The 71,374-nt window shown below is 46.0% G+C and overlaps 1 protein-coding gene and 1 long non-coding RNA gene across 2 annotated transcripts; one reads left to right on the plus strand and one right to left on the minus strand.

Moving 5' to 3' along the window:
• Positions 1–1,698: 1,698 nt before the first annotated feature.
• On the minus strand, positions 1,699–7,114 carry LOC141084472 (uncharacterized). Its single transcript, XR_012231003.1, has 4 exons — positions 5,710–7,114; positions 3,340–3,390; positions 2,298–2,355; positions 1,699–2,067 (listed from the first exon to the last, which is right to left on the minus strand). It is a non-coding gene; the product is annotated as an uncharacterized lncRNA (long non-coding RNA).
• Positions 7,115–24,718: 17,604 nt separating this feature from the next.
• EED (embryonic ectoderm development) lies at positions 24,719–59,443 on the plus strand. Its single transcript, XM_073569238.1, has 12 exons — positions 24,719–24,876; positions 38,771–38,923; positions 41,770–41,862; positions 41,954–42,019; positions 46,325–46,450; positions 46,559–46,640; positions 46,889–46,980; positions 48,337–48,470; positions 49,207–49,312; positions 56,122–56,280; positions 56,937–57,010; positions 58,795–59,443. Exons 1-12 carry the CDS (start codon positions 24,772–24,774, stop codon positions 58,919–58,921), a joined length of 1,317 nt encoding a protein of 438 aa, XP_073425339.1. The 5' UTR covers positions 24,719–24,771; the 3' UTR covers positions 58,922–59,443.
• The last annotated feature ends 11,931 nt before the right edge of the window (positions 59,444–71,374 follow it).

Consider the following 71,374-nt stretch of genomic DNA (forward strand, 5'->3'; position numbering starts at 1 on the left):
ACTAGGTTCTACTCTACCAAAATGTTGTTGTCACGATGACCCGTCCTGTGTGATGCGACCCCCTGGCCGGTAACTAAAACAAGACGCGGCACGTGATACTGTCCTGTGTGACACGGCCCGCAGGCCGGTAACTAAAACAACAAGACACGGGAAAAGGGGAAACAGTTACAAAGGTGGCCCTGTGATAGGGAAAGGGGACCTCCTGCACTCCTCTGAGTCAGTGTCCCTAACGCTCCTAACGTTCCCTGTTATGAATGAGTCACCGGAGGAGGAGAAAACAAAAATACAAGCTAAGTCCAGAAAACCGGAGAGGTTGGTAGCTATCGGATTGCAGACCCCTGATCCTATACACCAAAACTAACAGTAGCCGTGGGGGGTTCCTACAGTGCCCTAGACCCCTCGTCACAGCCGGAGAACTACATAAGCCTAAAGAAGGAAAGGGTAAATCTAAACTGCCCCAGAGCAGACCTCAAAGCAATAGACAGCCCCCAACATGTATTGTCGGTGAAAAACAGATGAAAACACAAACACAGACAGAAAGACAGGCTGAGCAAACGATGGGGCCCAACTAACTAGATAGGACAGGACAGAAAAGATGCTGGCTGCAATCCGCAAAAAACCCTACCAAAAATGTCCCAACCGTCTGATAGGGAAAAAGGCCCTGAAGTCGCTAGACTTCAAAATCACTATATCAGCACTCAGGTATATTCTGAAAATAGAGCAAAGAGATCAACTGATCAGAGACAAAAATGGAATTCAGCCAGTCCCAACAAAGACTGGCTGAATACAAACACTAAGGAAACCAGACAAAATCTCATGGAATAATAGCAGTGCAAAAACTTAGCTTTTAGTAGACAGGAACTAAGCTGGATGCAAGAGCTCAGAGCAGAAAGGATCACCAGCAGCCCTGCAGGGCGTCAGCTGCCTTATATCCACTCAGAAATTCCAGATGTCCAATCACACTCCGCCTGTTCAGATGACAGGTTCTTCCCATCCCAATCAATTTCACCACCTCTCTTCACCAGCAGAGGGAGTTCATCAGACATCAAAGGTGAAGGGGAGAATGAACTCACAACAGTACCTCCCCCTTGAGGAGGGGTCACTGAACCCTCATCCACGCCACCAGGGCGATCAGGATGGGCCCGATGAAAACCACGAACCAATCTTTCGGCATGAATATCGGATGCAGGGACCCAAGAATTATCCTCCTGGCCATAACCCTTCCATTTAACCAAATACTGGAGTCTCCGTCTAGCCAGACGAGAATCCAGTATCTTCTCAACCTCATATTCCACATTACCTTCAACCAATACAGGGTCTGGAGGTGCCACCACAGGAACTACTGGCTCAACAAACCTCTTTAACAGAGACTTATGAAACACGTTATGGATCTTGAATGTAACAGGAAGAGCCAATCGAAAAGAGACCGGATTAAGAATCTCCAAAATCTTGTAAGGTCCAATAAATCTAGGTTTAAACTTTGGAGAAGCCACCTTCATAGAGATATTCTTTGACGACAACCAAACCATATCATCCACCTTAAACCGGGGACCAATGGTCCTATGCTGGTTGGAAAACCGCTGGGCCTTTTCCTGGGAGAGAGACAACTTATCCACCACTTGGTCCCAAATCTGCTGCATTCTCTCCACCACAGTGTCAACACCTGGGCATAGACAATACAGAGTCACTGCACACGCTGGTTATGCTTAATGTGAAATAAATTTATTGCTTGACGGTGAGGAAGCGACATCTACCGACGTTTCGGCCACATCGGCCTTTATCACAAAAGTCGCTGTAATAAAATACATACATAAAAATATCAAAAAATGTACACTTTATACAAAATATATACATATAGTATCGAGAGAGAATGGAATACATGCATTAGAATCACTTGGGAGGATATAGAGACATTAAAAACGTAAGAGTGAGAGATAATGCGGTAGATAAGACAATGTATGAAACAACATGGAGGAACGTGGTCATACCCCTTTAAATTGAATGTAGGGTCTGTTTTCACCAAATCGATAATGTCACTGCTAGGCATAAGTGAATTGATAGCATATTCTGTAAGTAAGGATAAGCGGACATATCGTTAGGGTGACATATAAAAAATAAAGTACTGAACTGGGTGTCTGTGGAGGCCCAATGAATAGATCAGATTTACCAGCGTAAATGATGTAGCTAGTCATGCACACAAAAGACTATAAAGGACTACAAAGGTCTGCCTAGGCATATAGCCGTCCAGGAAAAAGGTATAATGTATTTTGGGGAAAAAAAGGGGAAAGAGAACATACCAAAGTTGCCGATAATCCTGTTCCTTGAGGAGGTGGTGGACTGGTAAATATGCCAGAGCTAAATGGAGAAGAAGGGGTACATTAGGTATATAACAGGATTGGTGGTCCAGAGTTGGGACCATATTTAAGTTGGTGGTACAGCGGTGGTCCCTATATGGGACGGTATTTACAGTTATTGGTGGCGCAGTGGGTGAAGTATGCACAGTGGTGCCAAAGCAATGAGTGGATGCTGAGTAGCAAGTTGTGCTTTTTACACTGTCCGGTCCGGTCAGGTGACCGGAAGTGAGGTCAGACGCCGGCGCGTGCGCATTGGAGCACGGCCGTGTCGTCTCACAATGGTACCCACCAAAAAGATGGCGCTGGCTGCCAACACATGCGCAGTAAAGCGCAGTCAGGGAAAATCTAATGAAGACACGCAGAGGCTGCTGAGGCTCTGAATGAAACACACGCATCTAAGGGGGGAGGTGCAGTGTGCTACAAATGAAAAGGCTGGGCAGTTGAGATATACAATCAGATATATACGAACAGTATTATTGCAAATAATATACATAGACATATAGCATTTAAACTGCGTAGGAGTCCAAACTTAAATAGAGATAAAGTAAAAATAAAAAATAAAAGAAATGAAAAGAGTTAATATGTGACCTGGGGGTGAGCGGGTAGTGAGGATGGGAAAGGATGTAAACAATAGGATGAACTGTAATCAAATGAATGATGTAAAATAGGAAAAATAAAAAATAAAATACAAAATAAAAATAAAAGGGAAAAAGGGGAAAAAGGAAAAATAAAATTTTTTTTATAAAAAGGAAAAAATATAGGAAAATAAAAAAGCAAGGTAAATTGAAATAAACAAGAAACAAATTGGCAAAACAAAGAATAAGTGTAATGAAAAAAAAGTGGGAAATAAATGTAAAATAAAACACCCTCAAAAAAAGAAACCGGGAAAAGCAGGGAAAAAAGGGGAGGGAAAAAAATAATGAAAACTTGAAAAAGAAAACTTGAAAAAGAAAAAAAGAAAACACATTATGGTTCATTATCTTACCGCTTGGGTTAGATGTAAAAAGAGACTCAAGAAGGCAACCACTCAATGGGTCTAAAGGAAAAGAGGAAAAAAAATCATTAGATTAACCAATCAATTTCTCGGTTGAGACCCCTCGGATGTAGGGTGTCCAGAGTGTAGATCCAGAATGTCTCCCGTTGCTTTAAAAGGCGACTATGATTACCACCTCTTTTGGGTCTAGGGACTTTTTCAATAATTTGGAACCGCAATTGTGATACGTTGTGTCGGGCTTCCTTGAAATGGGCAGAAAGTGGGAGCCATGTTTTTCCGCACCTAATCGTGGACTTATGACTGGATATTCTGTCCCTAATGGCCTGGGTGGTTTCACCCACATACAGTAAACCACATGGACATTTGATGATGTAAATGACGAAATTAGTTTCACAAGTGAAGTAATCTTTAATTGGATAGGATTTACCAGAACGTGGGTGAACTATTTCATTGCCTTTAATGATGTTAGAACAGCTCATGCAGTTTAGGCAGGGAAACGTACCTGTTCTTTTCTGTCCTGTCAAAGTATGTGTATTGATGTGACTGGAGGTACCCAGGTCAGCCCGGACTAGCTTGTCCTTGATATTTTGAGGTCTCCTCAGGCACATCAACGGTGGAGATTTGAAAATGTTAATTCTAGGATAGGCTCTGGTCAATAAAGGCCAATGTTTGTGGATGAGATTATGTATTCTTTGCATGGACGGGTGGTGACCATGAACGAATGGGAGTCTGGGTGGTTTGATTGTTGTGGTTCTGGTAGTGTCAGGGTCAGTCAGTGCTTTGGTCATCTCAGAAGCCAGAAGTGTAGATGGATGTCTAGATTCAAATCTATCGGACATTTCTCGTAATCTGAGGTCTCTAGTTGATGGATCTGACACAATCCTGGTGACCCTTTTAAATTGTGATCGTGGGAGACTATTGCGGGTGGACCTTGGATGGCAACTGTCATACAGAAGAAGATTATTGCAGTCGGTGGGTTTAGTGTAAAGATCGGATGAAAGTCTTCCTTGTGCGTCTTTATTGACCCTAGTGTCCAAAACAGTGATTGAATCCAAGTTATGGGACATTGTGAATTTCAACTCATGTCTGGCATTATTGATGGTGTCATAGAATTTGAAAAGGCTAGTTGAGTCCCCACCCCATATACAGAAAACATCGTCGATGTAGCGAAACCACACTGTGGCAAATTCCTGGAAAAGTGGATTGGAGTAAATGTAGTCTCGTTCAAACTTATCCATGTAAAGATTTGGTAACGCGGGGGCTACATTAGAGCCCATCGCGGTGCCACACGTCTGGATGAAAAAATCATCCTGGAATCGGAAGAAGTTTTCCCGTAAGACTACATATAGAAGGTCCAAAGATAGTGCCTGTGTGTCTGGTTCAATATTAGCTTCAATGAGAGTTAGTTTGGCTGCCTCTATACCTTTGTCATGTGTTATTGATGTGTATAAACTCTTGACATCAAAGGTGCAGAGAATGCTGCTGGGTGAAATGGAATTAATGGAATGGATCTTATTCAGGAAATCTCCTGTGTCCAGAATAAAAGATTTGGTGGTGTGAGTAAATGGTGTTAATATTTTTTCCAAAAAGATGGATAAAGGATTGAGGATAGAGTCTGTGGAGGCTACTATGGGACGTCCAGGAGGGTTGTGTAAGTCTTTGTGAATTTTGGGGAGGGTATAGAGCACCGGGGTTATTGGATGTTGATTTGTCAGAAATGTTCTAGTCTTTGCATCTATGGTCTTAAGCTGCATATGTTTATCAAGAATTTGGTCTATTTTCCTGCGTATTTGGAACGTCGGGTCAATATGAACTTTCCTGTATGTGTTGGTATCCGAGAGTTGTCTCTTAATTTCGGTCACGTATTGATTCTTATTCATGACAACGATTGCTCCTCCTTTGTCCGCCGGTTTTATAATGATGTTTGGATTATCTCTCAGGGATGAGATGGCTTGTTTTTCAACAGGTGATAAATTATGGCGGACAGGAAGTAGGCCCAATCGTTGTTCATGGATGGTCTGTTTAATATCCCTGTCAAGGAGGTCTACAAAAGTCTCAACTGCATGATTAGTTTTGGAGGCATGAAGCTACTTGGATTGCATAGTCCTAAGGTGTCAATTGTAATAGAAGGGCTTACGACCCGATTGGGATCTGGAGCTGTAATGTTAGCTAACCTTGTTGGAGAATCATCAAAATGTACCTTCAATCTAATGTTGCGATAAAATTGTTGTAGGTCTTTCTCTAATTGGAAAGCATCCCATCTTGGTGTTGGACAGAATGAGAGACCTAGGTTTAGCACTTTAAGTTCTAAAGGAGAAAGGGAGTAGTCAGAGATATTTATAACTAAGCTTGGACTCCTACCTGTTGTGACCAAAGAGTCATCTGGCGATTTTGTTCTCCTCCTCCTCGACCGCCTTGTTGGCGTGCGTTTTGACCTAAAAAAGGAACTCTGGAAAGAGAAGTGCTGCCAGTGTCGCTCCCGGATCCTGGTGAAGAACCTCCAACCGGAGATGATCCCCCGGAGGCTGTATGTCCCCCTTGTTGGCGACGAGATCTGGAACGGTAGTGTCTTGGTGCTGGATCTTCCCATCTGTACACTCTGTTGTTCAGGTAGTCTTCTGTGCCACGTTGAAATTTAGACCTCTTCCTTTCTTCTAGAGTTTTTCGATGTGTTAGTAAAACAGTATCTACTTTATTTTTGAGAGTACTAAACTCAGTATTACTCAAGGTTGAAGTTAATTGGGTCTCTATGGTAGAGATTTTTTGCTTCGGTATCAATTATGGCTTCTTGAAGGTATTCGATTGTAAGTAAAATTATATCAAATGAGCATTTGTTCAGAATTCTCTGAAAAGTGGCGCAGTACTTAGCGTTGTCAGAGAAAAGAGTGGGTCTCAAGTGGCAACGAAGCCCGCGGGGTATCTTCCCTTGTCGATGGTATTCGCCCAACGTGGCGCAATGTAGATCATAAGCTATGAGTCTTTTCTTTCTCCCAATCTCTCGTCTTGATGTCCCTACTGGGAACATGAAGAAAATCTGAGCCAGATCTGATTTTAGATAGAATCGTTGATCCTAGTGCATCGTCGTACATAAATGTTTCAGACGTCATGGATACTGGGTCGGTGCTGATAACCAAAGAAATGCTTATACTGGATAATGTAGATGGTTAGCACTCGGCCTAAGAGTTTGAGTTCGCGGTGCCAGTGAAAAGGAACGGATAGTCCCCAAATTGCATAGACAATATAGAGTCACTGCACACGCTGGTTATGCTTAATGTGAAATAAATTTATTGCTTGATGGTGAGGAAGCGACATCTATCGACGTTTCGGCCACATCGGCCTTTATCACAAAAGTCGCTGTAATAAAATACATACATAAAAATATCAAAAAATGTACACTTTATACAAAATATATACATATAGTATCGAGAGAGAATGGAATACATGCATTAGAATCACTTGGGAGGATATAGAGACATTAAAAACGTAAGAGTGAGAGATAATGCGGTAGATAAGACAATGTATGAAACAACATGGAGGAACGTGGTCATACCCCTTTAAATTGAATGTAGGGTCTGTTTTCACCAAATCGATAATGTCACTGCTAGGCATAAGTGAATTGATAGCATATTCTGTAAGTAAGGATAAGCGGACATATCGTTAGGGTGACATATAAAAAATAAAGTACTGAACTGGGTGTCTGGAGGCCCAATGAATAGATCAGATTTACCAGCGTAAATGATGTAGCTAGTTATGCACACAAAAGACTATAAAGGACTACAAAGGTCTGCCTAGGCATATAGCCGTCCAGGAAAAAGGTATAATGTATTTTGGGGGAAAAAAAGGGGAAAGAGAATATACCAAAGTTGCCGATAATCCTGTTCCTTGAGGAGGTGGTGGACTGGTAAATATGCCAGAGCTAAATGGAGAAGAAGGGGTACATTAGGTATATAACTCCACCTGCCCTGAAGAGAATCGAGGATGAAACCCAAAGTTATAAAAAAAGGTGACATCAAAGTGGCAGAACTAGCTCTATTATTTAAAGCAAATTCGGCCAAGGGCAAAAATGAAACCCAATCATCCTGATCAGCAGAAATAAAACATCTCAAATACGACTCCAAAGTCTGGTTTGTTCTCTCCGTCTGCCCATTGGTCTGAGGGTGAAACGCAGAGGAGAAGGACAACTGAATTCCCAGCTTGGAACAGAAAGTCCTCCAAAATCTAGAAACAAACTGAACTCCTCTGTCAGACACAATGTTCTCAGGAATCCCGTGCAAGCGAACCACCTGTTGCAAAAACAAGGGCACCAACTCTGAGCAAGATGGCAACTTAGGGAGTGGTACAAGATGGACCATCTTAGAGAATCTATCACAAATCACCCAAATAACAGTCATTCTCTGAGAGACAGGCATATCAGAGATAAAATCCATTGAAATATGGGTCCATGGCCTCCTGGGCACTGGCAAAGGCATCAACAACCCACTAGAGCGAGAACAAGGTTTAGACCGGGAGCAAGTCCCACAGGACTGCACAAAATTCCTGACATCACGAGACAAGGCGGGCCACCAAGAAGACTGACTCACCAAATCTCTAGTACCAAAAATACCTGGATGACCAGCCAATGCGGAGCAATGAACCTCAGACATCACTCTCTTCCTCCACTGGTCAGGAACATACAATTTTCCAATGGGACAACGCTCAGGTTTATCCTCCTGAAACTCTTCCAGAACACATCTCAAATCGGGCGAGATGGCAGAAAGAACTACCCCCTAACCTAAGATGGTAGCCGGCTTGGTCACAAAAGGAGAATTAGCAAAGAAACTCCTAGGGAGGGCGCCTGCCTTGACATTCTTAGTGCCCGGAAGAAAAGAGACCACAAAATCAAAACGTGTGAAAATCAAGGCCCACCTAGCCTGTCTAGGATTCAAGCGTTTGGCCGACTCCAGGTAAATCAAATTCTTGTGGTCAGTAAGGACCACGACTTGATGTTTAGCTCCCTCCAACCAATGTCTCCACTCCTCAAATGCCCATTTCATGGCTAACAGTTCACGATTCCCCACATCATAGTTACGTTCGGATGGGGAGAACTTTCGGGAAAAGAAAGCACAGGGATTCATTTTAGATGTTACCGGATCTTTTTGGGACAAAAAAGCTCCTGCACCAATCTCAGAAGCGTCCACCTCTACCTGAAACGGGAGTGAGACATCAGGTTGCCGCAAAACCGGAGCAGAAGTGAACCTCCGCTTCAGCTCCTGAAAAGAAGAAACAGCCTCCGGAGACCAATTCAGCACATCAGCCCCCTTCTTAGTCAAAGCAGTCAATGGTTTGGCAATACCAGAAAAATTAGCTATAAATTTACGATAAAAATTAGCAAAACCCAAAAACTTCTGGAGGACCTTCAAAGAAGTGGGCTGAACCCAATCATAAATGGCCTGTACCTTGGCTGGGTCCATTTCAATAGTTGACGGAGACAAAATAAATCCCAAAAATGAAATCCTCTGTACACCAAAAAGGCATTTCGATCCCTTAACATACAGGGAATTCTCCCTCAAAATCCGGAACACAGTCCGAACATGTTCCACATGAGAGTCCCAATCCTTGGAAAAGATCAAAATATCATCCAGATAGATGATCAAAAATTTATCCACAAAGTCTCGGAAAATATCATTCATGAAGCACTGGAAGACAGAAGGGGAATTAGTGAGCCCAAAAGGCAGCACCAGGTACTCAAAATGTCCCTCCGGAGTATTAAACGCCGTCTTCCATTCATCCCCCTGCTTAATGCGAATAAGATTATACGCCCCCTGAGGTCAAGCTTGGTAAACCAGCAAGCACCTTTAACTCTGGAGAATAGATCGGAAATCAGGGGTAACGGATACTGATATTTAACAGTAATTTTGTTGAGGGAACGATAGTCAATACAAGGCCTTAATAAACCATCTTTCTTGGCCACAAAAAAAAACAAACAGCACCTAAGGGTGAAGAGGATGGTCTAATATGACCCTTCTCCAACGACTCCTTAATATAGGATCGCATAGCCTCGTGTTCGGGTACAGATAAATTGAAAAGTCGACCCTTGGGAAATTTACACCCAGGGCTCAGCTCAATTGCACAGTCATAACTCCTATGAGGAGGCAAAGACGCAGACTCAGTCTCACTAAATACATCATAAAAATCAGCCAAATAGTCAGGAACATCATGCGACAGGGGAGAGGTGGAGAAAATAGGAGCGCCACTAAGGGCACACTGACAACCCCAACTCACCACAGACACAGATTTCCAATCCAAAACTGGATTACGGATTTGCAACCAGGGAAACCCCAGAACGATGGTATCATGCAAATAATGCAACACCAAAAATCTGCAATTTTCTTGATGGTCTGGGGAGACCCGCATTACCACCTGGGTCCAAAACTGAGGTTTATTCTTCGCCAAAGGAGTAGCATCAATACCCCTCAAAGGGATAGGCGTCCGCAGAGGTGTCATAGGAAACCCACAACGTTTAGCAAAATCCAAGTCCATCAGGTTCAGAGCTGCTCCCGAATCCACAAAAGCCTTAGCGGAAAATGTGGACAGGGAGCAGATCAGAGTAATTGCCAGAAGAAACTTAGGTTGAACACCACCCACAGCAAATGTGTGTGCAAAACGTTTCTCTCGTTTAGGGCAGACAGAAATAATATGCGAGGCATCTCCACAGAAAAAACACAGCTTATTACGCCTTCTGAACTCCTGACGTTGCGCCCTAGACAAAACTCTATCACACTGCATAGGTTCAGACATTTGTTCAACAGATGGCAACACCTCTCGTGCAGTTTTGCGTTCACGCAAACGCCGATCAACCTGAATGGCTAATGACATAGAATCGTCAAGACCAGAGGGAACAGGAAATCCCACCATAGTATCTTTTACGGTTTCTGACAAACCCTTCCGAAAGAGAGCTGCCAAAGCACCATCATTCCAGGTAGTAAGGACCGCCCACTTTCAGAATTTTTGACAGTACAACTCTTCAGAATCCTGACCCTGGCTCAATGCCAGCAGGGTCTTTTCAGCCTGATCAATAGCATTAGGTTCATCATACAACAACCCCAAGGCCTGAAAAAATGCATTCACATCAGTCAGAATAGGATCATCAGGTTTCAAAGAAAACGCCCAATCCTGGGGATCGCCGCACAGCAAAGAGATGACAATTTTAACCTGCTGCGCGGAGCTCCCCGATGAGTTAGGCTTCAAGGCAAAAAATAATTTACAATTATTCTTAAAATTCAGAAATTTAGACCGATCCCCAAAAAACACATCAGGAGTAGGGATCTTTGGTTCAGCAGCATGTGAATGAGCAAGATAGGCGGAAATTCCCCGCACTTCAGCAGTAAGCTGCTCCACACGATCAGACAATTGCTTAATCTCCATTGAGAAAAAATTCCCCCTACGGCCTCAGAGAAATAGAGGAAAAAAATATACACCAAAAAAAAAATAAATTCTGACACTTTTTTTTTTTTTTTTTAACAATTCTTTCCTGCTATTGAGCACCCTAGAATCTGCGGTATGGCTGGTGATTCTGTTATGAATGAGTCACCGGAGGAGGAGAAAACAAAAATACAAGCTAAGTCCAGAAAACCGGAGAGGTTGGTAGCTATCGGATTGCAGACCCCTTATCCTATACACCACAACTAACAGTAGCCGTGGGGGGTTCCTACGGTGCCCTAGACCCCTCGTCACAGCCGGAGAACTACATAAGCCTAAAGAAGGAAAGGGGAAATCTAAACTGCCCCAGAGCAGACCCCAAAGTAATAGACAGCCCCCAACATGTATTGTCGGTGAAAAACAGATGAAAACACAAACACAGACAGAAAGACAGGCTGAGCAAACGATGGGGTCCAACTAACTAGATAGGACAGGACAGAAAAGATGCTGGCTGCAATCCGCAAAAAACCCTACCAAATATGTCCCAACCGTCTGATAGGGAAAAATGCCCTGAAGTCGCTAGACTTCAAAATCACTATATCAGGACTCAGGTATATTCTGAAAACAGAGCAAAGAGATCAACTGATCAGAGACAAAAATGGAATTCAGCCAGTCCCAACAAGGACTGGCTGAATACAAACACTAAGGAAACCAGACAAAATCTCATGGAATAATAGCAGGGCAAAAACTTAGCTTTTAGTAGACAGGAACTAAGCTGGATGCAAGAGCTCAGAGCAGAAAGGATCACCAGCAGCCCTGCAGGGCGTCGGCTGCCTTATAGCCACTCAGAAATTCCAGATGTCCAATCACACGCCGCCTGTTCAGATGACAGGTTCTTCCATTCCCAATCAATTTCACCACCTCTCTTTACCAGCAGAGGGCGTTCATCAGACATCAAAGGTGAAGGGGAGAATGAACTCACAACAGTTCCCTATGCCGGTTCCGCACCGGACGCCCATCAGGAACCTGTCGCCCTGGCACACCCTACACCTATCCCTTGCTAGGGAGCTGGGTGGCGCAGGCACTGGTCCCACCGCTGTACTAATACACACTAAGGAAAAACACAAACAGGGAAACACCACTTAGTTTTACTCTGTTGCACTTGCTCCTGGCAACAGAGTCCACCACCAGAATGCAGCTCTCCTCCTGAATCGCTGCCACCAAGCTCTGTCAGAGCTTCAAGGAAATCCTCTATGACTCCTTCCACACCAGGGCTAAGACTGCTGCAAGGAACGCTCTCCAGCTCCTTCCTCCACCAAGGATGGTTGAAATGAACACCTGTGACTCTTTTATAGCAGAGCCAGCAATCACACCTGCATTATAATCATGTGCACTTAACTAAAGAAACCAGAGTGCAATGACGCTCACCACCACCGGGGGCAAACTTAGAACAAACGACACCACAGTGTCCTAATGGCCACCGGGGGCAAAAACCAAACTTAAACACAGCTTAAGAAAAAAAAAGGTCACCTGTGCTTTTTATCAGTCCTGATCCAGCATGGATCATGACAGTTGTTCCAAGAAAGCCTGTCTGCCATTCAATGACCAAGGTGTCATCCAGCATACCTAGCTATCCCATTCTGTGACCAATGTACTATCCAGCATTCTCAGCTCTACTATTCTACAGCCAACATAACATTCAGCATATCCAAACTCAACTCTTTTACATGTGCATATTCAGCTTCACTGTGTCAGCTGCACCAACGCTTCCGGTCCGTGCTGACCAGATGAGCTAGAACAGAATCTTTTTCACAAGTGTGGCCAAAAAGTTGATAAACTTTCTTTGGATTCTGTAGTGTAACCTGGCAAAAATGGCTATGAAACTGAGACACTCACCATAACCTAAAACACAAAATAAACGCACACTTCCCACATACTCGTCTCTGACTCTTTGTGGAACTGCAAGTTCAGAGCTCAGTGGGTGTTCCCTGTGACACATTCTTTCTTGGTCCCTTTTTTGAAAGCCAAGCATAATTTATATAGACACAATCTGTGTCCTAATTGGCGTACAACTGGGGAGCACTTTAGTTTTAGTGCAAAAGACCTCCATGCACACACCTGTGGGATTCACACATGTAAATATGTCGGAATGTTACCTGAAGACACTAGCGTCAATTTGAGCCTTAGGCTACAAGATGCGTCACCTATACTCTCATCTTTGCAAAATCTTTTGTTTCCCTTTCGACCCGAAAACATCTGGTCCTCCACAAACCTTTCCTCCTTTTACCTATGAATCGTCATTGGGGTTGTACCTGCTGGTGCACGTTCCAGTCTAACATGTCTGGGAACTGTCCTGATTCTCGCGTTCTATAACCTGCCTTTCACTTTCTCTCCTCTTCAACATTCTGCCTGCACGCTAGGTGCTGGAACTCCCTTTTCTTCCTTCTATATCCCAGCACGTCTTCTAAATGCCAGAACACTCGTATTTTACAGCGAGTCAAGTAGTTTGAACATGGCAGTAGTCCAATAGCACCGTCATCCTTCGTTCATATCTGATACAAGACAATATCCGCATGGAGTTTGTATGTTTTCCCTGCGTTTGGAGGTTTATTTCCGCATTTACTGGTTTCCTCCCACTTTCCAAAAACGTACTGATAATTTAACTGGAGTCCTATAAAATTGGACGAGATAAATGGAGATAATTTTTCGGTAGTGGGGAAAAAAAAAGTAATCGATATGTCGGGATGATACCGTCTATAAAGGGGTCAAACAATTTAAAAAAAAGTATTATGAGAGTCTGTATTTTATGCTATTTCCCATAGAAGCGTTGCATTTTGGGTTTTGCCCTAAAAGTGATATTCCTATCACAGTAATGACCTCCAGGACCCCCATAGATCTAAGAATTAAATGGCCGCAGCGATGCACAGCACGGACCCACCGCTCCATTCATTCTCCATAGGACTGCTGGAAATCGCCAACTCCGTGCTCAGCATTCGCCAGAAATCCCATAGACCGTGAATTGTGTGCATGCTTAGAGTAGACTCCATTCCACAGGACTGTTGGTGGTCCCATAAGTCGGACCTCCTGTGATCAATAAACTATCCCCCATCCTATATCGAGAGGGGTTAAATTACATAATTGCTACAACCCCTTTAATCCTCAAAGGAGATCACTGTAAGGCCGGGGTCACACTGGCGAGGAATACGGGAGACTGAGAGGCGCTAAAAGCCCACATTACACACGGACCAATGATTCTCTATGGGGTCCCTCGCACCAGGCGTAAATTTCTCATCCATATCCTACGCTCCGTGCCACTCGCAGCATGCTGCGATTGTCAGCGTACTACGGCCGTAATACGCCAATGCAAGTCTATGGGTGCGCAAAAAATACGGATTACACACGGACCACACATGTGACTTGTGAGAAATACGCACCCGGTGTCTTTTAGCAAAGCCGGCAATTCAGTGCGCTATACAGTAAACTCACACTGACAGGTTTAATAAAGAAACAAAAGAATAGATATAGACATATATATATATACAGTATGTATTCTATATATATATATATATATATATATATATATATATATATATATATACATACAGTGGGGCAAAAAAGTATTTAGTCAGTCAGCAATAGTGCAAGTTCCACCACTTAAAAAGATGAGAGGCGTCTGTAATTTACATCATAGGTAGACCTCAACTATGGGAGACAAACTGAGAAAAAAAAATCCAGAAAATCACATTGTCTGTTTTTTTTCCTTTTATTTGCATATTATGGTGGAAAATAAGTATTTGGTCAAAAACAAGCAATCAAGATTTCTGGCTCTCACAGACCTGTAACTTCTTCTTTAAGAGTCTCCTCTTTCCTCCACTCATTACCTGTAGTAATGGCACCTGTTTAAACTTGTTATCAGTATAAAAAGACACCTGTGCACACCCTCAAACAGTCTGACTCCAAACTCCACTATGGTGAAGACCAAAGAGCTGTCAAAGGACACCAGAAACAAAATTGTAGCCCTGCACCAGGCTGGGAAGACTGAATCTGCAATAGCCAACCAGCTTGGAGTGAAGAAATCAACTGTGGGAGCAATAATTAGAAAATGGAAGACATACAAGACCACTGATAATCTCCCTCGATCTGGTGCTCCACGCAAAATCCCACCCCGTGGGGTCAGAATGATCACAAGAACGGTGAGCAAAAATCCCAGAACCACGCGGGGGGACCTAGTGAATGAACTGCAGAGAGCTGGGACCAATGTAACAAGGCCTACCATAAGTAACACACTACGCCACCATGGACTCAGATCCTGCAGTGCCAGACGTGTCCCACTGCTTAAGCCTGTACATGTCCGGGCCCGTCTGAAGTTTGCTAGAGAGCATTTGGATGATCCAGAGGAGTTTTGGGAGAATGTCCTATGGTCTGATGAAACCAAACTGGAACTGTTTGGTAGAAACACAACTTGTCGTGTTTGGAGGAAAAAGAATACTGAGTTGCATCCATCAAACACCATATCTACTGTAAAGCATGGTGGTGGAAACATCATGCTTTGGGGCTGTTTCTCTGCAAAGGGGCCAGGACGACTGATCCGGGTACATGAAAGAATGAATGGGGCCATGTATCGTGAGATTTTGAGTGCAAACCTCCTTCCATCAGCAAGGGCATTGAAGATGAAACGTGGCTGGGTCTTTCAACATGACAATGATCCAAAGCACACCGCCAGGGCAACGAAGGAGTGGCTTCGTAAGAAGCATTTCAAGGTCCTGGAGTGGCCTAGCCAGTCTCCAGATCTCAACCCTATAGAAAACCTTTGGAGGGAGTTGAAAGTCCGTGTTGCCAAGCGAAAAGCCAAAAACATCACTGCTCTAGAGGAGATCTGCATGGAGGAATGGGCCAACATACCAACAACAGTGTGTGGCAACCTTGTGAAGACTTACAGAAAACGTTTGACCTCTGTCATTGCCAACAAAGGATATATCACAAAGTATTGAGATGAAATTTTGTTTCTGACCAAATACTTATTTTCCACCATAATATGCAAATAAAATGAAAAAAAAAACAGACAATGTGATTTTTTGGATTTTTTTTTCTCAGTTTGTCTCCCATAGTTGAGGTCTACCTATGATGTAAATTACAGACGCCTCTCATCTTTTTAAGTGGTGGAACTTGCACTATTGCTGACTGACTAAATACTTTTTTGCCCCACTGTATATATATATATGCATTCTATGTGTCTATATCTATTCTTTGGTTTCTGTTAGAAACCCTGTCATAGGGCTCCATTATATGTCCATTTTGCAAGCCTGCGAGAAAATCTCACCATACGGATTACATACGGATGCTTACATGCGCAAAATACGTGACCACACCTTGCTTACGGATGACATACAGAGCACTATTTAGTGGTGATTCATCCGTATTACGCATGTAAAATACGGAGCATATTTTGCGCAGGTTAGTGTGACTCCAGCCTTAGGTGTCGGGTTCCTGCAGCGGCTCAGCAGGAATCCAGAGCCTCACATTCTGCGGTCTCTCATTGTCTATCAACCGCAGAGGAGATTACTCAGCAGTCTCAGTCCCTGACCTCTGCCCAGACCTGCTCTGTGGGGTTGGCTGTTGCTGCCACCTTTGGGTCAGCAACAGCAATGCAGGCTGCTTTGCAGCAAAATGCTCCAGAGGCTAAGTTCTCTCGTTACACTACTGGACATGCTCACGAGACGATCTCCATAGCGCACTTAAGGAAAAAATTCCCAAAAATTAAAAAAAAAAAACACATTTGAAAGGTAGACTCACCAAGACCCTGACTAATGCACTAGCAGGATGCAGCAGACGTCCACTGATCCACTGATGAAAACAGACAGTAACCCAAAGTGGTCTGGCTGCCTAGTGGAAAAAAAATGTACACAAATAGGGCTTGCTCATGAGACGATCTCCCATTGGAGATCGGGAATCACATGCTCAGGTCCTTCTCCTGATCTCATTGGTCCATCTCAGAGATCTGGAAGGTCCCGGAAGAGCACGGCTATAAGAGGTCCCGCACGGCCGCTTGGCCATGCGCTAGTGTAGACTCTACTTGCTACAAGTGTGAATGATGACGGATGCATGAACCTGCGAATGACTCATTAAGATCCCCTCCCTCTGATATTACGTGTGTGAATAGGGACTTAGTCATAGAGTCAGTTGCAAGCTACAGGCCACAGTACATATCATCACCTAACTAGCGTCCGACAGTGCGCCCCTCCTGGGCACTTTGGCATAGCGGCTGTCAGTCGCCGCACTGCAGTCTGCAGCATCTGTGGGCGTCTGCAGTTGCGACACCGCACACACGGTAGGTCTAGACGGAATCCGTCCCTCTGCCTAGGGCCCAGCTCCTGTGACCATATACCGTGCGTGCATTCCTCTGACACCTGTGAGTCCAACAGGCTCAGTACTTATGTTTATGTCTAAGGCGTCTCTGTGAAGTTAACAGAGTACGCCCAGTGCACGCAGGGTGACGTTCATCCCATGTGCGATATACCGCCATATTGTGCGTCTGCCATCATACAGCAGCAGTTTAACACCTTCTGCACGGTGGCCCCCGGGCGGCGAACGCACTTTCTGTTATTTTATATTTAGTGCGTTCCGCCGTCCCTAACTATCACTACACCAGACAACCCCCTTTAAAAATGTAACGTCTGGAGCTGATAAAATTTGCAAATTATCATTGCAACATATTTTATAATATTGCTGTATTAATTTTTTTTTTTTGCATTTTGTGGAGAATCGGGATATACGTGTGTCACGTAGTTTGACACTAAAAGCATTAGATCACTGGTGTAATGTATCCGAGTACACTTCAAATCAGTGGAATGAAGCACTTAAACCCACATAAAAAAAAGATTTTTTTTTTTAAAAATAGAGCCTTTTTTCCTATTTGCAATTGGTAATGTAAGCAAAGCTGCCATCTGCTGGATATTTGTAGTAAACACCACTTTTCAGACATTATCAAAGAAATAGCCGAAAAAATGAATTGATCCAGGAAAAAGGTTAAAACCATATTTTATTCATACGTAAAAGTATTAAAAAGTATCAACCACAAAAACAAAAAATACCCAGTAGGAGGCGCTCAATCCCTAACAACAGTGAAGTCACATGGAGGTATTATAATGTCAAAAAATGGATTTATAGGGTTAGCCAAATGATTATACCATATTGCAAACATGAAAAGCATGCCACCCCAGTAAAAAATTAGAGATAACCATAAATATAAATGTAATAGTCATAATCTCCCAAACGGTAACATGACCATATATGTCTAAGTACCTATATAAAATGCCTGAAATAGACTATACTGGTGGCAATGAAGCCGGAGGACCAGTACTGGAGCACTATAAATCCATTTTGTGACATTATAATACCTCCATGTGATTTCACTGTTGCTAGGGATTGAGCGCCTTCTACTGGGTATTTTTTGTTTTTGTGTTTGATACTTTTTAATACTTTTATGTATGAATAAAATATGGTTTTAACCTTTTTCCTGGATCACTTCATTTTTTCGGCTATTTCTTTGATAACATAAGTCTGAAAAGTGGTGTTTGTTATACAGTGGGGCAAAAAAGTATTTAGTCAGTCAGCAATAGTGCAAGTTCCACCACTTAAAAAGATGAGAGGCGTCTGTAATTTACATCATAGGTAGACCTCAACTATGGGAGACAAACTGAGAAAAAAAAATCCAGAAAATCACATTGTCTGTTTTTGTTTCATTTTATTTGCATATTATGGTGGAAAATAAGTATTTGGTCAGAAACAAGCAATCAAGATTTCTGGCTCTCACAGACCTGTAACTTTTTCTTTAAGAGTCTCCTCTTTCCTCCACTCATTACCTGTAGTAATGGCACCTGTTTAAACTTGTTATCAGTATAAAAAGACACCTGTGCACACCCTCAAACAGTCTGACTCCAAACTCCACTATGGTGAAGACCAAAGAGCTGTCAAAGGACACCAGAAACAAAATTGTAGCCCTGCACCAGGCTGGGAAGACTGAATCTGCAATAGCCAACCAGCTTGGAGTGAAGAAATCAACTGTGGGAGCAATAATTAGAAAATGGAAGACATACAAGACCACTGATAATCTCCCTCGATCTGGTGCTCCACGTAAAATCCCACCCCGTGGGGTCAGAATGATCACAAGAACGGTGAGCAAAAATCCCAGAACCACGCGGGGGGACCTAGTGAATGAACTGCAGAGAGCTGGGACCAATGTAACAAGGCCTACCATAAGTAACACACTACTCCACCATGGACTCAGATCCTGCAGTGCCAGACGTGTCCCACTGCTTAAGCCTGTACATGTCCGGGCCCGTCTGAAGTTTGCTAGAGAGCATTTGGATGATCCAGAGGAGTTTTGGGAGAATGTCCTATGGTCTGATGAAACCAAACTGGAACTGTTTGGTAGAAACACAACTTGTCGTGTTTGGAGGAAAAAGAATACTGAGTTGCATCCATCAAACACCATACCTACTGTAAAGCATGGTGGTGGAAACATCATGCTTTGGGGCTGTTTCTCTGCAAAGGGGCCAGGACGACTGATCCGGGTACATGAAAGAATGAATGGGGCCATGTATCGTGAGATTTTGAGTGCAAACCTCCTTCCATCAGCAAGGGGATTGATGATGAAACGTGGCTGGGTCTTTCAACATGAAATGATCCAAAGCACACCGCCAGGGCAATGAAGGAGTGGCTTCGTAAGAAGCATTTCAAGGTCCTGGAGTGGCCTAGCCAGTCTCCAGATCTCAACCCTATAGAAAACCTTTGGAGGGAGTTGAAAGTCCGTGTTGCCAAGCGAAAAGCCAAAAACATCACTGCTCTAGAGGAGATCTGCATGTAGGAATGGGCCAACATACCAACAACAGTGTGTGGCAACCTTGTGAAGACTTACAGAAAACGTTTGACCTCTGTCATTGCCAACAAAGGATATATCACAAAGTATTGAGATGAAATTTTGTTTCTGACCAAATACTTATTTTCCACCATAATATGCAAATAAAATGGAAAAAAAAAACAGACAATGTGATTTTCTGGATTTTTTTTTCTCAGTTTGTCTCCCATAGTTGAGGTCTACCTATGATGTAAATTACAGACGCCTCTCATCTTTTTAAGTGGTGGAACTTGCACTATTGCTGACTAAATACTTTTTTGCCCCACTGTATATGGTCCGAAGTGCCAGATTACTTGTGGACTACTATTGTGGTTTATTGGATATTTGTAGTATTGCACTTAGAGAAGTAACTAGAAAAAAAATCATAGAGAATAATATCCAATAATCCAAATAATGTGGCCCATACACAGGATATGGTTTCCACTATATGATCCCATAAACTTGCCAGAAATTTTCATTTTCAATGATTAAAGCAGGAATTGGTTAGTTGGGGAGGGAGAGGGGGTGGTGGCAGGCATTTAGCAAAAGAAAAATTAAAACTACTTTAAAGGGTTTGTACGTTTTGGACAATTTCTTTTTTTTTATCTAAATGTATGTGAGACTGAAAAAATAATTTTTGCAATTGAGTTGCATTTAAAATTTTGCACTGTTTTTTTTTTTGCATAGTCAATTCCTGGGTGCAGAATGAGTTAACTGAGAATCCATCAGTGAGCTCATTCTGACAGTCTTATGGAAGAGTTTTGTCTTTTTCTGGGTGCTTTTTAACTGAGTTGTGACCACTGATTGCATCAAAGTTTAATGTGCAGAAAAACAATGAGGCTGTAAAAGCCAAATGCTGCAACAGTTTTTTAATGAAATCTAATGGCAAAAATGATTATTAGAACAAAATAAAAGCATTTAAGAATAAAAAAAAAAAAATGTCTCCATTGGTGGACAACCCTTTTGCATGCTATACAATATCAATGAAATGTTTGGGCCAATCTAACAAGAAGGTTCCCATTTAGATCTTTAGGCTTTATGCACACATTGCGGATTTGTTGCGTTTCTGCAGCGTTTTTTCCGCGCGGAAATGCTATTAATCCGCAAGTGATTATTAAAGCAATGGTAATCAATGACATTCCTGAATGGTTGTGCACGTGCTGCAGATTTGCTGTGGATGTGCTGGCAAAAACGCTGCAGAAAAGGAACCGATGTCAGAAGGAGGAAGAGTATGTGTGCGGTAAAGCTATCGCCGGTACTGTCAGTCACAGCGCTGCAGGATCATGCTGGCAGATGTCAGTGTGATCCCGCAGCTAACTGTGACCTGCAGCAGTGACCTGCGGTAAAAAAGCAGGCGCGGACGATGAAACTACTGCTCCCGTCGGGTTATTTCTGCTGTCACTGATAACAGTGACAGCAGGTGCCGTTGATGGAAGAGTAGTTTCATCTGCCGGCGACTGTGCTCACAGTTACAAAAGTAAACTTACATACATACATAAAAATAAAAACCCATTATACTCACCTCACACCAAATCCCCGACGCCCTCGTCTCCTAGAAATAATATAAAATAATAAACCAACATATACTCCCTGTCCGCCGTAGTCCAGGTTACCCAGATTGTCCCACGGTGATCTCACGTGTAGCACAGTCACATCGGGAGATGTGACTGCTCTACCCGGCCTCCGGAAATACACCGACAGGTGATCGCTCCCGCAGTGTATCACTGAGCTGACATGAGAGTTCACCGGAGTACATCAGCTGATCAGTTCCGGTGTTCTCACTTGCAGCACCACTGCGTGGGAAAGTTCTCACACAGCGGTAGTTCCGTAAGTGAAAGCATCTATAAGATGTGCCATTTCTGGGGCGGCTGAGAGCTCTACCCGGCCTCTGGAAATACACCGACAGGAGGTAATTGCTCCCGCAGTGTATCACTGAGCTGCCATGAGAGTTCATCGGAGTACATCAGCTGATCAGCTCCGGTGTTCTCACTTGCAGCACCACTGCGTGGGAAAGTTCTGACACAGCGGTAGTTCCGTAAGTGAAAGCATCTATAAGATGCGCCATTTCTGGGGCGGCTGAGAGCTGATGTTTTTAGCCTGGGGGGAGTGCCAATATCCATGGCCCCTTCCTAGGCTATTAATATCAGCCCGCAGCTGTCTGCCTAGCCTTTGCTGGTTCGATTTTATAGGGGGACCCTGTGTGTGTGTGTGTGTGTGTCTCTATTTATCGCTTTATGTACTGTTTTATTAATGAGGGTATCTGGCTGACACCTGTTCATTACTAAACCTTGGGCTTGGTATTACACATATATATATATATATATATATATATATATACACAGTATACTAGATTATGGCCCGATGCTATCGCATCAGGAGGATGCGATAGCATCACACCTCTTGCCATGTTAACCCTCAACACACACACTCCTCTCACCTTTCACCATCTCCACTCACTCTTTCACTCCACATACGACCCTTTCTCTCACTCCGTCTCTCATACTCACGCCGTCATCGCCGCTGCTCCACGATCCCCGACATCTTCTTCCGCCGGCGCCATCCTGGATCCAGACGTTGTCCACGCCGGCGACATGTTCTTGCGGCGATGCCATCTTGAGTATCGTGAAATCCCGCGATACTCAAGATGGCGTCGCCGGAAGAACATGTCGCCGGCGTGGACGACGTCGGGATCCAAAATGGCGTCGTCAAAATCTCGCGAGTTTTCGCCGACGCCATTTTGGATCCCGACGTCGTCCTCGCCGGCGACATGTTCTTGCGGTGACGCCATCTTGAGTATCGCGGGATTTCGCTGATCCAAAATAGTGTCGCCGCAGGAACATGTCGCCGGCGTGGATGCCGTCGGGATCCAAAATGGCATCGGCGAAATCTCGCGAGATTTCCCCGACGCCATTTTGGATCCCGACGTCCTCCACGCCGGCGACATGTTCTTGCGGCGACGCCATCTTGACTATCGCGGGATTTCGCCGATCCAAAATGGCGTCGCCCCAAGAACATGTCGCCGGCGTGGAGGACGTCTGGATCCAGGATGGCGCCGGCGGAAGATGTCGGGGATCGTGGATCAGCGGCGATGACGGCGTGAGTATGAGAGATGGAGTGAGAGAAAGGGTCGCGAGTGGAGATGGTGAAAGGTGAGAGGAGTGTGTGTTGAGGAGGAGTGGTGTGTTGAGGGTTAACATGGAAAGAGGTGTGCGGTGACGTCACCGGTTACAACTGGACGGAAGTTGTTACAACCGGAAGCTGCTTAGGGCATTTATTATTATAGATTATATTCACTTATATTTGTTTTGTGTGTGTAAACATATTTGAACATGGTATGTAGTGATTTTATGGTCTTCAAATGGAGAACAAAAAAGAAGAGGATGAACAAGGAAATTACATCACAATTTTTTTTTTTTTTAATAATATATCTTTATTTAGCTTACAAAAGCGTATACAAATCCGCACGAAAAACTGCATGAAAATCCGCATCAAAACCGCACAGAATTTCAACAGCGTTTTCTGCCAGGAGAGGCTGAAGCCGCGCAGAATTTTACAAAGACAAATCCGCAACGTGCGCACGTAGCCTTACAGTGTAATAACTGTATTGCTGGAAGCCCCTGGAGCCAATAGCAACTGTGACATCTAGGTGGTTGGAAAAGAGGAAGGCACTGTCACGGCCTCTGTTATCTCTGTGAAGAGTAACAAGCACCCAAGACTCATTGATTCCAATCAGGAATGAAGGTTGTCTGGTCCAATATCAGAGATGTAAAAGCTATGATAGAAAGGTGTCATAACATGCAGAGCATCCCAGCTACGACAGAAAGGAGTTAGGACATGCACAGCATCACAGCTATGATAGAAAGGTACCAGAAGACACAGAGCATTGCAATTATAATAGAAAGGTGTCAGGATACACATAGCATTGCATCTCTGATAGAAAATACCCCCCGGAAGAAGCTTTTTCGAAACAGCACATGTGTGGGGGAGGCACCGCTGTAATGGTTCTCTGAAGGTCTTGGCTCTGGTTCTCATGCTGATATTTTTAGATGATGAAGACTTCTTTTTGATTTGATTTAACTTACGGTATTTCATTATGGTCCTACTACATTTGTGGCCTGCTGGAGGTCATTTTGCAGGGCTCTGTTCCTTCTTGCACAAAGGCGGAGGTAGCGATCCTGCTGCTGGGTTGTTGCTCTCCTACGGCCCCCTCCACATCTCCTGGTGTACTGGCCGGTCACCTGGGAGCTCCTGAGTCCGCTCCACACAGTAGGTGCGCACACGCGTCTACAGGGGGTCGATAAGAGCAGGATACCAGGCCAGCGATTGACAGCAGCGCCTTTCTCTCCCCGATGTAGATGTTAGAGGTGCCCATCAGTCACCGTATCGCCCCCCCGTACCCAATCGTCAGACCCGGCTGATAACATCGCATCATCTTCTATGTTTTCATTCTGGACATTTTTTTTTTTTTAAATCTTATCTCCAGTTCAGAAAAATAACTGAAAAAAGCAAAATTATTAAAAGATAAAGTTAGGTAAAAAAAAAAGTCACCCCTCAACCACCCTCTCCCCGGTATCACTGCATCCGTAATAGTACGGCCTATGAAAACATGAAGGTAATTAACGTTAACGTGAAAACAGGAAAAAAAAATCAAATTTGACTATTTTTAGTCACTAAACCTCCTTCAAAAATGCTGTAAAAAATGTTGTATGCAGGGAACAGAAAAACACGCGCCATTGATGGAGTTACTAGTCTTAGAAAATTACTTTTTTCAGCCACTAAAATGTATATATAGAAAAAACTGCACCAGCTGGTTTCACCGTCACCATAATGACCCGGACGATTACGATTTATCGGTCATTTTTAGCGCCATAATGATATAAGCCAAAAAACAAAGGTCGGAGTGGCCTCAATCTAAATGTTTTTCAATAAAAAGTGTCCAAAAGTGATGTTTACCCCCCAAAAAAATGCCACCACTGGACTGTGACCCCCCAGAGGAGACACGGGAGGGAGGGAGAGCACTCACACATGCGCACTCACCGCGGCTGGCGCCGCTGGGCTCTAGGGCTGTCACGTGCTCCAAGCGGGGGGCGCCGTCGCGTCCCAATGACGTCACGCCGAGGCGCTGGAAGATGTCTGACGCTTCCGGTCGTGCGGCGGGAAACGAGATGCCGGCCAAGAAGCAGAAGCTGAGCAGCGATGAGAACAGTAACCCGGAGCTCTCCGGGGATGAAAACGTAAGAGGAGACGAGCGGGGCGGGTGTGGGAGGAGGAGGCGGCATCCGGCGGGGCGGGGTATGGTCGCTTTTAGTGTAGAAATAAAATGTCTCCTGATAGCTGAGCTCAGGAGTGTCCGGGGGGCGACAAGGGCCCTGAGGGGCGAGGGGTTACTCCCAGCTTGTGTAGAATTGCTGCGACCTGTAGTGCTGGGGAGGATAGCACGCTGCTACTTGGAGTTCTTCAAGTCTGGTGGGAGGAACAGTTGGTAGAACACGCTGGTACTTGTAGTTCCTCAGGTCTGGGAGGAGGAACAGGTGGTAGAACATGCTGGTACTTGTAGTTCCTCAGGTTTGGGAGGAGGAACAGTTGGTAGAACACGCTGGTACTTGTAGTTCCTCAGGTTTGGGAGGAGGAACAGTTGGTAGAGCACACTGGTACTTGTAGTTCCTCAGGTCTGGCAGGAGGAACAGTTGGTAGAACATGCTGGTACTTGTAGTTCCTCAGGTCCGGGAGGAGGAACAGTTGGTAGAACACGCTGGTACTTGTAGTTCCTCAGGTCCGGGAGGAGGAACAGTTGGTAGAACACGCTGGTACTTGTAGTTCCTCAGGTCCGGGAGGAGGAACAGTTGGTAGAACACGCTGGTACTTGTAGTTCCTCAGGTCCGGGAGGAGGAACAGTTGGTAGAACACGCTGGTACTTGTAGTTCCTCAGGTCAGGGAGGAGGAACAGTTGGTAGAACACGCTGGTACTTGTAGTTCCTCAGGTCTGGGAGGAGGAACAGTTGGTAGAGCACGCTGGTACTTGTAGTTGCTCAGGTCTGGCAGGAGGAACAGTTGGTAGAACATGCTGGTACTTATAGTTCCTCAGGTCTGGCAGGAGGAACAGTTGGTAGAGCACGCTGGTACTTGTAGTTCCTCAGGTCTGGGGGGAGGAACAGTTGGTAGAGCACGCTGGTACTTGTAGTTCCTCAGGTCTGGGGGGAGGAACAGTTGGTAGAGCACGCTGGTACTTGTAGTTCCTCAGGTCTGGGGGGAGGAACAGTTGGTAGAGCACGCTGGTACTTGTAGTTCCTCAGGTCTGGGGGGAGGAACAGTTGGTAGAGCACGCTGGTACTTGTAGTTCCTCAGGTCTGGGGGGAGGAACAGTTGGTAGAGCACGCTGGTACTTGTAGTTCCTCAGGTCTGGGGGGAGGAACAGTTGGTAGAGCACGCTGGTACTTGTAGTTCCTCAGGTCTGGGAGGAGGAACAGTTGGTAGAGCACGCTGGTACTTGTAGTTTCTCAGGTCTGGCAGGATGAACATTTGGTAGAATACGCTGGTACTTGTAGTTCCTCAGGTTTGGGAGGAGGAACAGTTGGTAGAGCACGCTGGTACTTGTAGTTCTTCAGGTCTGGGAGGAGGGGCAGTTGGTAGAGCACGCTGGTACTTGTAGTTCCTCAGGTCTGGGAGGAGGAACAGTTGGTAGAACACGCTGGTACTTGTAGTTCCTCAGGTCTGGGAGGAGGAACAAACGCTGGTACTTGTAGTTCCTCAGGTCTGGGAGGAGGAACAGTTGGTAGGGCACGCTGGTACTTGTAGTTCCTCAGGTCTGGCAGGAGGAACAGTTGGTAGAGCACACTGGTACTTGTAGTTCCTCAGGTCTGGGAGGAGGAACAAACGCTGGTACTTGTAGTTCCTCAGGTCTGGGAGGAGGAACAGTTGGTAGGGCACGCTGGTACTTGTAGTTCCTCAGGTCTGGCAGGAGGAACAGTTGGTAGAGCACGCTGGTACTTGTAGTTCCTCAGGTCTGGGAGGAGGAACAGTTGGTAGAACACGCTGGTACTTGTAGTTCCTCAGGTCTGGGAGGAGGAACAGTTGGTAGAGCACGCTGGTACTTGTAGTTCCTCAGGTCTGGGAGGAGGAACAGTTGGTAGAGCACGCTGGTACTTGTAGTTCCTCAGGTCTGGGAGGAGGAACAGTTGGTATTACATGCTGGTACTTGTAGTTCCTCAGGTCTGGGAGGAGGAACAGTTGGTAGAGCACGCTGGTACTTGTAGTTTCTCAGGTCTGGCAGGATGAACATTTGGTAGAATACGCTGGTACTTGTAGTTCCTCAGGTTTGGGAGGAGGAACAGTTGGTAGAGCACGCTGGTACTTGTAGTTCTTCAGGTCTGGGAGGAGGGGCAGTTGGTAGAGCACGCTGGTACTTGTAGTTCCTCAGGTCTGGGAGGAGGAACAGTTGGTAGAACACGCTGGTACTTGTAGTTCCTCAGGTTTGGGAGGAGGAACAGTTGGTAGAGCACGCTGGTACTTGTAGTTCCTCAGGTCTGGCAGGAGGAACAGGTGGTAGAGCACGCTGGTACTTGTAGTTCCTTAGGTCTGGCAGGAGGAACAGTTGGTAGAACATGCTGGTACTTGTAGTTCCTCAGGTCTGGGAGGAGGAACAGTTGGTAGAACACGCTGATACTTGGAGTTCCTCAGGTCTGGGAGGAGGAACAGTTGGTAGAGCACGCTGGTACTTGTAGTTCCTCAGGTCTGGAAGGAGGAACAGTTGGTAGGGCACGCTGGTACTTGTAGTTCCTCAGGTCTAGGAGGAGGAACAGTTGGTAGGGCACGCTGGTACTTGTAGTTCCTCAGGTCTGGGAGGAGGAACAGTTGGTAGAACACGCTGATACTTGGAGTTCCTCAGGTCTGGGAGGAGGAACAGTTGGTAGAGCACGCTGGTACTTGTAGTTCCTCAGGTCTGGAAGGAGGAACAGTTGGTAGGGCACGCTGGTACTTGTAGTTCCTCAGGTCTAGGAGGAGGAACAGTTGGTAGGGCACGCTGGTACTTGTAGTTCCTCAGGTCTGGGAGGAGGAACAGTTGGTAGAACACGCTGGTACTTGTAGTTCCTCAGGTCTGGCAGGAGGAACAGGTGGTAGAGCACGCTGGTACTTGTAGTTCCTTAGGTCTGGCAGGAGGAACAGTTGGTAGAACATGCTGGTACTTGTAGTTCCTCAGGTCTGGGAGGAGGAACAGTTGGTAGAACATGCTAGTACTTGTAGTTCCTCAGGTCTGGGATAAGGAACAGATGGTAGAACATGCTGGTACTTGTAGTTCCTCAGGTCTGGCAGGAGGAACAGTTGGTAGAGCACGCTGGTACTTGTAGTTCCTCAGGTCTGGGAGGAGGATCAGTTGGTAGAACACGCTGGTACTTGTAGTTCCTCAGGTCCGGGAGGAGGAACAGTTGGTAGAACATGCTAGTACTTGTAGTTCCTCAGGTCTGGGAGGAGGAACAGTTGGTAGAACATGCTAGTACTTGTAGTTCCTCAGGTCTGGGAGAAGGAACAGATGGTAGAACATGCTGGTACTTGTAGTTCCTCAGGTCTGGGAGGAGGATCAGTTGGTAGAGCACGCTGGTACTTGTAGTTCCTCAGGTCTGGGAGGAGGATCAGTTGGTAGAGCACGCTGGTACTTGTAGTTCCTCAGGTCCGGGAGGAGGAACAGTTGGTAGAACACGCTGGTACTTGTAGTTCCTCAGGTCCGGGAGGAGGAACAGTTGGTAGGGCACGCTGGTACTTGTAGTTCCTCAGGTCCGGGAGGAGGAACAGTTGGTAGAACACGCTCAGGTTTGGGAGGAGGAACAGTTGGTAGAACATGCTGGTACTTGTAGTTCCTCAGGTCTGGGAGGAGGATCAGTTGGTAGAGCATGCTGGTACTTGTAGTTCCTCAGGTCTGGTAGGAGGAACAGTTGGTAGAACACGCTGGTACTTGTAGTTCCTCAGGTCCGGGAGGAGGAACAGTTGGTAGAACACGCTGGTACTTGTAGTTCCTCAGGTCCGGGAGGAGGAACAGTTGGTAGAACACGCTGGTACTTGTAGTTCCTCAGGTCAGGGAGGAGGAACAGTTGGTAGAACACGCTGGTACTTGTAGTTCCTCAGGTCTGGGAGGAGGGGCAGTTGGTAGAACATGCTGGTACTTGTAGTTCCTCAGGTCTGGGAGGAGGAACAGTTGGTAGAGCACGCTGGTACTTGTAGTTGCTCAGGTCTGGCAGGAGGAACAGTTGGTAGAACATGCTGGTACTTGTAGTTCCTCAGGTCTGGGGGGAGGAACAGTTGGTAGAGCACGCTGGTACTTGTAGTTCCTCAGGTCTGGGGGGAGGAACAGTTGGTAGAGCACGCTGGTACTTGTAGTTCCTCAGGTCTGGGAGGAGGAACAGTTGGTAGAACACGCTGGTACTTGTAGTTCCTCAGGTCTGGGAGGAGGAACAGTTGGTAGAGCACGCTGGTACTTGTAGTTCCTCAGGTCTGGGAGGAGGAACAGTTAGTATTACATGCTGGTACTTGTAGTTCCTCAGGTCTGGGAGGAGGAACAGTTGGTAGAGCACGCTGGTACTTGTAGTTCCTCAGGTCTGGCAGGAGGAACAGTTGGTAGAACACGCTGGTACTTGTAGTTCCTCAGGTCTGGGAGGAGGAACAAACGCTGGTACTTGTAGTTCCTCAGGTCTGGGAGGAGGAACAGTTGGTAGGGCACGCTGGTACTTGTAGTTCCTCAGGTCCGGGAGGAGGAACAGTTGGTAGAACATGCTAGTACTTGTAGTTCCTCAGGTCTGGGAGGAGGAACAGTTGGTAGAACATGCTAGTACTTGTAGTTCCTCAGGTCTGGGAGAAGGAACAGATGGTAGAACATGCTGGTACTTGTAGTTCCTCAGGTCCGGGAGGAGGAACAGTTGGTAGAACACGCTGGTACTTGTAGTTCCTCAGGTCCGGGAGGAGGAACAGTTGGTAGGGCACGCTGGTACTTGTAGTTCCTCAGGTCCGGGAGGAGGAACAGTTGGTAGAACACGCTCAGGTTTGGGAGGAGGAACAGTTGGTAGAACATGCTGGTACTTGTAGTTCCTCAGGTCTGGGAGGAGGATCAGTTGGTAGAGCATGCTGGTACTTGTAGTTCCTCAGGTCTGGTAGGAGGAACAGTTGGTAGAACACGCTGGTACTTGTAGTTCCTCAGGTCCGGGAGGAGGAACAGTTGGTAGAACACGCTGGTACTTGTAGTTCCTCAGGTCCGGGAGGAGGAACAGTTGGTAGAACACGCTGGTACTTGTAGTTCCTCAGGTCAGGGAGGAGGAACAGTTGGTAGAACACGCTGGTACTTGTAGTTCCTCAGGTCTGGGAGGAGGGGCAGTTGGTAGAACATGCTGGTACTTGTAGTTCCTCAGGTCTGGGAGGAGGAACAGTTGGTAGAGCACGCTGGTACTTGTAGTTGCTCAGGTCTGGCAGGAGGAACAGTTGGTAGAACATGCTGGTACTTGTAGTTCCTCAGGTCTGGGGGGAGGAACAGTTGGTAGAGCACGCTGGTACTTGTAGTTCCTCAGGTCTGGGGGGAGGAACAGTTGGTAGAGCACGCTGGTACTTGTAGTTCCTCAGGTCTGGGAGGAGGAACAGTTGGTAGAACACGCTGGTACTTGTAGTTCCTCAGGTCTGGGAGGAGGAACAGTTGGTAGAGCACGCTGGTACTTGTAGTTCCTCAGGTCTGGGAGGAGGAACAGTTAGTATTACATGCTGGTACTTGTAGTTCCTCAGGTCTGGGAGGAGGAACAGTTGGTAGAGCACGCTGGTACTTGTAGTTCCTCAGGTCTGGCAGGAGGAACAGTTGGTAGAACACGCTGGTACTTGTAGTTCCTCAGGTCTGGGAGGAGGAACAAACGCTGGTACTTGTAGTTCCTCAGGTCTGGGAGGAGGAACAGTTGGTAGGGCACGCTGGTACTTGTAGTTCCTCAGGTCTGGCAGGAGGAACAGTTGGTAGAGCACGCTGGTACTTGTAGTTCCTCAGGTCTGGGAGGAGGAACAGTTGGTAGAACACGCTGGTACTTGTAGTTCCTCAGGTCTGGGAGGAGGAACAGTTGGTAGAGCACGCTGGTACTTGTAGTTCCTCAGGTCTGGGAGGAGGAACAGTTGGTATTACATGCTGGTACTTGTAGTTCCTCAGGTCTGGGAGGAGGAACAGTTGGTAGAGCACGCTGGTACTTGTAGTTTCTCAGGTCTGGCAGGATGAACATTTGGTAGAATACGCTGGTACTTGTAGTTCCTCAGGTTTGGGAGGAGGAACAGTTGGTAGAGCACGCTGGTACTTGTAGTTCCTCAGGTCTGGCAGGAGGAACAGTTGGTAGAACATGCTGGTATTTGTAGTTCCTCAGGTCTGGCAGGAGGAACAGTTGGTAGAACACGCTGGTACTTGTAGTTCCTCAGGTTTGGGAGGAGGAACAGTTGGTAGAGCACGCTGGTACTTGTAGTTTCTCAGGTCTGGGAGGAGGGGCAGTTGGTAGAGCACACTGGTACTTGTAGTTCCTCAGGTCTGGGAGGAGGAACAGTTGGTAGAACACGCTGGTACTTGTAGTTCCTCAGGTTTGGGAGGAGGAACAGTTGGTAGAGCACTCTGGTACTTGTAGTTCCTCAGGTCTGGCAGGAGGAACAGTTGGTAGAGCACGCTGGTACTTGTAGTTCCTTAGGTCTGGCAGGAGGAACAGTTGGTAGAACATGCTGGTACTTGTAGTTCCTCAGGTCTGGGAGGAGGAACAGTTGGTAGAACATGCTGGTACTTGTAGTTCCTCAGGTCTGGGAGAAGGAACAGATGGTAGAACATGCTGGTACTTGTAGTTCCTCAGGTCTGGCAGGAGGAACAGTTGGTAGAGCACGCTGGTACTTGTAGTTCCTCAGGTCTGGGAGGAGGATCAGTTGGTAGAGCATGCTGGTACTTGTAGTTCCTCAGGTCTGGTAGGAGGAACAGTTGGTAGAGCACGCTGGTACTTGTAGTTCCTCAGGTCCGGGAGGAGGAACAGTTGGTAGAACACGCTGATACTTGTAGTTCCTCAGGTCCGGGAGGAGGAACAGTTGGTAGAACACGCTGGTATTTGTAGTTCCTCAGGTTCGGGAGGAGGGACAGTTGGTAGAACACGCTCAGGTTTGGGAGGAGGAACAGTTGGTAGAACATGCTGGTACTTGTAGTTCCTCAGGTCTGGGGGGAGGATCAGTTGGTAGAGCATGCTGGTACTTGTAGTTCCTCAGGTCTGGGAGTTGGATCAGTTGGTAGAGCATGCTGGTACTTGTAGTTCCTCAGGTCTGGGAGGAGGATCAGTTGGTAGAGCATGCTGGTACTTGTAGTTCCTCAGGTCTGGGAGGAGGATCAGTTGGTAGAGCATGCTGGTACTTGTAGTTCCTCAGGTCTGGGGGGGAGGATCAGTTGGTAGAGCACGCTGGTACTTGTAGTTCCTCAGGTCTGGGGGGAGGATCAGTTGGTAGAGCATGCTGGTACTTGTAGTTCCTCAGGTCTGGGAGGAGGAACAGTTGGTAGGGCATGCAGGTACTTGTAGTTCCTCAGGTCTGGGAGGAGGATCAGTTGGTAGGGCATGCTGGTACTTGTAGCTCCTCAGGTCTGGGAGGAGGGGCAGTTGGTATAACATGCTGGTACTTGTAGCTCCTCAGGTCTGGGAGGAGGGGCAGTTGGTATAACATGCTGGTACTTGTAGCTCCTCAGGTCTGGGAGGAGGGGCAGTTGGTATAACATGCTGGTACTTGTAGTTCCTCAGGTCTAGTAGGAGGGGCAGTTAGTACAACATGTTGGTATTTGTAGTTCCGCAGTGTGTGATGTAAAAGTAGGTTCTAATGCTGCATGCGGTTCTTTTAGAAGGGTCCCGGGTGCTCCAGGATTCTGGATCTGTTGAGGTCCCACAGGTGCCGGATCCCAAGAATCAAACTTCTGTAGGAAGCCGGGGGGGGATCTCTGTTCTTGGCTGTAATGCTTTTTTCTTTCCGTTTTTCCATGCGGTGTAACTTTTTTTTATTTTTCCGTCAATGAAATAGTGGCCGAAGCCGAGTACTGAGCATCCGCCTCCTATTGGTTTGAATAGGCATTGGGTGTGAAGTACTCAACCGCAGGCGATGGAGCTGTGCGGCTCCGCCACTAAGCGGTTCCAGCCGTCACCTAGAACAGCTGATGGTGGGGGGGTGTCACAGGATAGGCCATTATTGTTAAAGTCCCCTTTAAGAGGCTCTGGAGTAAGATTAGTGGCATGCATTTTTTGGGGGGTGGAAAGAATGACAATAACTTTAAAAAGGCAGTACTGTTTTTTTTTTTTTTTCTCTCCCTCTTTTTACCAATTCTTACTGTACAAGTTGATTCATTTTAAAGGTTGGCCGGACTGTTACGGGTGTCAGCAAATGTTTTTTTTTCTCTCTATTTTTCAACTCTGAAAAGGAGGCGATATGCTCCGACAGACTGTTTCTTTCTGTTACATGATCAGTTGTAAATTACTTTGCAGCTTTCTTTTATTTCAGTTTAGTTCTTTAATGGTTTCCAAGTTCTCTGCTTACTGTCGGTGAATGCAATATTTTTTGGTTACATTTAGAGATAATTCAGCACGTTGGCTCAGTGGTTAGTGCTTTACGGTGGATCGGTGGTTAGCGCTGTACAGTGGGCAGTGCACGGTGGATTGGTGGTAACGCTGTACAGTGGGCAGCACACGGTGGGTTGGTGATTAGTGCTGTACATTGGGCAGCTCACGGAGGGTTGGTGGTTAGTGCTGTACAGTGGGCAGCTCACTTAGTGCTGTACAGTGGGCAGCGCACAGTGGATCGGTGGTTAGCGCTGAGCATTGGGCAGCGCACGGTGGATCGGTGGTTAGCGCTGGACAGTGGGCAGTGCACGGTGGATTGGTGATTAGTGCTGTACATTGGGCAGCTCACGGAGGGTTGGTGGTTAGTGCTGTACAGTGGGCAGCGCACTTAGTGCTGTACAGTGGGCAGCGCACAGTGGATCGGTGGTTAGCGCTGCACAGTGGGCAGCGCACGGTGGATCGGTGGTTAGCGCTGGACAGTGGGCAGTGCACGGTGGATTGGTGGTAATGCTGTACAGTGGGCAGCGCACGGTGGGTCGGTGGTTAGTGCTGTACATTGGGCAGCTTACGGTGGATCGGTAGTTAGCAGTGGGCAGTGCACGGGGGATCGGTGGTTAGCAGTGGGCAGTGCACGGTGGATCGGTGGTTAGCGCTGGGCAATGGGCAGCACACGGTGGATCGGTGGTTAGCGCTGGGCAGTGGGCAGCGCACAGTGGATCGGTGGTTAGCAGTGGGCAGCGCACGGTGGATCAGTGGTTAGCACTGGGCAGTTGGCAGAGCACGGTGGATCGGTGGTTAGCGCTGCACAGTGGGCAGCGCACGGTGGATCGGTGGTTAGCGCTGGACAGTGGGCAGTGCACGGTGGATTGGTGGTAACGCTGTACAGTGGGCAGCGCACGGTGGGTCGGTGGTTAGTGCTGTACATTGGGCAGCTTACGGTGGATCGGTAGTTAGCACTGTACAGTGGGAAGCACACGGGGGATCGGTGGTTAGCAGTGGGCAGTGCACGGTGGATCGGTGGTTAGCGCTGGGCAATGGGCAGCGCACGGTGGATCGGTGGTTAGCGCTGGGCAGTGGGCAGCGCACAGTGGATCGGTGGTTAGCAGTGGGCAGCGCACGGTGGATCAGTGGTTAGCACTGGGCAGTTGGCAGCGCACGGTGGATCGGTGGTTAGCGCTGGGCAGTGCACGGTGGATCGGTGGTTAGCGCTGCACAGTGGGCAGCGCACGAAGGATCAGTGGTTGGCACTGTGGCTTTGCAGCACTGGGGTCCTGGATTCAAATCCCATCAAGTACAACATCTGCAAGGAGTTTATGGGGTAGAGAAACTGAAGCATGAATTGAGGACACATAGTATAAGGGGGCGTTATACTGGTCCTTGGGGAACGGGAAGAAGTAGCAAAGACACAAGTGGTAAGGAGGTGCCTGGAGGAGTCATAAGGTGGCTTCCAGACTACCAGAGACCATTGTGACAAAGACCCAGGAAGGGTTGGTAATGTCTGTAAGGTGCTGTGGAATATGATGGTGCTATATGAGCAAAGCATAATAAAAATATGATCAAAAAGATTTGCAGGACCCTGGTCCAGCATTACGTACGTCAGAAGTCCATAGCTGCTGCGTCCTTTGAACCTTCCCTTTTGGCATCTGATTAGTAGACCCGATGCAACACCATGCAGGAATCATTGTTTGATGATCAGAAGAGGCGACACTTATGCCGTCACGTAGGAGGTTTGCAGGCTTTGGTTGGCAGCCAGTGAATTTTATTTTGATCTTCTCAAGTTATATTTAAAGGCTGAAAAAACTGCACTGATCTGATGGAGCTGAGATGTTTTTGCAGTCACATTTAGTTAGTCGTCCTCTGCGCTTGGTGACAGCCCGGATCCTGTGCTGCTGACTTGTATCCTTTGATTGCTGCCGTCAGGGACAAGGAAAGTTGCTGTGCTGCATCATTTTGATGTGCTTTATACTCGGCGACGTGTAGCAGCCACACTGGATTTTACTGCAGGTAACAAGTCGCACTCGACCAGTCGCCTATCTGCCACTCCACTGTATTATTTGCAGTTAAACCTGAGCTCTCAAATAGTCGCGTGACACCAAGTTGCCAAAGTTTGTGTCATATACGTCACCCCAGCCTTATGGCAAATGTGACTTTCTTTTTTTTTTTTTTTTTTTTTTTTTTTCTTCTTTGAATGTACACTTTTCTTTTTCTTACTACACTTCATAGTTCTTAACTCCACGGCTAATGTATGTTGTTCAGAAATTGTGTGACGCGGGAGGGAAGATAATGGGGAAGCCACTGTGTGGTTTCCTTATGACGAGGAGCTGGTTTTTCTTCCATTGAAGTCTGGAGCTGTGATCTCTGATCAGAGGTTCAGTAAAGATGTGATATTGCATCATTTGCAGATATATTCTCCTTAAACATGAAATCTACGTGTTGGTTTTTTTTTGGTGTACAGTCATATGTAAAAGTTTGGGCACCCCTATTAATGTTAACCTTTTTTCTTTATAACAATTTTGGTTTTTGCAACAGCTATTTCAGTTTTATATATCTAATAACTGATGGACTCAGTTATATTTCTGGATTCAAATGAGGTTTATTGTACTAACAGAAAATGTGCAATCTGCATTTAAACAAAATTTGACCGGTGCAAAAGTATGGGCACCCTTATCATTTTCTTGATTTGAACACTCCTAACTACTTTTTACTGACTTCCTGAAGCACTAAATTGGTTTTGTAACCTCATTGAGCTTTGAACTTCATAGCCAGGTGTATCAAATCCTGAGAAAAGGTATTTAAAGTGGCCACTTGAAAGCAGTTCTCCTATTTGATTCTCCCATGAAGAGTGGCATCATGGGCTCCTCAAAACAACTCTCAAATGATCTGAAAACAAAGATTATTCAACATAGCTTTTCAGGGGAAGGATACAAAAAGTTGTCTCAGAGATTTAACCTGTCAGTTTCCACTGTGAGGAACATAGTAAGGAAATGGAAGAACACAGGTACAGTTCTTGTTAAGCCCAGAAGTGGCAGGCCAAGAAAAATATCAGAAAGGCAGAGAAGAAGAATGGTGAGAACAGTCAAGGACAATCCACAGACCACCTCCAAAGACCTGCAGCATCATCTTGCCGCAGATGGTGTCACTGTGCATCGGTCAACAATACAGCGCATGCATAACGCCTTTTTGTATGACCAAACAACTCAATCTTTGTTTCATCAGTCCACAGGACCTTCTTCCAAAATGTAACTGGCTTGTCCAAATGTGCTTTTGCATACCTCAGGCGCCTCTGTTTGTGGCGTGCTTGCAGAAATGGCTTCTTTCGCATCACTCTCCGATACAGCTTCTCCTTGTGCAAAGTGCGCTGTATTGTTGACCGATGCACAGTGACACCATCTGCAGCAAGATGATGCTGCAGGTCTTTGGAGGTGGTCTGTGGATTGTCCTTGACTGTTCTCACCATTCTTCTCTGCCTTTCTGATATTTTTCTTGGCCTGCCACTTCTGGGCTTAACAAGAACTGTACCTGTGTTCTTCCATTTCCTTACTATGTTCCTCACAGTGGAAACTGACAGGTTAAATCTCTGAGACAACTTTTTGTATCCTTCCCCTGAAAAGCTATGTTGAATAATCTTTGTTTTCAGATCATTTGAGAGTTGTTTTGAGGAGCCCATGATGCCACTCTTCATAGGAGAATCAAATAGGAGAACTACTTGCAAGTGGCCACCTTAAATACCTTTCCTCATGATTTGATACACCTGGCTATGAAGATCAAAGCTCAATGAGGTTACAAAACCAATTTAGTGCTTCAGGAAGTCAGTAAAAAGTAGTTAGGAGTGTTCAAATCAAGAAAATGATAAGGGTGCCCATACTTTTGCACCGGTGAAATTTTGTTTAAATGCAGATTGCACATTTTCTGTTAGTACAATAAACCTCATTTGAATCCAGAAATATAACTGAGTCCATCAGTTATTAGATATATGAAACTGAAATACCTGTTGCAAAAACCAAAATTGTTATAAAGAAAAAAGGTTAACATTAATAGGGGTGCCCAAACTTTTACATATGACTGTATATACCAATATTTGGGCATATGATTGTACCTGACCGAACTGTTACATTTGCCACAATAAAGCTGAGTGATTGAAGCTTGGCTGCGAGCTCTAGCGTTTGGCTTATCGCACATACCCATCATTTTATATGTTGACGTGTCTAAACTCTGCGGAGGGCAGATGTTGGGGAAATGAGGATGGGTCTGTTGGTTTTTAACATGCCCAATCCTTTTGTTTTCTATGGAGGTCAGCAATCACTGCCTGTGGTGTCTAACGGCGGCTTTCTCCTCTCTTCCAGTGTCTTGGCTGTGCAAGCTTTTGTAGACCAGCATATAATGACCGCCACACACAGATAGCTAGAAGTGGGATGATGGTTATATGATCGCCTGGTGAAGTCTCGGTATGCTGACGACAGAGATCACAGTGTGCTGACTGACTGTGGCACTGCCCGCTCGAGTGTGACTTCCGCGGCCAGTTCATGCATGAATCAGAGCCTGGCGGCTGTGCGATTGCTGTCAATTATGACTTTTCCTGAAACGTTGGAGCGTTTTACAAGAAGGGTAGTTGGAAAAACTAGTATAGACTGTAGGTGGCGCTAGTAACTGTAGAAAAGATAGAGGAACACTTGCTGCAAATTAGGAACACACACCACCAATGTGATCAATAAAATGTAAATAAATAATTAAAATGTGCCCTTAATAATGAACCCCTTTAGCTTGTAGTGAACTAAAAAATACACACAAATGAATTGGATTGCTCCAAGTTAGGTAGATATTACCTTAAGGTGTAATCTGAGTGGATGTCTGGACTCCAGAGGACCAGTAAAAAGCGCTGTGTGTCTTGATGTGAAGTCAGAATGAATGTTTGCCATCCCTGATGAAGGAAACCGTGTTTTTTTTCCAAAATCCCTCGGAGAGGGATTGGTCCACTGCGCTCCCTGTAATCACGTGACCGGTGACATCACGAAGGTCCTGTTGGCTCATCTCACGCCACAGCTTCACATCGTGCACACTGCACGCCGGCACGCCGCTGGAAGAGGGGAGCGTGGAGTGTCTGTCACCGGCCGGGACAGCACTCCTGAAGAGCCGTGGTATTAACCCACATTTATCTGGCAAACATCATTCAATCTGACTTCACATCAAGACATACAGCGCTCTTTACTGGTCCTCTGGAGTCCAGACATCCACTCAGATTACACCTTAAGGTAATGACTACCTAACTTGGAGCAATCCAATTCCTTTGTGTGTGTTTTTTAGTTCACTACAAGCTAAAGGGGTTCATTATTAAGCGCAAATTTTAATTTATTTAGTTGGAAAAACTGTCCGGCAACCAAAGGGATAGATGTGACTGCTCCGGCGCGGCTCCCGGCCGGCTTCTCTGCGCCTTGCTTCAGTCGATGACAGATCTTTCCCTATGATCACAGATCAGCTTTCGAAAATTTTTCTCTGAAACTCTGCAGCATTTTTTTACTTATTAGTCCACTGTGAATTGAGTTTTGTTGTTTTTTTCCTTTTGCAGGATGATACCGTCAGTATAGAGAGTGGCACCAACACAGAACGACCAGATACCCCCACAAATACCGCAAATGCCCCCGGAAGGAAAGGTTGGGGCAAAGGAAAATGGAGATCAAAGAAGTGTAAATACTCATTTAAATGTGTTAACAGCTTAAAGGTAATTCTCATATAATATATATATATAATATTATTCGCTTAGATAGCACCATTAATTCCACAGCGCTTTACAAATATATATATATATATATCAGTGGTTATCATGTCCTCTCCGCAATCGCGTGGGTTTCTTTCTGGTTCTCTGGTTTCCTCTCACACTCCAAAGGATAGGGAGTAAAGCTAGTTTCACATTAGCGTTTACGGCCGCAGCGTCGGGCTGCGCATGGCCGCCGCTAAGCCCCGCCCCCTGAAGCGCCTCCGCTGGTAGCTCCGCCTACGGACGCATGACGCTGCATGCGTCCTGCGTCCCCTATCTTTAGCACTGGGGGCGCAGGCTGTGCGCAGTATGCGTTTGGCGGCGCATGCGTCCTTTTGACGCTGCGCCGAGCGCACCAAATTGCAGCCTGTTCTGGTCGGCGCAGCGTCAAAAGGACGCATGCGCCGCCAAACGCATACTGCGCACGGCCTGCATCCCCAGTGCTAAAGATAGGGGACGCATGCAGCGTCATGCGTCCGTAGGCGGAGCTACCGGTGGAGGCGCGGCAGGGGGCTGGGCTTAACAGCGGCCGTGCACAGCCTGACACTGCGGCCGTAAACGCTAATGTGAAACTAGCCTTAGGTTGAGAGCATCAATGGGGACTGCGATGATGATGTCTGTCAAATTGATGTTATATCAGTGAGAATAAATAAATATACAGTCATATGTAAAAGTTTGGGCACCCCTATTAATGTTAACCTTTTTTCTTTATAACAATTTTGGTTTTTGCAACAGCTATTTCAGTTTCATATATCTAATAACTGATGGACTCAGTTATATTTCTGGATTCAAATGAGGTTTATTGTACTAACAGAAAATGTGCAATCTGCATTTAAACAAAATTTGACCGGTGCAAAAGTATGGGCACCCTTATCATTTTCTTGATTTGAACACTCCTAACTACTTTTTACTGACTTCCTGAAGCACTAAATTGGTTTTGTAACCTCATTGAGCTTTGAACTTCATAGCCAGGTGTATCAAATCATGAGAAAAGGTATTTCAAGTGGCCACTTGCAAGTAGTTCTCCTATTTGATTCTCCTATGAAGAGTGGCATCATGGGCTCCTCAAAACAACTCTCAAATGATCTGAAAACAACATAGCTTTTCAGGGGAAGGATACAAAAAGTTGTCTCAGAGATTTAACCTGTCAGTTTCCACTGTGAGGAACATAGTAAGGAAATGGAAGAACACAGGTACAGTTCTTGTTAAGCCCAGAAGTGGCAGGCAAAGAAAAATATCAGAAAGGCAGAGAAGAAGAATGGTGAGAACAGTCCAGGACAATTCACAGACCACCTCCAAAGACCTGCAGCGTCATCTTGCTGCAGATGGTGACACTGTGCATCGGTCAACAATACAGCGCACTTTGCACAAGGAGAAGCTGTATGGGAGAGTGATGCGAAAGAAGCCGTTTCTGCAAGCACGCCACAAACAGAGTCGCCAGAGGTATGCAAAAGCACATTTGGACAAGCCAGTTACATTTTGGAAGAAGGTCCTGTGGACTGATGAAACAAAGATTGAGTTGTTTGGTCATACAAAAAGGCGTTATGCATGCGCTGTATTGTTGACCGATGCACAGTGACACCATCTGCAGCAAGATGATGCTGCAGGTCTTTGGAGGTGGTCTGTGGATTGTCCTTGACTGTTCTCACCATTCTTCTTCTCTGCCTTTCTGATATTTTTCTTGGCCTGCCACTTCTGGGCTTAACAAGAACTGTACCTGTGTTCTTCCATTTCCTTACCATGTTCCTCACAGTGGAAACTGACAGGTTAAATCTCTGAGACAACTTTTTGTATCTTTCCCCTGAAAAGCTATGTTGAATAATCTTTGTTTTCAGATCATTTGAGAGTTGTTTTGAGGAGCCCATGATGCCACTCTTCATAGGAGAATCAAATAGGAGAACTACTTGCAAGTGGCCACTTGAAATACCTTTTCTCATGATTTGATACACCTGGCTATGAAGTTCAAAGCTCAATGAGGTTACAAAACCAATTTAGTGCTTCAGGAAGTCAGTAAAAAATAGTTGGGAGTGTTCAAATCAAGAAAATGATAAGGGTGCCCATACTTTTGCACCGGTCAAATTTTGTTTAAATGCAGATTGCACATTTTCTGTTAGTACAATAAACCTCATTTGAATCCAGAAATATAACTGAGTCCATCAGTTATTAGATATATGAAACTGAAATAGCTGTTGCAAAAACCAAAATTGTTATAAAGAAAAAAGGTTAACATTAATAGGGGTGCCCAAACTTTTACATATGACTGTATATTTTAATGATTGGGGGGGGGGTTAATTAAAATATATATTTATTTATTTTAATGATTGGCGGTTATTTTAGAAAAAAAATTGTAATATATATTTATGTAATATATATTTATGTAATCCCCTTTATTGTTAAAATAAATGAACATTTTATTTTTGTCTTTAAATGTAATTTTTCAAGCTTTTACGTTTTAGTGCCCTTGGGGGACTGGAATTTGCAATTGTTTGATCGATTAGACAATTTAATGGAATACTTCAGTATTGCCGTATATAGTGTAAATTATCCTCCTATGACGCTCGGCACGTGGCTGAGCTTCAGAAGACGACCAAGATGGCAGCATCGGGGGCCTTTAGCACGTTTACTTACATCTTCCACTAACTGAAGAACAAATGAATGGAGCGGATGTGGGAATGATCGACCTCTGCTCCATTTAGGCGGGGGTCTTCTCTCCATCTCAAAACAGGGTCTGTTTTGCGCAGTGTGTACTATGTGAAAGCCCCCCTGAAGTAATTGCAGTTCTTCCCCCGGGGGTGTTGTATGTTTTGCAGGAAGACCACAATCAGCCGCTGTTCGGAGTACAGTTCAACTGGCACAGTAAGGAGGGCGACCCGCTGGTATTTGCCACTGTGGGCAGTAACAGGGTAGGTGGTGGCACTTGCCGTGGTTCTGGGCTCCTCGGGCAGACCTCACATGTCACTGACTGTACCTCTCACAGTCTCGTCTTCCTTACAGGTCACTCTATACGAATGTCACTCACAAGGAGAAATCCGGCTCCTGCAGTCCTACGTGGACGCCGACGTATCCTTCACATAGGACTTGTTTCTGGGGGAGCTTGCAGAATATATTAACCCTGTAAAAATAAAATACTGGTGCCTTTAAATGGGGGGTGGGTGGGATGACTTCTTATTCTTTTCTATGAAATTAATCAAAACTACCTTGTAGCAATTTTATGTTTATTTATCTAATATATAAAGCTCAATGTGGTGTGTGTGTGTGTGTGTGTGTGTGTGTGTATGTGTGTCCGGGATTGGCATCCGCACCATCTCAGCTACAGCCACAAAATTTTGCACAGTCACACGTCTGGACCCCAAGAGCGTCCTAAGCTATGTTGTGAGGCGAAATTTTAACCCCGCGCGTTCCAATTCACCAAACAATTTTTCCCCTATCTACATAATGGGGAAAAAGTGAAAGGAAAAGTGTAACACACACACACAAAATGCGCCACACACTACCCCGTGCTTCAACACATACACCACCCTCAGCACACATTTCACCACACATACACCAACCTCGCCACATAAAAGTCGCCACTCAAAACTCGCCACGCTGTCCCAGAGCTGTTTAAAAGATGAAAAATGAGCTGTGATTGGTCGCTATCAGCAACAGATTTCTTTGTAGACGGTTGTGGTAACTGAGGCCTATTATTCTTATCATTTCTATGGTGTTATCGTCTACTAGATACACGGCACAGCAGTCAGTATCACACAGGATAGGATTAGATACACAGCTCAGCAGTCAGTATCACACAGGATAGGATTAGATACACAGCTCAGCAGTCAGTATCACACAGGATAGGATTAGATACACGACTCAGCAGTCAGTATCACACAGGAGAGGATTAGATACACAGCTCAGCAGTCAGTATCACACAGGAGAGGATTAGATACACGGCTCAGCAGTCAGTAACACACAATAGGATTAGATGCTCAGCAGTCAGTATCACACAGGATAGGATTAGATACACGACTCAGCAGTCAGTATCACACAGGAGAGGATTAGATACACAGCTCAGCAGTCAGTATCACACAGGAGAGGATTAGATACACGGCTCAGCAGTCAGTAACACACAATAGGATTAGATGCTCAGCAGTCAGTATCACACAGGAGAGGATTAGATACACGGCTGAGCAGTCAGTATCACACAGGATAGGATTAGATACACGACTCAGCAGTCAGTATCACACAGGAGAGGATTAGATACACAGCTCAGCAGTCAGTATCACACAGGATAGGATTAGGTACGCGGCTCAGCAGTCAGTAACACACTAGGATTAGATGCACAGCTCAGCAGTCAGTATCACAGGAGAGGATTAGATACACGGCTGAGCAGTCAGTATCACACAGGATAGGATTAGATACACAGCTCAGCAGTCAGTATCACACAGGATAGGATTAGGTACACGGTTCACAGTCAGTAACACACAATAGGATTAGATGCACAGCTCAGCAGTCAGTATCACACAGGATAGGATTAGGTACACGGTTCACAGTCAGTAACACACAATAGGATTAGATGCACAGCTCAGCAGTCAGTATCACACAGGATAGGATTAGGTACACGGCTCAGCAGTCAGTAACACACAATAGGATTAGATGCACAGCTCAGCAGTCAGTATCACAGGAGAGGATTAGATACACGGCTGAGCAGTCAGTATCACACAGGATAGGATTAGATACACAGCTCAGCAGTCAGTATCACACAGGATAGGATTAGGTACACGGTTCACAGTCAGTAACACACAATAGGATTAGATGCACAGCTCAGCAGTCAGTATCACACAGGATCGGATTAGGTACACGGTTCACAGTCAGTAACACACAATAGGATTAGATGCACGGCTCAGCAGTCAGTATCACACAGGATAGGATTAGATACACAGCTCAGCAGTCAGTATCACACAGGATAGGATTAGGTACATGGTTCACAGTCAGTAACACACAATAGGATTAGATGCACAGCTCAGCAGTCAGTATCACACAGGATAGGATTAGGTACACGGTTCACAGTCAGTAACACACAATAGGATTAGATGCACGGCTCAGCAGTCAGTATCACACAGGAGAGGATACTTGGGTAATCGTTTAGTTAATTTGTGTTGCAAAGCTGTAGTGTTGAATATATGATGTGAAATGTTTTTATGTGCAATATAATCATTATAATTTGTTATAACTAACCACAGTTGGTTACTATGCCCGGGCAACGCCGGGCTCTTCAGCTAGTATAAAATATTGTCCGTTTTTTTTGTTCTATTTTCTGAGACCAGTCACTTTTTTAATCTAGTTTTTATCAATAACAATGTTGGGGTACATGCAATTTTTTTTTGTTGCTTTTTGTTGCATTTCTTTTTGTGGAAGTGGTGTAACAAAAAAAAAAGATTCCAGCATTTTTTTTTTTTTTTATATTTTTTCCCTTATTTACATTATTGTATGGGTTCATGTATATTTGGTTTCCTAGATCAGACATTTTACTGATACAGCGGTACCAAAATTATAGTATAATTTAATTTATTTTTTCTTAATTTTTGGTTTGGGAAAAGGAGGAGAGACGTGTGATATGATTGATCACTTGTACTATTATATTTCAGCATCACAGTATGGCAGGCGTAAGAGACCATTTAAAGGCAAATGTACAGACATTGACAACAAGCTCTGGTTGCTGCAGTTAAAGGCTGGCGGTGTTACCCAGCAGGCACCCGCCCTGTGCATAGTATAAGTGCGTCATTAGAGACTGGCGGTGTTACAGCAGTCACCCGCCCTGTGCATAGTATAAGTGCGTCATTAGAGGCTGGCGGTGTTATACAGCAGTCACCCGTCCTGTGCATAGTATAAGTGCGTCATTAGAGGCTGGCGGTGTTATACAGCAGTCACCCGCCCTGTGCATAGTATAAGTGCGTCATTAGAGGCTGGTGGTGTAACACAGCAGGCACCCGCCCTGTGCATAGTATAAGTGCGTCATTAGAGGCTGGTGGTGTAACACAGCAGTCACCCGCCCTGTGCATAGTATAAGTGTGTCATTAGAGGCTGGTGGTGTTATACAGCAGTCACCCGCCCTGTGCATAGTATAAGTGCGTCATTAGAGGCTGGTGGTGTAACACAGCAGTCACCTGCCCTGTGCATAGTATAAGTGCGTCATTAGAGGCTGGTGGTGTAACACAGCAGGCACCCGCCCTGTGCATAGTATAAGTGCGTCATTAGAGGCTGGTGGTGTAACACAGCAGGCACCCGCCCTGTGCATAGTATAAGTGCGTCATTAGAGGCTGGTGGTGTAACACAGCAGTCACCCGCCCTGTGCATAGTATAAGTGTGTCATTAGAGGCTGGCGGTGTTATACAGCAGTCACCCGCCCTGTGCATAGTATAAGTGCGTCATTAGAGGCTGGTGGTGTAACACAGCAGTCACCCGCCCTGTGCATAGTATAAGTGCGTCATTAGAGGCTGGTGGTGTAACACAGCAGGCACCCGCCCTGTGCATAGTATAAGTGCGTCATTAGAGGCTGGTGTTGTAACACAGCAGGCACCCGCCCTGTGCATAGTATAAGTGCGTCATTAGAGGCTGGTGGTGTAACACAGCAGGCACCCGCCCTGTGCATAGTATAAGTGCGTCATTAGAGGCTGGTGGTGTAACACAGCAGGCACCCGCCCTGTGCATAGTATAAGTGCGTCATTAGAGGCTGGTGGTGTAACACAGCAGGCACCCGCCCTGTGCATAGTATAAGTGCGTCATTAGAGGCTGGCGGTGTTATACAGCAGTCACCCGCCCTGTGCATAGTGTAAGTGCGTCATTAGAGACTGGCAGTGTAACACAGCAGTCACCCGCCCTGTGCATAGTATAAGTGCGTCATTAGAGGCTGGTGGTGTAACACAGCAGGCACCCGCCCTGTGCATAGTATAAGTGCGTCATTAGAGGCTGGTGTTGTAACACAGCAGGCACCCGCCCTGTGCATAGTATAAGTGCGTCATTAGAGGCTGGCGGTGTTATACAGCAGTCACCCGCCCTGTGCATAGTGTAAGTGCGTCATTAGAGACTGGCAGTGTAACACAGCAGTCACCCGCCCTGTGCATAGTATAAGTGCGTCATTAGAGGCTGGCGGTGTAATACAGCAGCCATCTGCCCTGTGCATAGTACATGTACGTCTATGCAGGAAGGGGGCAATATTACTGCAGTTGCCCGCTATAAGCAGACTTTACACAAGAGGACGGCTCGGGAATGTTGGTGGTCACAATGATGTGGGTCAGTGCTGTGCCTTGCTCAGATACGAGCATCTCCTCAATCTGCACTGGTTTTTTTTTTGTGGAAGTTTAACTCCTTAACTGCAAGAATTAGGCAGACGAGAACTTTTATACCTGTGCGTGGACTTATGACAGCAACACAAGTCACCCTCTCCTGGCAGTGGCAGGCTCCCGGGGCATTATCCGGATTATTAATCCTATCACTATGCAGTGTATCAAGGTACGAGGGGCCATTGTGAAAAACTCTACAACGAAAACTTGTGCTGGTTTTTTTTTTTTTTTTTTTTTTTTTTTTTTGTGAAAATACTAAATTTTTCTTTATTTGCAGCACTATGTTGGCCATGGCAATGCAATCAACGAACTCAAGTTTCATCCACGTGATCCAAACCTACTGTTATCTGTCAGCAAAGGTAAGTAATAGTTAGTGCTGATAAGCCCGACTGTGCACAGCACCCTCAGGTCTGACACTATGTAGAAAGGACGCAGGTGAAGAACGTTATAGCGATACCTTGTGCATGAGTGGGCAGTGAGTAGTATGGCTGCACCATAAGCCATGACGCCCAGTTGCAGCCACTAGGGTTGGACTTTATTTCCACCTTGGTCATTCAAGTCCTCTGATATCATGACCAATCCATTGACCGTTGTGTTGTTTCTGCAGATCATGCACTGAGGCTGTGGAATATACAGACGGACACGCTCGTGGCGATATTCGGCGGCGTGGAAGGTCACAGAGATGAAGTGTTGAGTGCGGTAAGTTATCATTATCTTAGGGTGGTTTCACATTAGCGTTTCAGGCCGCAGCGTCAGCCTGCGCACGGCCGCAGCTAAGCCCCGCCCCCTGCCGCTCCTCCGCCGGTAGCTCCGCCTACGGGCGCATGACGCTACGTGTCCTGCGTCCCCTATCTTTAGCACTGGGGACGCAGGCTGTGCGCAGGTATGCGTTTGGCGCATGCGTCCTTTTGACGGTGCGCCGAGCGCACCAAATTGCAACAGGTTGCTGGTCAGCGCACCCGTCAAAAGGACGCATGCGCCGCCAAACGCATACCCGCGCACGGCCTGTGTCCCCAGTGCTAAAGATAGGGGACGCATGCAGCGTCATGCACTCGTAGGCGGAGCTAACGGCGGAGGCGGGGCTTAGCGGCGGCCGTGCGCAGGCCGATGCGGCCTGAAACGCTTATGTGAAACCACCCTTAGTCAGTACTCGGGATATCCATGGTCCAGCAATTGCCAGCTTCACACCTTCAATCTGTGTTTTGGCCTGCCTCATATATGCCCAAGAGATTTGCAGCTGGGAAACTCGTACCTGTGATGCTGGCCTAAGCTGCGAAGAGTTATCCCTATCAATAGGATTAGGATTCATATAACCTTCTGATTGTACGCTCACCAACCACTGGCACTCCCATCGATCTTGAGATTCGGCAGCAGCACCATCTATCATGATGGCAAATGTGCACTTGACATCAGCTCTAATTATTGTCAATGGGTTTGCTGGAGAAAGCAGAGGACAGTGCTCCTTCTTCTCCCATAACAATGAATGGAGCAGTGATCGTGCATTTGTACCTCCGTTACCGGTCAAGACAGCGCTGGAGAACCCCAATCTCAAGATCAATGGTGGTGGGGTCCCCGTAGTCTGGTCTGTACAATCAGAAAGCGCTTTTGAATCCTACGAACCGTGGCTAACTATTTTTTTTTTTTTTTGGGGGGGAAGAATAGCCCCGTAAACTTTAATGAGACTGAATTTTGACAATCCAATATCACGTTCCGAGTAGCAACCGTGCTCTCTGGACTGAGCATGGGTCTCCTGATCCGAACTCATGCTTCCCGTCCGGATGCTGCTGATTCACCCCCCTCCCATCTCTATGGAACGCTCCTTTAAATGCACCCAATACTATAGTATCCACACACAGCTGCCACCATAAATCCAGTGGTCTATAGGTATTGATATGGCTCTATACAGGGTCTCCCTGACATCTAGAGAGGGAATATGTGGATCCCCAAGCGCTGCAGCCTCAGAATTTGCACCTGCAACTTCAGACGTATCTTCGCCAGTAGTGGAGAAATGGAACAAAAACAAAATAGAAAGTTTTTTATTTTTTTTCTACCTAGGACTATGATCTCCTAGGGGAGAAGATAATGTCCTGTGGCATGGATCACTCCCTCAAACTGTGGCGGCTGAACTCCAAAAGGATGAAAATTGCCATAAAGGAATCCTACGACTACAATCCCAACAAAACAAACAGGTGATTATGGGGCGCGTCCTGATACGTCGGCACTGCCGCTCTACACGTTGAGGTCTGGGTGGGTGTAGGCAATGCACCCAGACCTATAGGTCTTTCCAAGTCAGCCGTGCCTCACCTTGAATCCTTCCTATGTCAGCGTGGTGGTCTCCACAAACAGAAAGTGCCCCTTACATCAGGGTTCCCCAACTCCAGTCCTCAAGGCCCACCAACAGGTCATGTTTTCAGGATTTCCCTTACAGTATATTGTACAGGTGATGCAATTATCACCTGGGCAATACTAAGGAAATCCTGAAAACATGACCTGTTGGTGGGCCTTGAGGACTGGAGTTGGGGAGCCCTGCCTTACATCACCATTGAAGGCCTCTCGCTGGTTATTCACATAACCCTGCCATATGTTGCTTTTGGGTGCCATACATTTTATTTTTGTTTACTGGAGCCTCATAGACTTTAGAAAGCTGCTGCCGAGTTTTACTTTTGCAGAAGACCTTAGTTAAATGCCCAGAATCATGTGGAAGTCTTGTTAAAGGGTCCGATGTTGCCTTGTAGGGTGGCACTAGAAAACCAGCCGTTCTGATAGACCTTTATAGCATCTTGTAGTGTTTTGGCACAAGAGATTCTTGCACTTGGTATTCACGTTGTTTGTTGCACTGTTTCCATCTGTTCTACAGGGTAACTTGGATTTTTTGAGATTGCAGGTTTTACTTTCTTGTAATTTTTTTTCTTCCCTGTTCCACAGACCATTTATTTCACAAAAGATCCATTTCCCAGACTTTTCCACAAGAGACATTCACAGAAATTACGTTGACTGTGTGAGGTGGCTGGGAGACTTGATATTGTCTAAGGTGAGAGGATGGATGTGATTATAATTTGTGAGGTTTTTACATTGGTCTGACTTTTTTGCTGTTAAGTTTTCCAGAACAAACGTGCACAGTGGCTTGCAAAAGTATTTACCTCCTGTGGGATTTTACGTGTTTTGTTTTGCTACCTCATAACCTTGAATTTCACCGTTTTTTTTGTGTGTTTGCATCAGTTCATATAAAGAACATGCCTACAACTGAGAATATTTGGTTTTCTTTTTATTGTAAAGCAAACAACAAATAAAACAAAATAACTGAAACCTTCAGTGTGCATAACTATTCACCCCCCCCCCCCTAAAGTCAGTACTTTGTAGAGCCTCCTTGTGCGACAATTACAGCGGCACGTCGCTTTGGATGAGTCTATGATCTTTCCACTGAGACTTTTGCCCAATCCTCTGGAATGCCCTACCCCAAGAAATTTGGATTATCCACAATTTGCACAGTTTTAGGCGCTCCCTCAAAACACATTTGTTCAGAGCGGCCTATCACGTTCCCTAATCAGTCGTTTTATGTGAAAGTGTGCGTGTGTAGCCCATTCACTATCTCCATCCATCCCTCACTCCCTCAGGATGGCTGGACCATCACTGTAAATACACACCTGTACTTTGTATCTCACCACATCATTGTAGATTGTAAGCTCTCACGAGCAGGGTCGTCTTATTTTCGTCTTATTTTATTGTATTGTTAAGGCTGGTTTCACATTAGCGTTTTTTTGCGCTGCGCATCGTGCGCATCGTGCGCGTCCATGCGTCATGCGCACCTATGTTTAACATAGCGTTTGCAAGCGTTCGCATGCGTTTTCGTGTGCATGCGTTTTTTAAGGTGTGCGCCTAGGCGCGCCAGACGCAACCTGTTGCAGTTTTGGGTCTGTCCAACGGCGTCAAAGCGTTTGCAAGCGTTCGCATGCGTTTTCGTGTGCATGCGTTTTTTAAGGTGTGCGCCTAGGCGCGCCAGACGCAACCTGTTGCAGTTTTGGGTCTGTCCAACGGCGTCAAAAAAACAAATGCGCACGATTGCTCACGGAATGCGTCAAAATCACGCATTAAAGTCTATGGGAACGCAGGCGTGCGCTTGGACATGCGTACGTCTGCGTTTGAAAACGCATGCGTTTTAAGAGTTACCATGGCTAGAAACTGGTTAAAACGCATGCAAAACGCATGATGCGTTTTAGGCATGCGTTTCTATTGCGCACGAATCGCTGCGCTAAAAAACACTAATGTGAAAGTAGCCTAACGTTGTTACTTATGACTGTTATGTTTTGAAACTGTAAAGCCCTGCGGAAAATGTTGGCGCTATATAAATAAAGATTACCGTATATACTTGAGTGTAAGCCAACCCGAGTATAAGCTGACCCCTCCCCCAAATTTTGCCACAAAAAACTGGGAAAACTTATTGACTCGAGTATAAGCCTAGGGTGGAAAATGCAGCAGCTACTGGTAAATTTCAAAAATAAAAATAGATACCAATAAAAGTAAAATTAATTAAGACAGTAGGTTAAATGTTTTTGAATATCCATATTGAATCAGGAGCCCCATATAATGCTCGATACAGTTCATGATGGCCCCATAAGATGCTCCATACAAAATACGTCCCATATAATGCTGCACAAAGGTTAATAATGGCCCCATAAGATGCTCCATAGATATATATGAATCATATGCTGCTCTATAAAGGTTGATGACCCCATAAGATGTCCCATATAAAGCATAAATGTTATGGCCGCATAAGATGCTCCATAGAATATGCCCCATAAGCTGCTCCATATATCCTGATGGCCCCATAAGATGCTCCATAGAAAATGCCCCATATGCTGCTCCATAAAGGTTATGGCCCCATAAGATGCTCCATAGAATATGCCTCATATGCTGCTTCGTAAAGGTTGATGGCTCCATATGCTGCACCGTAAAGGTTAATGGCCCCATAAGATGCTCCATAGAATATGCCCCATATGCTGCTGCTGCTGTTGCAAGTAAAAAAAAAAAATGACATGCTCTCCTCTCGTCGCTGGGGGCCAGGTGCCGGTGTCCTGAGCAGGTGTGGACTCCGGCGCGCCATGAGGGACAGGTGCCGGTGTCACCGCTGGCTCAGGCCCCTGGCACCTGCGATATACACCGGTCCCTCATTCCACCGCCACGAGCCGCTCTGTCTTCCGGGTCCTCTGTCAGTGACTGGTTGGGCAGAGGGAGTGCACTAACTACGTCATCGCGCCCTCTGACCTGAATGTCACAGCAAGAGGACGGGGAGGACAGAGCGGCGTGCAGCGGTGAAACGGGGACAAGTGAATATTGCACTGTTCTCCCGTCCTCCCCGTCTTACTCATCCCCTCCTGGCTCGTCTCTGCACTGCCTGCTTCTCCGATGCCGGCAGCTCCTTCCAGTGTTCAGCCGTCATGTGGTACCACTCATTAAAGCAATGAATATGTGCATATTCATTACTTTAATGAGTGGTACCATGTGACTGCTGAACACAGTCTCTGACGCCGCAGCTCTTCATATCTGAGAAGCAGAGACTGCATCAGGAGGGGGTGAGTATGATCTAACAGCCGCGCTCCCCCCTCCCAAGCAGACCCCCTGGTCTAAGACTCGAGTATAAGCCGAGAGGTGCACTATTAGCCTTAAAAAAATGGGCGGAAATTCTCGGCTTATATTCGAGTATATACGACATTATTATTCAAGGCAAAACTGCTCCAGCTCCTTCAAGTTAGGTGGCTTCCTCTGGTGAGCAGCAGTCTTCACTTCTGACCACAGATTTTCAATTGGATTAAGGTCTAAGCTTTGACTAGGCCCCTCCAAAATATTTACATGTTTCCCTTTTAAACCACTCAAGTGTTGCTTTAGCAGTATGCTTTGGGTCATTGTCTTGTGAGAAGGTGAACATCCCAGTCTCACATCACTGACAGATTGAAACATGTTTTGCTCTAAAATATCTCTGTATTTCACACCATCCATCTTCCCCCTTGATTCAGATCATTTTCATTGTCCCTGCTGCCGAAAAACATCCCCACAGCATGATGCTGGCTCCACCATGTTTCACTGTGGGGATGGTGTTCTTGGGGTGATGAGCTGTGTTGGTTTGGTGCCAGACATAGCGTTTACCTTGGTGTGGCCAAAAAGTTCAATTTTGTTCTCATCTGGCCACATCACCTTCCTCCACACAGTTGGGGAGTCTCCCACATGTCTTTTGGCAAACTCAAAACAAGCCTTACATTCTTCCTTAAAGGCCACCTCTATGGAGTGTACTGCTTATTGTGGTTGTATGGACAGATACTCCAATCTCTGCTTGGGAACTCTGCCGCACCTTCAGGGTTTACCTTTGGTCTCTGTGCTGCCTCTGATTAATGCCCTCCTTGCCCGGGCTGAGAGTTTTGGTGGCCGCCCTCTCTTAGCAGGTTTGTTGTGGTTCAATGTTCTTTCTATTTGGTGATTATGCAAATTGTCTCTTCAGAGAGGAAGAGGACTAGAACTCTAGTGCCACCTATTGGAGGTAGCAATACTAAAGGTCTATGTTGACCCTTTAACGAGCCTAGTTACATGACTTAGGATAAAAGCCAAGCCAGATTCTCCATTTGCAGACACTGTTTCGGGGTACTGCCCCTCATCAGTGCAAAGTGGGAGATCTGGTTTGGCTGTGAGAGAGGCGTCTGACCGATATCCAAGAAGTATCATTTCTCCTTGCGGAAAATGACATGCTAAGCATGTCGAGGTGAGGAGACTTAAAGCCACAATGCTCCTCTGGGAAATATGCTAATTATGCAAATTGTCTCTTCAGAGAGGAAGAGGACTAGAACTCTAGTGCCACCTATTGGAGGTAGCAATCCTAAAAGTCAATGTTGACACTGTAACGAGCCTAGTTACATGACTTAGGATAAAAGGTGATAATGGATTTGATGGTGCTCTGGGGATCATCAGAGATCGGGATATTTTTATAACCCAACCCTGACTTGTACATCTCAACAACTTTGTCCTTGACTTGTTTGTAGCTCTCCTTGGTCTTTATGGTGGTGGTTGGAGCTCTCCTTGGTCTTCATGGTGGTGTTTGGAGCTCGCCTTGGTCTTCGTGGTGGTTGGAGCTCGCCATGGTCTTCATGGTGGTGGTTGGAGCTCGCCATGGTCTTCATGGTGGTGGTTGGGAGCTCGCCATGGTCTTCATGGTGGTGGTTGGGAGCTCGCCTTGGTCTTCATGGTGGTGTTTGGAGCTCGCCTTGGTCTTCATGGTGGTGTTTGGAGCTCGCCTTGGTCTTCATGGTGGTGTTTGGAGCTCTCTTTGGTCTTCATGGTGGTGTTTGGAGCTCTCTTTGGTCTTCATGGTGGTGTTTGGAGCTCTCTTTGGTCTTCATGGTGGTGTTTGGAGCTCTCCTTGGTCTTCATGGTGGTGGTTGGAGCTCTCCTTGGTCTTCATGGTGGTGGTTGGAGCTCTCCTTGGTCTTCATGGTGGTGATTGGAGATCTCCTTGGTCTTCATGATGGTGTTTGGTTAGTGGTGCCTCTTGTTAATGGTGTTGTAGCCTTTGTGGCCTCTCATGAAAGATAAAGTGTATATACTGACAGACGTGACACTTTGATCGCACATAGTGGGACGTCCTGGCACTAAGCATGGGACCTATGAAAAGAATTGCTAGCACCAGATAAAAACAAAATAAGTAAAAAGCCAAGTTGCTGAATAATTTTGCAAGCCACTGTATTTTAAGCACACAGAAAAAAAGGGAAAGAACCAGGAATAAGATGGGGGCTGGGCAGAATTATCAGACAAGCGCCAAGGTATAAACATCAGAATAAAGCCAATGTGCATGAACATAGAATCATAGAATCGTCGAGTTGGAAGGGACCTCCTGGGCCATCTGGTCCAACCCCCTGCTCAAAGCAGGATTCGCTAAATCATCCCAGTCAGATGTCTGTCCAGCCTCTGTTTGAAGACTTCCATTGAAGGAGAACTCACCACTTCTCGTGGCAGCCTGTTCCACTCATTGATCACTCTAACTGTCAAAAAGTTTTTTCTAATATCTAATCTGTGTCTCCTCCCATTCAGTTTCATCCCATTGCTTCTAGTCTTTCCTTGTGCAAATGAGAATAAAGTTGATCCTTCTACAATGTGACAGCCCTTTAGATATTTGTAGACAGCTATTAAGTCTCCTCTCAGTCTTCTCTTTTACAAACTAAACATTCCCAAATCCTGCAACCTTTCCTCATAAGACAGGGTTTGCAGACCGGTCACCATTCTGGTCGCTCTTTTCTGAACTTGCTCCAGCTTGTTGATGTCTTTTTTAAAATGTGGTGCCCAAAACTGGACACAATATTCCAGATGAGGTCTGACCAAAGAGGAGTAGAGGGAAATAATGACTTCACGTGATCTAGACTGTATGCTTCTGTTAATACATCCTAGAATTGCATTTGCCTTTTTTGCTGCTGCATCACACTGTTGACTCATATTCAGTCTGTGATCTATTAGTATACCCAAGTCTTTTTCACATGTGCTGTCACTTAGCCCTATTCCTCCCATTCTATATATGCTTTTTTCATTTTTATTGCCCAGATGTAGTACTTTGCATTTCTCCCTGTTAAAAACCATTCTGTTAGTTGCTGCCCACTTCTCCAGTTTATTTAAATCTTTTTGAATCCTCTCTCTCTCTTCTCTAGTATTAGCTATCCCTCCTAGCTTTGTGTCATCAGCAAATTTAATCAGTTTACCCTCAATTCCTTCATCTAAATCGTTGATAAAGATGTTGAACAATACAGGGCCCAGGACAGAGCCCTGTGGTACCCCACTTGAGACATTCTTCCAACTGGATGTGCAGCCATTTACGACCACTCTTTGGGTCCGATCACTAAGCCAGTTATGAATCCACCTAACAGTTGCCTTGTCCATTCCATACTTAGTCATTTTATCAATAAGGATTGTATGAGAGACTTTGTCAAATGCTTTGCTGAAGTCAAGATATACTATATCTACAGCATTTCCTTGATCCACCCAATCAGTGATACCGTCATAGAAGGAAATTAAGTTAGTCTGACATGACTTATTAGTTAGAAACCCATGCTGACTCTGTTTAATCACTTCATTCTTATCCAGGTATTGACATACATGTTGTTTAATAATTTGTTCAAAGATCTTTCCTGGTATAGAAGTCAGACTCACCGGCCTATAGTTGCCTGGGTCCACCTTCTTCCCCTTTTTGAAGATAGGAACAACATTTGCTCTTCTCCAGTCTTCTGGCACTTCTCCTGTTCTCCAAGAATTTTCAAAGATTATGGAGAGGGGTTCAAAAATTTCTTCTGCTATCTCCTTCAGTACTCTGGGGTGTAATTCATCTGGACCTGGAGATTTGAATTCATTTAGGTTAGCTAAGTGTTTCCTCACTATCTTTCTGTTTATAGATATCCTGGATTCTTCTATTCCCTTAATAGGACAGTGAATAACAGTTGATGTTGCATTTCCTTTCTGAGAGAAAACAGATGCAAAATAGGAATTTAAAAGTTCAGCCTTCTCAACATCCTGTCTTACCATTTCATCATTTTCATCCTGTAAAAATCCTATAGCATCTTTGACTTTTCTTTTACTTTTGACATATCCCCAAAATCCTTTATTATTGCTTTTGACATCTCTTGCAAGCCTCAGTTCATTTTCAGCTTTAGCTAATCTGATTTGTGCCCTGCAGGTTCTGCAGACAGCATTAACATTAATATATTGGCATAGACATCTTGTGGGCAGACGAGGATCATTGTCCTATGGCACTGATACCAATATCGTTAAAGGGACAGTGACTCAATATAACATTTCCAATTAACTTTTTTCTTTCAGTCCTGTGAAAATGCCATTGTGTGCTGGAAACCGGGCAAAATGGAGGACGACATAGACAAGATCAAGCCAAGCGAATCTAATGTGACCATCCTGGGGAGGTTTGATTACAGCCAGTGCGATATCTGGTACATGAGATTCTCCATGGACTTCTGGCAAAAGGTTTGCTATACCGCCTGGTGTTTAGTGTTCAGGGACGAGTCTTTGTATACAGCACATGATGGATGTCTGCAGGGACTGGTGGGTTCCAGAATCTACATGTTCAATGTATTTACTATAGTGTAAAGGTAACATGACTGTTAAGGGTTGCTTGTCGCCTGGCCGGGCTTGCCTGGTTCGTGTGCTGATGATTTGGTGGCGTGTTGAAGACCCCTTTTTCGCTTCCATATTTGTATTCCTATAAATTGCAATATATAAAGTACAAGTGATCAAGAGAGGGCTAAGTGATCTAGAGGGAAAAAAATAGCTGTATAACGAACACCCCCCCCCCCCCCACCCCCCAATCTGTCATTGTGGTTTTTCTGCAAAAAGAAAAATATCAATAAGTAGTATGTATACCAAAATATAAAAAAAAATACAGCTGTACAATGGTGTCATTCTACACAACTTCTCCACCTTCAAAAAAAAGAAAAAAGCCCTCATATGGCTTTCAACGGTCAAATAAAAAAAAGTTCAGGAAAAAGCAGAAGCTGAAAAACCAAAAAGTGATCATGGGGTGAAAAAAAACAAAAAAAATTTTCCATATACAGTCTCCTTGTATTGTTTGTGTGGAGATTGGAGAGCTGCAACTTTATGGTGATTCGTATCTCTCTCTGCAGATGCTTGCACTCGGAAATCAGGTGGGGAAGCTGTATGTCTGGGACCTGGAGGTGGAGGATCCACACAAAGCCAAGTAAGTGCTGCTGCAGCCTGATGGAGCCACGGCCTGGTAGATCCGATTCCAGAGCTGTAGCTCTGAGCTCGCACTATGCACGCAGAGGACCGGGCTTTATGCCCCTTCATTATGATAGGTTCGACCACTGCACCATTAAAGGGAATTTGTTGCCAGAAAACCACCTATTGTTTAAATCAGGTTTGTTACTGTATATACTAGAGTATAAGCCGAGGCGCCTAATCTTGCCATGAAAAACTGGGAAAACTTATTGACTCGAGTATAAGCCTGGTATGCATGGCCATCTCATCCCTGGTCTACGGGAGTGGAGAGAGGTGAATATTGATGTCTTTTAAGTAGCGGCACACATGATCGCCCTACAGCTGACACTGTGCATGCTATTACAGAGATGTGAATATTCATTTCTCTTTAGCAGCCGGCTCCTGCCTCCTGTGACCACTGCTCAGTCACTGTCACTCCCCCTCAATCTTCTGGGACAATGACTCGAGTATAAGACGATGGGGGGCTTTTTCAGGACCACTTGAGTATATACGGCACTTTATATTTTGTAATTTTTTTTTTTTTTTAAACTACGTCATGATTATTATTTCAAACACCTCTATATACAATAGATAACACTGGATCCACCATTCACAATAGGTGATGTCACAGCTCACCTCCTCCTCCTCCTGTACAATGACTGATAACATATCTATGTACAGCTGAGAACACAGGAGCTACAGTAGGTAATGTCACAGCTCACTTCCCTCCCCCTGTCTTCATAATGACTTTTGCACACACTCCTTAGATGATTCAATACAAAAGTCAGGGTCAGAGTCTGTTCATTGTGGCTAATTTACAATCGAATTTCCTGATAAAGGGCCTTAGTCTAAAAAAAAAAAAAAAGCCCCAGAGACCAGTATTATTTTTTTTTTTTTTACAAAGTAAGAGTTGGCAGAAAAGCACTCTACCTCTGGGGCCAGGGAAACCTCAAGAAACATGGGCAGTGTCGTCTCCACACACTTTACATAAGTTAGTCATCAGTACTATCTTATGAGCGCTATAACCTGCTTTCTCCAGATTTGAGCCACCTTTCTCTCCTGAGCCTAACATTAATGCTAAAAAAAAAAAATTGATCTGGTGAAATGAGAGACTCTAATCAGATTACAGCTGTTGATTGAAATCTATGGAAAAGAGGGGAAGAAGAAACAGACACAAACAGATCACACAGCTTCTTTCAAGTAAGTATTTTATGTCATGCCAGAGCTGGATTCACATCTACACAGCTCACAGCTGGACTCACGGCTATGCTGATCATGGCTGGCTTTCACTGTTCCGCAGCTGGCTTTTATGGCTCCATGGTTGGGTAGGCTATTCTGATGTATATTGTCCTCCACGAGGCTGCTGCTTCTGAGCATGTACTAGATATAGACAGAAGAGAAATTAGTTTCTCATGTCTGTATGTGCTGTGTATGGGAGACATAGCAGCTAATCTACACCTGCTAGACCAGAGACAACTGAAAATTGGGTGGAAAGTGTAGAATCCAATCCAGCTGTAAGCAGCGTAGCTGTGAATCCAGCTGTGAGCAGCGTAGCTGTGAATCCAGCTCTGCAATGACATAAAACACTAGAAATCAGCAGCGAATGGCCAGAAATGGTGGTATTCCTCTTGTACACACACACACCCATGACAGCTTATTTTGAAAAGTCACTTGAAATGATGGGTACACTTAAAGACCGGTCATACTGCCGAGCCTCCTGAGATGAGGCGTGCATACGAGTAACCCATAATCCTCTCTTTGCAGGTGCACAACTCTCACTCATCCCAAATGCGCGGCTGCAATCAGACAAACGAGCTTCAGCAGAGACAGTAGCATCCTCATAGCGGTTTGCGATGACGCCACCATCTGGCGCTGGGACCGCCTCCGGTGAACCACCACCCTTCTCCTCCTTCCCTGATGAAAGACCAATGCAGTGTAACGTGCTCTGTCTGGCGACTAGTGTTTTGTAGGAGGCTTGTCAGCCAAAGCTGAGTTTAGTGAACCCCTCTTGTACTGTCAATGTGCTACAATTCAGCTGCTTTTATTAAAAAAAAAGACAAAAACAATTTTTTATTTTTGTACAGCTTTCTGTAACATCTGTAATGTTTTTACGGATTTTAATGTATTTACTGTCTGATGTATATGGCGTTTTTTGTATGATTGTGAGACATGGGACTCGTTGGGAAGATGGGACGGTTATGTTCCGCTTTTTGTAAATATTTTGTTTGTAGCCTTTTAAAGTAGTTGTTTTAATTTAAGAATATTGTGTTTTTGATGGTTACGGACTGTAACGTTGAAAATGAACTAAATCTAAAAAAAAAAAAATTTTAACTGCTCGGAAAGAGGCTGAACGTAAAACTATCACCATGCGTCATGTAATGGAGAAACGATAATAAAAAATTAACAATGAAAACTTGAATGTTCTGTTTTGTGATTTGGGTTCTCCTGCATTCAGGAAAATTGCAATTTGAACCTTTTAAATGGTCCCTGCACTAGTCATCTCTTAGATTATACGGTAAGTGAGGGCGGGTCTTTATCCTTTACAGCAGGGGTCCCCAACCGCCGGTCCGCGGCCCAGCACCGGGCCGTTGCAGTGCCCTTGCCGGTCCGCGGACACAAGGGGAGCCGGGGGGCGGTGCAGCAGCTGATACTCACCCTGCATCCCGCGGCGGCTTCATCCAGCGCTGAGCGGTCACGTGCTACCGCTCATTTAAGGTCATGAATATCGACGCCACTCATCTCCCATAGGCGTGGCGTCCATATTCATGGCCCTTAATGAGCGGTAGCACGTGACCGCTCCGCACAGGAAGAAGCTGAAGCGTAGCGAGATGCAGGGACGTGCAGCGACGGGAAGGAAGTTCAGCGACGTGAGGGTAAGTATGATGGGGAGGATGGGGGAGCCAAGCGGAGCCATAAATATAAGGGAGAGAGAGTGGGAGCGGAGCCATATACACAGGGGAGGGAGAATGGGAGCGGAGCCATATACACAGGGGAGGGAGAGTGGAAGCGAAGCCATATACACGGGAGGGAGAATGGGAGCGAAGCCATATACACAGGGGAGGGAGAGTGGGAGCAGAGCCATATATACAGGGGAGGGAGAATGGGAGCGGAGCCATATATACAAGGGAGGGAGAGTGGGAGCGGAGCCATATACACGGGAGGGAGAATGGGAGCGGAGCCATATACACAGGGGAGGGAGAATGGGAGCGGAGCCATATACACAGGGGAGGGAGAATGGGAGCGGAGCCATATACACAGGGGAGGGAGAATGGGAGCGAAGCCATATACACAGGGGAGGGAGAATGGGAGCGAAGCCATATACACAGGGGAGGGAGAGTGGGAGCGGAGCCATATACACAGGGGAGGGAGAATGGGAGTGGAGCCATATACACAGGGGAGGGAGAATGGGAGCAGAGCCATATATACAAGGGAGGGAGAGTGGGAGCGGAGCCATATATATAGGGGAGGGAGAGTGGGAGCGGAGCCATATATACAAGGGAGGCCGGGAGAGTGGGAGCGGAGCCATATATACAAGGGAGGCCGGGAGAGTGGGAGCGGAGCCATCCATACAGGATGGGACAGGGGAGCCATGTATACAGGATAGAAGAGTGGGAGCAGAGCCATGCATACAGGATGGGAGGAAGGGAGCGGAGCCATGTATAAAGGATGGGAGAGAGGGAGCAGAGCCATGTATACTGGATGGGACAGGGGAGCCATGCATACAACAGGGGGAGCCACACAGAGCTGGACGAGGGGGACCACACATACATTTTCTGATGATTAGAAAATAATCAGCATGTACAGTACTCCAGTACAATTGTTCTTAAGTGCTCAATGCTCCATTTCCTTGTAGGTTCCAATCATCATTAGCAGTGACGGTCATCAGTAGAAGTAGCCCAGTGCTCCCACTGAAACAGGGAAACAAGCCAGGTGCTCCCACTCATTCAAAACCTATGGTGAGTTGAGTCACATTAAAAATGTTATAATTAAATGATAAATATGCACTGCTAAACTACAACCGCGTCCATAGCCCTGCCCCCTTATGACCAAAGCCCCGCCCCTGTCACACCTCCATCCCTGCCCTGCCGGGGCATGGAAGAATGGTCTTGGTTCAAGGCGGTCCATGGTGCAAAAAAGGTTGGGGACCACTGCTTTACAGGAAGTGGGCGGCATGTCTTTACTCTTTACATTAAGTGGGTGGCGTGTCTACAGGAAGTGGGCAACATGTCTACATTAAGTGGGTGGCGTGTCTACAGGAACTGGGCAACATGTCTACATTAAGTGGGAGGCGTGTCTACTGGAAGTGGGCAACATGTCTACATTAAGTGGGAGGCGTGTCTACTGGAAGTGGGCAACATGTCTACATTAAGTGGGTGGCGTGTCTACTGGAAGTCGGCAACATGTCTACATTAAGTGGGTGGTGTGTCTACAGGAAGTGGGCAACATGTCTACATTAAGTGGGTGGCGTGTCTACAGGAAGTCGGCAACATGTCTACATTAAGTGTCTGCATTGTGATTGCTATAAGTGTGTGCTAGAAGTGTGAAGATTAATTTAAGAATTAAAACCAGAAGGATGAATACAGACTGTGCCCTGCTACCTGCCACCATCGCACTCTAACAAGCATCTCTATTCTTCCGACAGGTATGTCCATCCACCCAGCTCTCCTGCTCTCCTGCTGTCTGTCTATGAAGGACACACAGTGCGTCACCCAGCTTTGCACATAGACTTGCCTCTGCACCTAGCATTCACATGGTATGTCCATCCACCCAGCTCTCCTGCTCTCCTGCTGTCTGTCTATGAAGGACACACAGTGCGTCACCCAGCTTTGCACATAGACTTGCCTCTGCACCTAGCATTCACATGGTATGTCCATCCACCCAGCTCTCCTGCTCTCCTGCTGTCTGTCTATGAAGGACACACAGTGCGTCACCCAGCTTTGCACATAGACTTGCCTCTGCACCTAGCATTCACATGGTATGTCCATCCACCCAGCTCTCCTGCTCTCCTGCTGTCTGTCTATGAAGGACACACAGTGCGTCACCCAGCTTTGCACATAGACTTGCCTCTGCACCTAGCATTCACATGGTATGCCTTTCAGCTAACCCCAGCTTACCCCAGTGTTATTTATGACCTTGTTTACTCTGGCTTGATCATATACATCTGGTCCACTCTTAATTGTCTGGCCAAGATGAGCAGAGACCACTCCTCTCTGCTTCACACCTGACTGCACTTAGTTGTACATATATTGCAGAGTACAAGTCTGCATAGACTTCAGTCTGCATTGTGATTGCTAGAAGTGTGTGCTAGAAGTGTGAAGATTAATTTAAGAATTAAAACCAGAATGGAACCAGAAGGGAACTGAAGGTAACTGGACACAGTCACTGTAAACAATGTTTCTGTTTGTTTTCACTTTCACCCCAATAATCCTTCACTTTCTGCTAATTCCCCTAATCCCTACTCCTAGTAAGGAACTGTTCATCTCTTCTTCAATCCTCCCCATCCACCTCACCTCCGCCTCAAAACTGTTCCTTAACATACAATCCTCTGTCTCCAAACACAGACAGCCCCCTCATGCCCTCTCCTGCTCCCACCTGCTAACACTTTCTCTGCTCCTTCTCACTGCTGGTGATATCTCTCCAAATCCTGGTCCTCCTCACCACATTCCCACAGTCATTTCTACCTCCCATCCACGCTCTATCACAACCTTCCGTAACCTCTCCAACCTTATACCCATTCACCCAGCCCCCGCTTCCCCAGTCCCACTAACAGGAGCTCTGTGGAACGCTCGCTCTGTCTGCAACAAGCTTTCCTACATCCATGATCTTTTCGTTACTACCAAACTCTCCTTCCTCGCATCACCGAAACCTGGCTCACCCCTTCTGACACAGCCTCTCCTGCTGAACTTTCGTATGGCGGCTTCCACCTTTCTCACACCCCCCGCCCCAGCAGCAAACATGGTGGAGGAGTTGGTTTTCTCCTGTCAGATACCTGCTCCTTCACCCCAATCCCACTGCCACCCTCTGTTACCCTCCCTTCCTTTGAGGTGCACTCTGTGCGCATCTACTCCCCCTCCAACCTCCAACTGGCTGTCATCTACCGCCCCCCAGGGCCAGCCACCACCTTCTTTGACCACTTCACCACCTGGTTACTTCATTTCCTTTCCGCGGACATCCCTACTATCATCATGGGCGACTTCAACATCCCCATTGACACTTCCCTCTCAGCTGCCACTAAACTTCTATCTCTCACTTCCTCCTTCGGCCTCACTCAATGGTCTTCTACAGCCACCCACAAAGATGGCCACACACTGGACCTCATCTTCACCCGCCTCTGCTCCCTATCTAACCTCTCTAACTCACCTCTTCCTCTCTCTGACCACAACCTGCTCACATTCTCTTCCCTCTTCACTCCATGTCTACAATCCCCACCCCACAAACTTTCACACCCTCGCAGGAATCTTAAACACCTTGACCTACACTCATTCTCCGAATCCCTCCTCCCTCTTACAGATATAAGTTCCTTACACAATGCGGATGACGCTGCCGCTCTATATAACACCACAATAGCTGTAGCTTTGGAATCCGCTGCCCCACTTACACATACCAAAACTCGCAAAATCAACAGACAGCCCTGGCACACCAGCCTGACCAAAGAGCTGAGGCGAGCTTCCAGGGCTGCTGAGCGCAGATGGAAAAGATCCCACTCCAACGAGCATTTCATCGCATTCAAACAGTCCCTCACTACTTTCAAGACCACACTCGCCACAGCTAAACAAACCTACTTCTCATCTCTCATATCCTCCCTGTCTCACAACCCTAAACAGTTATTCAACACCTTCAATTCTCTCCTCCGCCCCCCAGCACCTCCTCCCTCCCCACTCATCTCAGCTGAAGACTTTGCCTCATTTTTCAAGCAGAAAATTGATAACATCAGGGACAGTTTTGGTCAACAACCCCCAGAGCCCTTCCTCCCGACTTCCCAGCCCTCCACCTTCAAAACCAACTTCTCCACCATTACAGAAGATCGACTCTCCACTCTACTCTCAAGATCACATCTCACCACCTGTGCACTCGACCCGATCCCATCCCACTTCATCCCAAACCTCACCACAGTCTTCATCCCAACCCTAACCCATCTCTTCAACCTATCACTAACAACTGGTGTTTTCCCCTCAAGCTTTAAACATGCCTCCATCACACCTATCCTCAAAAAGCCCTCTCTTGACCCATCCTCTGCATCTAGCTATCGCCCTATATCACTTCTCCCATACGCCTCCAAGCTACTGGAACAACACGTCTACCTTGAACTGTCCTCCCATCTCTCTTCTTGCTCCCTCTTCGACCGCTTACAATCTGGCTTCCGGTCACACCACTCCACTGAAACTGCCCTTACTAAGGTCACCAATGACCTCTTAACTGCCAAGAGCAAGCGACACTACTCTGTCCTCCTCCTCCTGGACCTGTCGGCTGCCTTTGACACAGTGGACCATTCCCTATTATTACAGACCCTCTCATCCCTCGGCATCACAGACTTGGCCCTCTCCTGGATCTCATCATACCTAACAGACCGGACATTCAGCGTCTTCCACTCACACACCACCTCCTCACCTCGCCCCCTATCTGTCGGAGTCCCACAAGGTTCAGTCCTAGGGCCCCTGCTGTTCTCTATTTACACCTTTGGCCTGGGACAGCTCATAGAATCTCATGGCTTTCAGTATCATCTTTATGCTGATGACACACAGATCTACATCTCTGGACCAGATATCACCTCCCTACTAACCAGAATCCCTCAATGTCTGTCCACTATTTCATCCTTCTTCTCCACTAGATATCTGAAACTCAACATGGACAAAACAGAATTCATCATCTTTCCCCCATCTCACGTGACCCCCCCTACGAACCTATCAATTACAGTAAATGACTGCCCACTCTCCCCAGTCCCACAAGCTCGCTGCCTCGGAGTAATCCTTGATGCTGATCTCTCCTTCAAACCACATATCCAAACCCTTTCCACTTCCTGCCGACTTCAACTCAAAAATATTTCACGCATCCGTTCATTCCTCACCCAAGAATCTGCAAAAACCCTAGTCCATGCCCTCATCATCTCTCGCCTTGACTACTGCAACCTCATGCTCTGCGGCCTCCCCTCAAACACTCTCGCACCCCTCCAATCTATTCTAAACTCTGCTGCCCGGCTAATCCACCTGTCCCCCCGCTATTCCCCAGCTTCTCCCCTCTGTCAATCCCTTCACTGGCTCCCAATTGCCCAGAGACTCCATTACAAAACCCTAACCATGACATACAAAGCCATCCACAACTTGTCTCCTCCATACATCTGTGACCTCGTCTCCCGGTACTTTCCTGCACGCAACCTCCGATCCTCACAAGATCTCCTTCTCTACTCCCCTCTTATCTCCTCTTCCCACAATCGCATACAAGATTTCTCTCGCGCATCACCCCTACTCTGGAACTCTCTACCACAACATATCAGACTCTCACCTACCATCGAAACCTTCAAAAAGAGCCTGAAGACCCACCTCTTCCGACAAGCCTATAACCTGCAGTAACCACCGATCGACCAAACCGCTGCACGACCAGCTCTACCCTCGCCTACTGTATTATCACCCATCCCTTGAAGATTGTGAGCCCTCGCGGGCAGGGTCCTCTCTCCTCCTGTACCAGTTATGACTTGTATTGTTTAAGATTATTGTACTTGTTTTTATGTATACCCCCCTCACATGTAAAGCGCCATGGAATAAATGGCGCTATAACAATAAATAATAATAATTAAGTGGGTGGCGTGTCTACAGGAAGTGGGCAACATGTCTACATTAAGTGGGTGGCGTGTCTACAGGAAGTGGGCAACATGTCTACATTAAGTGGGTGGCGTGTCTACAGGAAGTGGGCAACATGTCTACATTAAGTGGGTGGCGTGTCTACTGGAAGTGGGCAACATGTCTACATTAAGTGGGTGGCGTGTCTACTGGAAGTGGGCAACATGTCTACATTAAGTGGGCAACATGTCTACATTAAGTGGGTGGCGTGTCTACTGGAAGTGGGCTGCATGTCTCTACTCTTTACATTAAGTAGGTGGCGTGTCTACAGGAAGTGGGCGGCATGTCTTTACATTAAGTGGGTGGCGTGTCTACTGGAAGTGGGCTGCATGTCTCTACTCTTTACATTAAGTAGGTGGCGTGTCTACAGGAAGTGGGCAACATGTCTTTACATTAAGTAGGTGGCGTGTCTACTGGAAGTGGGCTGCATGTCTACTCTTTACATTAAGTAGGTGGCGTGTCTACAGGAAGTGGGCAACATGTCTTTACATTAAGTAGGTGGCGTGTCTACAGGAAGTGGGCGGCATGTCTTTACTCTTTACATTAAGTGGGTGGCGTGTCTACAGGAAGTGGGCGGCATGTCTTTACATTAAGTGGGTGGCGTGTCTACAGGAAGTGGGCGACATGTCTTTACATTAAGTAGGTGGCGTGTCTGCTGGAAGTGGGCTGCATGTCTCTACCCTTTACATTAAGTAGGTGGCGTGTCTACAGGAAGTGGGCAACATGTCTACATTAAGTGGGAGGCGTGTCTACAGGAAGTGGGCAACATGTCTACATTAAGTGGGTGGCGTGTCTACAGGAAGTGGGCAACATGTCTACATTAAGTGGGTGGCGTGTCTACAGGAAGTGGGCAACATGTCTACATTAAGTGGGTGGCGTGTCTACAGGAAGTGGGCGGCATGTCTACATTAAGTAGGTGGCGTGTCTACTGGAAGTGGGCTGCATGTCTCTACTCTTTACATTAAGTGGGTGGCGTGTCTACTGGAAGTGGGCTGCATGTCTATACTCTTTACATTAAGTAGGTGGCGTGTCTACAGGAAGTGGGCGGCATGTCTTTACATTAAGTAGGTGGCGTGTCTACTGGAAGTGGGCTGCATGTCTCTACTCTTTACATTAAGTGGGTGGCGTGTCTACTGGAAGTGGGCGGCATGTCTTTACATTAAGTGGGTGGCGTGTCTACTGGAAGTGGGCAACATGACTTTACATTAAGTAGGTGGCGTGTCTACAGGAAGTGGGCAACATGACTCTTTACATTAAGTAGGTGGCGTGTCTACAGGAAGTGGGTAACATGTCTTTACATTAAGTAGGTGGCGTGTCTACAGGAAGTGGGCAACATGTCTTTACATTAAGTAGGTGGCGTGTCTACAGGAAGTGGGCGGCATGTCTTTACTCTTTACATTAAGTGGGTGGCGTGTCTACAGGAAGTGGGCGGCATGTCTTTACATTAAGTGGGTGGCGTGTCTACAGGAAGTGGGCGGCATGTCTTTACATTAAGTAGGTGGCGTGTCTACAGGAAGTGGGCGACATGTCTTTACATTAAGTAGGTGGCGTGTCTACAGGAAGTGGGCTGCATGTCTCTACCCTTTACATTAAGTAGGTGGCGCGTCTACAGGAAGTGGGCAACATGTCTTTACATTAAGTGGGTAGCGTGTCTACAGGAAGTGGGCGGCATGTCTTTACGTTAAGTGGGTGGCGTGTCTACAGGAAGTGGGCGGCATGTCTTTACATTAAGTAGGTGGCGTGTCTTTACGTTTTACATTAAGTGGGTGGCGTGTCTTTACGTTTTACATTAAGTGGGTGGCGTGTCTACAGGAAGTGGGGGCGTGTCTTTACATTAAGTGGGTGGCGTGTCTTTACGTTTTACATTAAGTGGGTGGCGTGTCTTTACATTTTACATTAAGTGGGTGGCGTGTCTACAGGAAGTGGGGGCGTGTCTTTACGCTACATTGAGTGGGGACGTGTCTTTACTCTTTACATTAAGGCTACTTTTACACTTACCGCTTTTTTGCGCTCCGTTATTGCGGCCTGTTTTTGCGGGCCATTTCGCCGCGTTTTTTACAGTCTGCCTCATTAACGGACCGCAAAAAAGCTTGTGGATCGCCGTTTTTTATTTTTCCAATATTATGTAAATAGTATTGGGGAAAAAAACGGCTTTCCGCAAAACCGGAAGTCGTCAGTTTTTCCATGGGGGCCGTGTCCATACGCCGTGAAAAAGATCGCGCAAGCACAATCTTATCACGGCCGCAAATACGGCACACCGTGGAATTTTTGTGGGCCGATTTTGTGGCCCCATAGAAATCTATTGGGGCCGCAAAATCGCCCCGCAAAAACACGCGAAGTGTAAAAGCAGCCTAAGTGGGGGGGCATGTCTTTACTCTTTACATTAAGTGGGGGGCTTGTCTTTACTCTTTACATTAACTCATAACGACCAGGGGAATTTTTGGTTTTGCATTTTCATTTTTCCCTCCCCTTCTTTCCAGAGCCATAACTTTTTTTATTTTTCCGTCAATATGGCCATGTGAGGGCTTGTGTTTTGTTTTTTTTTGCTGGACGAGTTGTATTTTTAAACGACACCATTGGTTTCACCATGTCGTGTACTGCAAAACAGGAAAAAAATTCCAAGTGCAGTGAAATTGCAAAAAAAGTGCAATCCCACACTTGTTTTTTGCTTGGCTTTTTTGCTAGGTTCACTAAATGCTAAAACTGACCTGCCATTATTATTCTCCAGGTCATTGCGTTCATAGACACCAAACATGTATAGGATCTTGTTTATTTAAGTGGTGAAAAAAAATTCCAAAGTTTGTTTAAAAAAAAAAAAAGTGCCATTTTCTGAGACCCGTCTCCATTTTTCGTGATCTTGGGTTGGGTGAGGGCTTATTTTTTCCGTGCTGGGCTGTCGTTTTTAATGATACCACTTTTGTGCAGATATGTTCTTTTGATCACCCATTATTGCATTTTAATGCAATGGCACAGTTACCAAAAAAACGTAATTCTGGCGGTTTGATTTTTTTTCTCGCTACGCCGTTTAGCGATTGGTTTAATGCTTTTTTTTTATTGATCGGGCGATTCTGAATGTGATGATACCAAATATGTGTATGTGTGATTTTTTTTTTTTTTAATTGTTTTATTTTGAATGAGGCGAAAGGGGGGTTATTTTTTTTTTTTCATATTTTTTTAAAACCTTATTCTTTTTAAATTTTGGCATGCTTCAATAGCCTCCATGGGAGGGTAGAAGCATCCCATACTTGATTGGCTCTGCTACATATAGGCGATGAGCATATCGCCTATATGTAGCAGAATTACTGCATTGCTATGAGCGCCGACCACCGGGTGGCGCTCATAGCAATGCGGCATCAACAACCATAGAGGTCTCCAGGAGACCTTTGGTTGTTATGCCAACGCATCTCTGACCCCCGATCACGTGGCGGGGGTCAGCGATGCGCGCAGTTCCAGCCGCATGCCTGGCAGCGTTTGTTAAATGCCGCTGTCATCGTTTGACAGCGGCGTTTAACTAATAGGCACAGGTGTATCGCGATTCCACCTGCGCCTAATGCGGGCACGTCAGCTGTTCAAAACAGCTGACATGTCCTGGCTTTGATGCAGGCTCACCGCCGGAGCCCTCATGAAAGCAGGGGAGACGACCAATGACGGGCTATGCCCGTCATTGGACGTTAAGGGATTAATGTAGGAAATCAAGTATTCATGTAATGCTGTATGTACCGTTTATCAGCCTGAATATGTAACAATACAGACACAGAGGGCTATTAAATGCATAAAGCATGTAAGAAGATGATATGCCCATCATTGGACATTAAGGGGTTAAGTGGGCGGCATGTCTTTACTCTTTACATTAAGCGGGGGGCATGTCTTTACAGGAAGTGGGGCGAGTCATCGTTTTGTTGAGGAGAGCCTTAAGTTCAAATACACTTGAGGTTAATTAAGTATCATTTCACCTTACATGAGCTTTTTCAGATCAAAGTGTGACACTAAAGACGGCTGCCATGTCCTGCTTGCCTCATGCCATGTGCTATTGGAACTGGAATTTCCAGTTTAGCCAAACCACCATGTGCTCCAAGGATCCACCCACGACGACGCCCACTGTGATGACCTCATGGACCAACCCAGACAGATGACCTCATGGATCCGCCCGGACTAGCTCACTGCCCAACCCACTAACCAATGGAATACATCCGAACACTCCCATTCTAGAGTTAACCGAGTCCCCTTACAGGGGATATATAAATCTATGTTTGAATCAATAAACGCTCTCTCACTCTTGTGCCTCTTGGAGCTATGCCATAGATTGATCAAAGAGACATTACAGCCGACTATGTGTGGTGTGATTCTTTTAGTGGCCCCTGATCAATACCCATTGGGCCAGGGGCAGGCAACTATTGAACATCTATTGTTCAACCTAACATTTTTGGCGCCCAACGTGGGGCCAGCAGAGGATGATGTCCTAAACCCTGAGGACCGGTGAATGGGACGGCAGGACGCGCTGGATGCCCCGAACCAGGAGACTGATCACCTTATCAGAACACGGTAAGTCTGCTGATTTTTGTAATCTCTAGTTTTTACCGTTGTCCTTCGGGGTATCCTGTGCAGATTGCCTGACTGTGTCCGGTTTTCGAGGTATCTGTAAGATGGCAGAAGGGTCTCTCGGCTGCTGGCCATTTAATGCAAGAACCGTCATGTGTATTAGTTTCCTGCTGCTTGTTATGTGTTTGTGCTGAGGGGAGATGACTGCTAAATATGAGGGCAAGTTAGTTTTTCAGCAGTGTCCGAGAAGAAAAAAAACCCGGAACAAGTAGTAAGTGTGTGCTGCAGATATTGTCTGTAGTATCTCAGGTTTGTCATCTCCCCCGTCTTATTGTTTGGTTTTGTGTAAAACAATGTAAAAAGAGGCCTATTAAGCTGTGTGACTGCCAGAAGGGGGAAGTATACAGCCCATGGAGTGGAAGATTGTCTTGAAAATAAAAAGGAAAGGTATCTTAGAAGAAAATGGATTGCTGTCTATTGCTAGGGCATGGGAAAGTCTCTAAAAGTCTGTATAGAGAGAATTTGGTAGAAGAGGAAAGGAATAAAAAGGACAGAGTTTTGCGTTATGTGTATTACAAAAATGCATCCTTTGAGCGGCCACCACCGTATAATGGTGGCACGGAGCCATGTGTTTCATGTTATGGCAGCCAATTTTGTGTACAGAGCCATGTGGTTTTTTGGCAGCCATCTTGGGAATGGCAAATGTGTGTCTTATGGCGGCCATTTTGGGAATGGCAAATGCGTTCTACTGGCATCCATCTTGGGAATGGCAAATGTGTGTCTTCTGGCGGCCATCTTGGGAATGGCAAGTGTGTGTCTTATGGCGGCCATCTTGGCAAAGGCAAGTGTGTGTCTTCTGGCGGCCATCTTGGAACATCGCCCCAGATCATACAACAGTACATGGTTGTTGCCTGTGTTACGATTTTCAGTTCTGTACAGGAGAAAGTAGGTCTGGAGTGACCGACTCGACC

The sequence above is a fragment of the Dendrobates tinctorius genome, unplaced genomic scaffold (genome assembly GCF_039654945.1).
Source record: "Dendrobates tinctorius isolate UK_male_01 unplaced genomic scaffold, ASM3965494v1 ptg000023l, whole genome shotgun sequence".
Taxonomy (NCBI): domain Eukaryota; kingdom Metazoa; phylum Chordata; class Amphibia; order Anura; family Dendrobatidae; genus Dendrobates; species Dendrobates tinctorius.

Bases quoted from the DNA above. Each gene is read 5' to 3' on its own strand.
- EED (XM_073569238.1), top strand. From the start codon at position 24,772: ATGTCTGACGCTTCCGGTCGTGCGGCGGGAAACGAGATGCCGGCCAAG. The intron at 41,863-41,953 runs GTAGGTGGTGGC...TCTTCCTTACAG, and splicing joins CCACTGTGGGCAGTAACAGG to GTCACTCTATACGAATGTCA. The intron at 49,313-56,121 runs GTGAGAGGATGG...TTTTTCTTTCAG, and splicing joins GAGACTTGATATTGTCTAAG to TCCTGTGAAAATGCCATTGT.